Source organism: Solea solea, chromosome 14 (genome assembly GCF_958295425.1).
Source record: "Solea solea chromosome 14, fSolSol10.1, whole genome shotgun sequence".
NCBI classification, from domain to species: Eukaryota; Metazoa; Chordata; class Actinopteri; order Pleuronectiformes; family Soleidae; genus Solea; species Solea solea.
In genome coordinates, this window is record NC_081147.1 from 16,510,774 (window position 1) to 16,582,862 (window position 72,089).

The 72,089-nt window shown below is 41.0% G+C and overlaps 3 protein-coding genes across 53 annotated transcripts in view; 2 read left to right on the top strand and 1 right to left on the bottom strand.

The window, feature by feature from the left end:
- The window catches only part of LOC131472354 (protein diaphanous homolog 1), a 35,283-nt gene extending 27,100 nt beyond the window's left edge, over window positions 1-8,183 (top strand). The window contains exons 13-17 of one of the 2 annotated variants that reach the window (XM_058649430.1): window positions 127-191; window positions 1,732-1,911; window positions 4,944-5,537; window positions 6,888-7,002; window positions 7,160-8,183. In XM_058649430.1, coding sequence (XP_058505413.1) covers window positions 127-191; window positions 1,732-1,911; window positions 4,944-5,537; window positions 6,888-7,002; window positions 7,160-7,221 — 1,016 coding nt within the window. In that variant the 3' untranslated portion in view covers window positions 7,222-8,183. The remainder of the gene's footprint in view (window positions 1-126; window positions 192-1,731; window positions 1,912-4,943; window positions 5,538-6,887; window positions 7,003-7,159) is intronic. The other variant, XM_058649429.1, reaches the window with a different exon arrangement.
- A 21,118-nt stretch (window positions 8,184-29,301) lies between these two features.
- On the top strand, window positions 29,302-52,300 carry LOC131473050 (protein diaphanous homolog 1). The gene is made up of 12 exons (XM_058650568.1): window positions 29,302-29,326; window positions 38,578-38,730; window positions 38,856-38,950; window positions 39,432-39,533; window positions 39,818-40,057; window positions 40,541-40,670; window positions 40,909-41,032; window positions 41,157-41,322; window positions 41,697-41,829; window positions 45,502-45,591; window positions 50,874-50,917; window positions 52,124-52,300. The coding sequence occupies exons 1-12, from the start codon at window positions 29,302-29,304 to the stop codon at window positions 52,151-52,153; spliced, it is 1,332 nt and encodes a 443-aa protein (XP_058506551.1). The 3' UTR covers window positions 52,154-52,300.
- Window positions 52,301-67,712: 15,412 nt separating this feature from the next.
- The window catches only part of LOC131472450 (protocadherin gamma-A11-like), a 223,708-nt gene continuing 219,331 nt past the window's right edge, over window positions 67,713-72,089 (bottom strand). For all 50 annotated transcript variants that reach the window (XM_058649669.1, XM_058649689.1, XM_058649690.1 and 47 more), the window contains one exon: window positions 67,713-70,449. In XM_058649669.1, coding sequence (XP_058505652.1) covers window positions 70,163-70,449 — 287 coding nt within the window. In that variant the 3' untranslated portion in view covers window positions 67,713-70,162. The remainder of the gene's footprint in view (window positions 70,450-72,089) is intronic.

Consider the following 72,089-nt stretch of genomic DNA (forward strand, 5'->3'; position numbering starts at 1 on the left):
TTTGTGTGTACACATCATGTGCCAAACTGAAGATTGCAATGTCTCTATAGCCAAACTTATTGTTTCAATCAACCTTTTTACCATTTTTTTTCCTCCCCCTTTCTTCTATCCTTGATTTTTCTGCAGATAACATGGTGGACCAGACCAAGGTGGAAACCAGTGAAGCTAAGGCTGCTGAGCTGGAGAAGAAGGTAAAGTACACACACATTATAAATACACACAACACACCACACATAGACTGTATGTCTACACAGAGAAGCACACAAGCCATTACGGTCATATAGACACAACAGAAATGTATACATTATAAGCGTACACTTCCCCCTGACACGTGCACACTCGCATACAACACAACTACATCATAATGAAATTTTATACACCCAGTGTCTGGCTGACATGGGATGGCAAATGAGGGGAAAAAAGAGGCACAGAGGGTAAGTGAATCAACATGCACATGTCTGACAGCAAACCAACAGACATATTTTTACTGACTATCAAAACACACACACTCCCACACACACTCACACAAGGGGGGTAAATGCCTTGATTGCACCATGCTGCTACTCTGATGTTTCAGTCCGAGTGACAGGATAATTGCCAGGAGGGAGGTAAAACTAGCTTTCATTCTGGCTCATGAAAAGACACACAGACTGATGTGGGATCATATCCACACACACACACGCACACACAAATACACATTGCATGAACACACTCAGATTAATATTTGTTGACCACACACCATAGTGCGAGTGGAGCATGGAGGGGTAATTGCAGACAGTCTCTTTGGCAGGAATTAAGGATGAGGCTGTCAGGACACTGACAGTGAGAGTAACAGATCTGCTGTTTGCAAATTAAACAGCCATGTGTGTGTTCATGTATTCACCTATTTAAACACTCCTAGCCTGTTTGTCAAGTCAAAATCTTTATACGATTATGAAAGTTAGAAAATTAAACGTGGGGGTAAGGTGGGTCTCCCATTTATTTTTCCGTTATGGACGTGAAGTCTTAAACATGGACGTGAGAAATGAGCTCATAGAAGTGCACTGAAGCATCCTAACTCAATAATTGACACTAATTTGCAGTGTAAATTATACAATGAAACTAAAAGCAACTAGATTGCAGGAAATGGCTCCTACGGGTCTTTGAGAAATGTAAACTGCTACATTTTCAGGAGAGAGGCTAAAAGTATATGCATGCCAGCACATTTGCACCCATATCTCTTTCAGAAAAACTCACTGGTGTGCTGGTAGGATTTTACTGCATTTAATCAATTTGATGCATTTCTCCTAAATCGTCCTTCAAATTACTAATAAAACAATTTGGCTTTTGAGGTTTAGTTCATTTTACTCACCCATTATTTCATAACAATCCTGGAAATATGTTTTTTCAGTCATACTCATTATGACTAATGTCAGGCTGAGTTTTAAATCAACTCTATTACATTGCAGAGGTTCTCCAAAGTAGAAGGAAGAGACTTTTTTTGTTTAACAGCTGGACCTATCTGTCACAGGCAGCACATAATCTGGAAAAGACACATAAATAGCTGAATATTCATTGCACAACAGACCAGGGACGCCACTTTTAACAATGCGGCACGGTATCCGTACTGTACTATTGGAATGTGTTTTTGTATCCCTGTGAAATACTGTTAATTGCATATTAGAAAATGAAGGAAATTTGGAGCTTAACCTGCCTATTTTTTGTCTTTGTCTCTGACTTATATGTAATTAGCTTGATGCAGAGTTGACGTCACGCCACGAGTTACAGGTGGAGCTTAAGAAACTGGAGGGTGACTATGAGCAGAAGCTACGGGACCTGGGCCAAGAGAAGGAACAGCTGGCTTCTTCTAAGCAGGAGCAAGAAATGGAAAACCAGGGACTGCAACAACAGCTCAGCACTCTGAATCAGCAGGTACACACAGACACATATGCACACCCACCTGTTACTGTGAACTGTTATGCCCTATTAAATTATTTTTCAAATAAGTCAAACACTAATGTGTTTACTATTCTTACTGTCAAGTGTTGAGCCTTAATGTGACATCTTACAGGTTCTTGATTTGTAAATAAGTCTTCCTATACCCATTCTTTTGGGTATAGGAATATACCCTTATAGTGATACCCCCAGAATTATAAACACTTATTTAAATTTTACAAATGGTTTTAAGAGATGCTGAATCAAAATAACGGAGTCACCAACAGAAGTAAACTGGTATAAATGAACTGGTATCAAAAAGGAAACATAGCTGTAGCGATATCTAAAATATAGCCACATTAGCCATAGTCACAAATAACCATTTCTCTCTCTCACACACACACACAATTCTCCCAGAAAACGGCCAGTTAGCTTTCAGACTGTGACTGTAACTTTGTGAGATCACAGTGTCACGGATGTAACAAACACAAGGACATCGCCTTTTAGACGAGGAATGACCCCCAGACATGTTTCAGACTGAGTTGAGGCAGACTCAGAAGAGTTTGGATATCAGGGCATTGCTATGTCAAGGAGACTGTGTGATTAAATGCATGGGCAAGGTCCCTCTTTAAGACAAACAAATAACAAATACTGTAGATTTGTACATGATATAAACATAAACGCTACAGTATGATTCAAAACCAAATTTTAAAATCTCTGCACCCTTCTTCCTCATTCAAACTTGGCAAGGTGGCTTTGGAGCACTTTTTATTTATTTTTAATTTTTAAAGAGCCTATATTTACCATATTGATTCCATCATCAAAAGGCTCAACATAAACAAACAACATATCACTGAAGAACATTGAATGATACTGAGTTTTTGTACTGGGAACACACACAAAAATAAAACTTTGGCAAAAGCTGCAAGAGGTAAAATATTTTAAGGTTTAGATAAATGCAAGATTATGCAAATCTAAGCACACAACTGTCCAACATAACATCTATGCACACCCACTCAAACACAGAAGCCTCCTGGCTTTAAATGCTAGGGTAGCATGAAAAGAAAAAAAACAAAACTTAAGTATTGGGTTGAACCCAAATCATCCAGAGATTAAGAAACTAAAAAATAATTAAGAAAAAAAAATGGGGAGTGGGGAAATGAAAGTATAGTGAGTAAATAAAGATGAATAAAGGCAGAGCATTGCCAGGATACACATATGTGTGTGTGTGTGTGTGTGTGTGTGTGTGTGTGTGTGTGTGTGTGTGTCTGCATGTCTCTGTTCACATACAGTGGGGAGGCAAAAATGAGTATTGTTTAGCTGTCAGTGTCCCGCTGCTGTGCAAGCTGGACTCAGAGTTACACCCCAACTCACAGTAGCACCAAGTGACCTAGAAGCGTGTGTGTGTGTGTGTGTGTGTTTTTTGTCAGTGAGAGAGGTACACCGCTCCAAAATGAGCTTCATTCAAAGTGGCTATTGCCAGCAGTCATCTTCTCCACATGCAAAATCTCAAACACTTACAGACACATATGTAGATGCAGTTATCCAAAGCTTAAACAGCATCATGTGCCAAGCATCAAAAAAAGCTTCTCATACTAAGCTGGCTTGTGTTTGAGTCACTGCCCATCAAAGATTTCTTCACACATAGAGATGTCTTACTATTTGACTGTGATGCTGTGCCCAACTCTTCATCTGCTGCCTCACTAAGAAAGCCTGCCTCAGAGACCCTTTATGCCAGTTACCGTCTTATTTTCAAAGTCAGGAGAAACGGCAAAATTGATTATGTTGCCTTCAAACACTCCCATCACACAGTTTACATTTTACACACCTAAAACACACATTTAGTATTTCATTTTGATCTTCTACACTTGTACTCATAAATCACATACATAATATTCTCAGTTTAATATTAGCTGTTTAATTACTTTGACTCTTTTGTCAAGAATTGTTGCCCGGCCGATATAAATACTTAAATCAATATTTCAAATTTGATTTCACTCTCACTTTTAATGTAAAAGTTTGTCTTCACACAAACAAACATCCACTTTTTTTTCCTCTTCATCTTGTTCTCAATTTCTTCAGCATCTCTCCTCAAACCCAGTCCTGCCCAGGCTTTAATCCCTGGCAGTGTAACATTTTTCTGCTCTTTGTTCTTTTTTCTCCTCCCAAAACTAATTACTCTGTTGGCATTGCAATTCATTGGAAACAGCCAAATCTATCCAAAATTAATGTGCTATCAAAGAATAAACAGCAACCGACAGTAACAGCAAGATAGAATGATAAATGACTTTAAATGTTTAACCATACAGCATACATTAGTATCAGGGATGGGAATTGCAGAGTAATTCATGATAAAATATAATGTATGTGATGAATGTCCAACAATTACAATAATATTACAATACAGCGATTCTGTGGTACTTGATTTATTGCATGACAATTACCTCAGAATGTTTCTCACCCAAAGAATCGAAGTCCCCAGCAAGGTTAAGTGCAGATTTTGGAGGAGCTGTATTCTTTTCACCATTGTCCTTGTCATTATCCTGCTTTCGGCTTCTTTTTTTTGCCAGTTAACTTTCCTTTTCATGTTGTCTTCATTTCTATGCTAAACCATGCGATATATTTAGCATTGCGATATATTAAAAAACGCAACGAGGCACAGCAAAACACTGCTCAATGTGGGGCCCCTTTCACTGCTGCACCACACATGCTTCGGGATTAGCTGAAGAAGTAACTGTGGTAGTAATTGCAGGAATTATCAATTTAATCCACCACCTTAACAGAAAACATGTCTGAGGGTACCAAGCATGCATACAGTTACACTCCCTGTGCGCACACTCGCTCAACACGAGCACCCACGCATGATGCTCATGCATAAACATGCTGTTGTATACCTCAAAACATTTGAAGTTTTTAAAAGAACATGTATTATACATTTTTGGTCATACTGCCTGGCACTATCATATTTAAGGATATGAGATATTGGCAAATAGTTTGTCCCAAATCACATTCCATTTCTTTTCTTACAGATTGATCAGCTGTCTAAGGATCTGGAGGAGGCCAAGACTAAAGTTGTCACGGTTACTGTTCCTGTCCCTGTCCCAACACCTGGTTTTCCTCCTCCTCCACCCGCCCCTCCTCTCCCTGGCCAGAGTGTTGGTGTGCCCCCTCCACCTCCACCCCTACCATGCCATGCAGCCATTCCCCCGCCCCCACCCCCTCCTCCTTTACCAGGTCAAACTGGTATTTATATACCTCCACCACCTCCTTTACCAGGCATGCCAGGACCTCCACCAGCTCCGCCTCTTCCTGGCATGCCAGGACCTCCACCACCTCCGCCTCTTCCTGGAATGGCAGGACCTCCACCACCTCCGCCTCTTCCTGGCATGGCAGGACCACCACCACCTCCGCCTCTTCCTGGCATGGCAGGACCACCACCTCCGCCACCCTTACCTGGGGGTCCTGGTATCCCACCTCCACCACCAGGCCCAGGCATGCCTCCACCTCCACCGTTTGGCATGGGAGGCTGGGGTGCCCCTGCACCACCTTCATTGCCCTTTGGGCTCCAGCCTAAGAAGGAGTACAAGCCTGAGGTCCAGCTGAAGAGAGCCAACTGGAGCAAGGTCAGTCCTCAGATAGATACAATATAACAACCCTTTTGCTCTTTAGAAGAACACCTGTGCAAATGTTACATTTTCTTTTGCCTGATGGGTACTAACAGTTACAAATCTTACACAGCATTGCCAAGAATTCTCAACCAGCTTAAAACTTAAAACCCAGTAGAATTGTCTATAATTGTGTATTATGAATGCCAAAAACACTAATGTTGCGAATGAGGCAGTTCCTAACAGATGTATCATAGTGTATTGAGCTCCTTATTAACACATGAGCATAAAACTCATGTAAAAACAGAAGAATTTTATTGTAAATAATTCAAAGTTAATTTAAAGTTTGGGAGACAAGTTCTGAGATATAATGTGAAATAGCTCTAGGTGGGCTTTTGTGTGAGATGGAGCTTTAATAGTGAAATTCTAACTTAAAGTGACTTCCATGCTGCATACGTGTGTCTCATGACAATGTGCTTCATGTTCTTCTTTCCTCTCATCTGTGATGGTTAAAACATCAAAACTGCCCTCTGTCTTTCTTTAGCCTAAAGCTACTCTTTAATGGCTTCAGCAGACTTCATCAGCATTTACTCTCTCTCCCTCGTCCTCCTCCCCCCCTCTCACTTTCTCTCTCTTTCTCTGGTGAGTGTTTGACGAGGCTGTCACAGAAATTGCTTTTTAATAAGCCTTCTTCTTTTAACTGCACCACTGAAAGATAATTAAATTGCTGCTAGAAAGGACAGTGTTCTTTTGTAATTTAAATTAAGGTTTTTTTGCTTGGTCCCTTGCTTTCTTTCTCGCTCTTTCAGCTAGTCGTAATATCACATTTCCTTTTCCTACTTTGTCTTTTCCGTCCAACGTCCCCATCCCTTTAGGCTTTGTCCATAATGAAACGTCTGATATCTGGAAATTTACTACCACTGCTTTTCTGCTTGCTCTTTTAATTTTTAATTTCTCTTTTCCCTTGATGAGAATACTGGGAAAGTTGAGAAAAAAACTGAGTTAATTGTGACTAGAATAGAGAACGTGCACAACAAAAGATATGGAGAAGGTGACAGAAAGAGCAAGGGTGAAGAATGGAACACATTTTTGTATGTGACACTCACAATATGTACCACAAAATAATATGTTACGCTGTGGGAATATTAGAGAAAATGACTTCCACATTTTTCTTCCTCATATTTGTGCCTTCTCTTTAAGACCAAACTGCAGCTTCTTGTTTTGCATTTTTTGCAAGTGACGGATGACATTTTGACATTTTTGCACAATTTACATCACATGTCTATTGTCTAACACATTAACTAACAGATCATTCTTTCTAATTCTCTCCTTTCTCCCTCTCTGTACCCATTGGCATTTCCATCCTAGATCGAACCAAAAGACCTCTCTGAGAGCAGTTTCTGGACCAAAGTAGAAGAGGAACGATTTGAAAAAGATGAGCTCTTTGCCAAACTCACCTTGTCCTTCTCCTCGCAGACAAAGAGTGAGTGTCTGTGGCGTGTGTGTTCTTACTATTGTGGTCATTTTTTGTCCCCTCTGTAATAATCAATGTCTTTCTCTTCTTCTCACCTCTCCTGTGCCACAACTATCTCCTCCCAAACTCCATATATATTACAATCCTCCTGCCCTGCTTCCACCAGGCTCTAGAGGTAAGACTCTCACATACACACTTCTATTTGTTTTTTTCACACGTCTTCTCTAGCCTTCTTTTTCTCCTCCCTTTCTTTGCTTGGAGGACACACAGCACATTTACATTATTCAGCGATGCTGTGTCAAAAAAAGACCCTCACATGAGTTTATGAATAAACCACCCACACCTGTGTTTGCTCATCTTCTCAGTATGCCTGAGTTGTGCAGAGACAGAGTACTTACATCCGGGTGAGATGAATTGGGACTTTGGGACAGAGGGAGAGATGGATAGAGGGATAAGGAGAAGGTCACTGTTGTCCTTTGACTAGCCACCTGCTGTTCTGGCACAAAGCGCTGACACACGGGCATACATTCACATATGCACACCTGTCCACTCTTATCACCTTGTCCCAGTGTCACTGAGCCTTCTGCTCTAACTCTTCCATATTCATATCATAACCAAGATACCAGGAACTCTGAGACATACAGAGTGTGGGTGTGTATATAATTTCATCTGACCTTCAGATTCAGGCTCCGTACACAAACACACACAGACTCGCTTGTGTCGTATACATCAACAGAAGTGCGCAGGCACACATGGCTGACATTAGCTGTAGATGCCATCTAAATGTCAGTGTTGGCAGCTGTCCCATCTGCATTCACCTGTATTGCAAGTCAAACTTCTGCTTGCCATTCCTTAATTTGACCCCTCTAACACCCACCCTCCGCCCCCCTGGCCTGTGCACCCACACTTTCCCTTTTTATTGGCTGAGACAGCAGCCTGTTCTGGTTGATGTCTAATAACCTTTTCTGAGAGCTCACTATAAAGACACTGTGGCCTTTTCATAGACCCACCCCTGTCTGTGTGTCAACTTGTGTGGATGTGTGTGTGTGTGTGTGTGTGTGTGTGTGAGAGAGGGGGAGAGCAAGAGAGACCTAGTGTTTACTGTTCTGTCTGTGTTTGTTTACTGTGCGTGTTTTGAATATGTTGAAGTCAGTCAATCATTAGTTGAAGCAGAATTCAGATTTTGTTGTGCTTCTATGTAGGTATTGTTTGTGAGTGCTCTATTTTTGCCAGATGCTGACGCCTGTGCAATGCCTGACATGCATTCATTCGGCTGTTATCATAGGCATTAGCATAGCTGTTAGTATTAATGTTTGTAGTGATTCCTAGTTCTGACTTTTAAAAAAATGGGGCAATGTGTTCAATATAATTTTAACCTAATTAAAACCTAAGTAAAATAGTAACCACTATAACATGGTGATTTTTCTTTTTGTTTTTGTTTTTTTTCTTACCATGACTCACTTTGTTTCCTGCCACATCTGTGATGTCAAAATTCACACTCGGGTGATACAAGGGTGAGGAAAAAAACACCACATGGCAGAACAACCTCTGGCAAAAAAAATGGGATTAATTGCCTATTTAGCATCTTCACCTGGGTTTCAAAATTCTGGGTTAAAACCATTACTTTTAGTTTGAAAGAGGCTTAAGAGTGTCCCCACTATGAATGCTGTATGTTTTAGTATGAAAATCTACATGTGGTTTAATCCACACTGTATACTGTAGATACATGTATGTGGGTCTGTTGCTGTGCATGTACATATTCCCCATAATCTGCCAGCCCTGGTTATGCAGATTGACCCTTCACCCTGTGTCCTTTCTTCTCTTGCTTAAATACACTGCTCAAGGCCTAATACATTCCTCCTGACCTCCTTATCATTCTCCTTATCCCTCACCTCTGGGAGCCTAGATTTACTCTTTGTCGTCCTCCTCCGGTGCCTTCCATTCCTTGTTTACCCAGCAAGAGCAGGCTGACATCACAATGAGCCTCTGCTGACCTTCCCTCACCCTTTTTCCTCTCTATCAGCTGCCCAGCAGCACAGCTGGGATTGCACACACACACCCACACAGAAAACGCACTTTCAGGGGGCTAGTCTGCTCAGGGCAGGGTCAGGGGTGTTGGTGACCTTTTGAAGCTCTGTGTAAGAGCAGAGATCTGATGGTGGGAGACACACCCTCTGGCTGCGCATGGCTCTCATGGACACAATTGCACCCTTTCTCTTGCACACAGAAAGACAGACACACACATCTATTTAATATTTTTCTCTTTATCTCTGTAGTCAGTTCTGTTTTCAGTATGTGTAACTGTTTATCAGTCAAAAACAATATCATAATAGTCAATAACAGATTACTGTTGGAAAAATGTTGTCCAAAGTAGTTGTTTTGATTCTTGCCTAGTTGTATTTACCTCGAGTCGTTTCACCTTTCTCCTCTCAGACTGCTAAATTTGCCTGGCAAACAACCATTGAAGCCAAGGTCACTGTTGGTATAGTGCTGTGCTGCCAAACATCTTATCCACAGTGATAGAAATATGAAACTCAGCCGTCTACATTGAAAATTAGAAATGTTTATTTTTCATGTCGATCAATAAATTAAGTTTTCACTTATCCAGGTTTTCATAAGGTTTATCTTATCAGCTGTGGGAACGGTAATGAATTGCTTGTGCAGGCTGCCTGCTGATTGTCTTCATCTGGTTCAGTGCATCCACCTTGTCTTTTCTGAAACCACTGCCTTTTGGGAAAATTAAATCTTTCAATTCAATTATTTCAGTTTCCATACCAATTTCACTTTGTTATGAAAGATAATAAAATAGTAAAATAGTAATGCTGCAAAAATAACTCCATAGATTTATGCCCTCTTTGCTCATCAGAAGACAACAGCGATTGTTATGTTGTTCTGAGGTCGCAGTGGTGGACACAAACAAAGTTGTCCTTCTGATGGACAGTCACGACAACAAAGCATCTGAAAAGTGGCGTAAAAAGGATTTCTGGTTCTACACCATAGATGGTAAAGTACTGAAGAAATCTGCAAACTATCTGCATGACTATCACAGTCAAGTACCGCATGATTTCGATTAGGGGTGAGTCAAAATATCGTTTTGGTGATATATCGTCGTCCTTCCTGGTGCAATACGATAATCGATACGCCAGGGCAAAGATCAATATTTTAATTACCAAATTAAGGCGCTCTAAAGAAAACAGTCCCTGCCAGTTTCACTTGCTGGGTGTTCCTTGCAGTGTTTTCTTCAGTTAGGCAAATGATTGATTGAATCAGAAAATAGTTTTTTTTCTGAACCCAATACTAAAGATAATATATTTTAACGAGATCACATGCTGAATTTGGTTGTGACTATGAATTTGAATGAAGTTGAACAGATGCCTCGCCTCGGATTATTGCAAGCTGTTTCATTGCAAGCTCTACATCTGTCTGTCTGATGTGATAAAAATATCTATTTTAACATCCATCCATAGTATTCACAACAGTTTATTTGTCTGTACCTAGCCAAATTCCACTGCAGTATATCTTTGGCGGAGTAACCATGCTATTATAGTGCCATTTTCTGCAGAAAAGACTGTTATTTCCTTCCATTGTTGCACTTTGTGAATCTAAGGTTTTGCAGTCAGACCTGATTTAAGTATTCATGATTGTAAACACAGCTATTGACATAAGCATGTTCATGTGGCTGTAAAGCAGTTACTTTGTCTGGTTTCAGGCAGCAAGCTTATCCCCACACTCTCCCTTTAGCACTGGTTCTTCAATCCTCAAAGTGCTTCTGGTTCATACTTTCATACTTCATACTCTTGTTTCTTATGATTATAAGTTATATGCTGAGTTGTTTGTTGTGTAGTTACCTGGTTGTTTTTAGAAAATGCAGGATGATAGTGATGAGGTTAGAAGTTTTACTGGGTTCATCCAATATGGGTATATACATATTATACACATTCTGAATTGTTCTTTTCAGTTGTTTTTACACTGTGCTTGATAGCAGGTGTCTTTGCAGTGGGCACTTCAGATAGGCCAATTAGCAAAAGAATGAGAGAGTGAGAGGGAGAAAAGGAGGAGGAGGTAGGTGGAAAAAAACAAGAGTGAGCACAGGGAAAGGCTGGGCTACAGGGAGCGTTTGTGATTAATTTGATTTGGGAGAGAAAAGAAAGAAAAGGGCCAGGAGCATATATGATTATTAATCCTCATAATGGGAAGATAATTTTCATATCCCAATTCTCCAGCCTTTCCCTCTGTGTTTCAGTCTCTGGCGCTATGTTCCTGTGGTCTCTTGTAGAAAGGTGACCTATTTTGTCTTTTTTTGCTTGACATTTCCCCACTGTGCAAAGGAGGCATTTTTGATACCATTCACTGAGCATCACTGATGACCTTTGCTTCCTTGTATATAGACACATTTGCAAATGTATTTGTTGTCAGTGGAAGGCTTTTTGTATCCTCTTTATGTTCTCGAGAGAGTGGGTGGTTGAGCTCAGCCACATTTTCAAACCAATTATAATAATGATCTCCCTATGTTCTAAAAAATCAATTTCCTTCTCTGTAGGTATTTGTGCTTGTTTGTGTGTGTGTTCATGTTTTTTGTTGCAGTTTCCTTTTTTAAGTGTTGTGTGTGCTTGCTTGACTTGAGTCTCTCTCAAATTGAACAGTAATCAGTTAAAGAGATGAAAGATAAAATCTATCAGCAATAGAACCCCAAGAGGCATGGGGAATTATAATGCAGTGTTCGTGAATATATCCCTACATTACTTATGCTACTGAGCTTTTTGACTTGTTTTTTTGACTTGTATTACAATGCACTGATACAAGGTCATTGTTAGTCAGCAACGAATTTCCATGTAAATGAAATAAGCACACCTTTGCTCTTCTAGCAAAGTTGTTTACGGCATACAGGCCTGATAAATGACAATGAGGAAAGTTATTGTCATATGCCACGGGTGAGAACTGAGAAGTCTTCATCCTGTCTCCTCTTCTGTCACCCCCCATAACCTATACCTAGATTGGGTTTGTTTATGTTTGTCCCCTCTCATCCTCATCTCGTAGCCAAACAACATTTGTAAGTTGTTGTGCGCGTGTTTGTTTTGAGTATAATTATGGAGAGCCTAAGATACATGTTTATGGAATGTGTAGACTCAGAGCTGCCATCTCCTGAGACTGTTTAAAATGTGTACTAATAAAGCACTTACATGACTAAATGAGCTATGGGCACATTTTATTTAGCCATGAGAGTGTATGTGCATGCTTGTGCCATTTTGCTAAATTAGTATTGGCTTTGAAAAGCTTGTGTAAAATGTGTTTTATGTTCTCTGATTGTGTGTATATCTCTGTGTATGTGTTTGTAGTTGTGTGCCTACAGTAATCGGCTTTGTTAATAAATCATGCAGTGTTCAGGCTGCAGAAGGGGAAGCAGGTTAATGCAAGGGTTACTAATGCTGTAGAAAGAGCTGGGGAAAATATTGCACTATTCTTGCCTTCATTCTCTCTTTTTCATGTAATTTGTGGATGTGCCCCTTTCTCCACCAACACCTCTAACCCCTATTTTCTCTCTGTACCTTTTTGCCTCCAACAAATGGCCATACGATTGAATGACTGTGTGCATTGCTGTCTGACATATACTGTAAATCTGAGCAGCACCTATAGCCCATATATGGACAGGCTTTCCTATATGTAGCTTAAACCGGAGAATGAAGGATTTGATGGTTTTAGATTTGCTGTGGTGTTTGTTTATGTATCTAAGTGTTAATCGGCATCAGTGCTTAAGTTTAAATCCTAACTATACCTCTTAAGCACTGCAAGGATCGGTGTGTATTCTCAGTGCGGCAATAACAAGCGTCTCCGCATTCACCATCTCTTTATGGTTGAGCAACAGTGGCAAAAAAAATACTCATTCATCGGCCCTTATCAGGTTCAAACACATCTGTGCAGCTCTCACTGCCAACTGCAATAGCTCATTCACAAACACACACAGAAGCATACATTCATATGAATATGAATATATATACTCACATAAGTGGGCACACACACACACACACACACACACACACACACACACTCTCTCTCTCTGATGCTTTTGTCTCACTCTTTTCGTTCCAACCCCCCCTCGTTATATTTCTCTCTCCTCTGTTTTACATGCAAATTAGCTGTGTACTCATGCCGGAGCACTATCGCTGTGTGTGCCTAATCTCCTTGCTTCACTTGCTCTTTCCTGGAGATTATCCTGTTTTAAAGGGAATAGGCCTCCTTCGCTTCACTTGACTCCTGCCAACCAGTCAGTCAGTCAGTCAGTCAGTCAGTCAGTCAGTCAATCAGTCAGCGTTCCTCGTACCACAACACCGTTACTATTTAAATGTTCCAGTTGATTTGACATCTGACCATGTTCTGAGGGAACCTCTTTCTGTGTGTTCATGTGTCCTTGAGTATATTTGCAATTGTGTGCGTTTGTGTTTAATTGAGGAATTGGCTGATGATCTTAAAAGCTTGTTATGGCTGCTAAGTATTCGCATTGTTGATTTATTTCTTTTCACCCAGGCCAAGAGGGGAAAAACATGACCAGTAATGAGGGGATTGATGGAATATATATCTCTGCACACCTACTCCTTCCACCCACTCGTCCTTTCTTTTACTCTGCTCTTGGTCACAGCAGCATATATGATGTCCTTAGTTTTTTTGCTCGTGTTTCTGAAGCATCAGTGTTTTATGTTTGATACTGATGGTTTGACATGAGGAAGAAGGGTAGCTCTGAGATCATACCTGTGTTCCACATAGGAACCGTGAGTGGAAAGGTAAAGAGATGTGTAGCTATAAACCCAGATTGACTGTTCTGCCTAAGGTAGCATCTTCGTTTCTGTTTATTTTTCGCAATATTAGCTACCTATCACTGAGGGCAATGACCCACGCACACACAAGCACAGATGCATAGCCCACTTTGATGTCACTGATAGCATATATAAAAAAAATGGAGCAGTAAAGAGCGACAACTTCAAAGATGGAGTTGATGAGATAGGAGCATTAACCCCCATCTCCCTCCCTTCTACTGCTCTTCTTGTCCTCTGCTGATTTCCTTGCCTCTCATCTCTTATCTCTGCTTGATAAAGGAGTCCATATGAAAAGAGGCAATGAACACAGGGTAGTACCAGAAAAAGGACACAAAGCTGGTGGATGGCTTAAGATAAAATAGTGAAAGGACAGAAGGAAAGGTAGATGGCTACAACACGGGCATCTATACGTGTCTTTTTAAAGTCCAAAGCTTCTGTCTCATTCAAACAGTTTAATAGTAGCCTCAAACTGATACTGATGCAGTGTTGTCTAGCTAGTGAGTTATTAGGGTGCTATTAGACTGTTTTCCCCATTATGCTGATGGCTCACACCATGTCTTCAGGCTTCTCACACAACCACACATATTAAAACTATCAATTTCATCCAAACTTTGTACACACTTGTACCAACTTTCTTAAGGCGCATATTATCTTTGTTTTGTCTCTCTCTGTGTGTGTGTATGTGGTGTCACACGTGCACTTGTTGTAAGCTACCCAGCTTTTATTGCTGGCAGTGTAACAATGCCCCAGGTCTCCCACTGTGGAGGCTGTGTGTGTAATATGGATAACCCAGTGGCATTTACACCAGACACCGATGGTATTTACAGGGCTTGGTGGACCAGGGCATGCTCCACTTTCTGACCTTAATATGCTACCAGTAATTGTGTGAATGTGTATGAAGACTGAGATTTGTGTTAAATATTGTGTATGTGCAGGTACAACAATGTAGATTTGTCTGTGCAGTTAATGTGAGTAGTAATGTTAGTTATGCTATGCATTAATGCCAGTTGGTCAGTTACATCTAGTTTGCTCCTGTATCTATGCTCTTAACTGCCTCTGTGTGTGTGTGTGTGTGAGTGAATTTGCATGCTGAAGCCCTTGCTCCATTACTCAGTATCTGCATGTGTCGTGTTCTGTGAGACGTGGGCTCTGCTTCGCCCTGCAGGCACCTTAATTTTTCACCATGCTGTGTGCTACACTGCACTGCATGAAAGTGAACGTCTATTCCCTCTCGTGCTCAGACTTCCTCTCCCTTCTATTCATCTACCTCCCCCGTTTTCGTTTTCTTCCACCGCACGCACGCACGCACGCACGCACGCACGCACACACACACACACACACACATACATGTCTAATCAAAGCAAGGAGCTCTCTAGATTAGCACTGGAGAAAACTCCCTAAAGACATTCCTTCATTTCGACCATTTTCAGGTACTCTCTTTCCTTCTCCCCTCCACCTTCTCACTGCTAGCTTTGAATTTTTAACCTCCCCACTGAATAAGAGATGTGGTCGTCCTCTGGGGAACTGAAAGTTGGAGGGAGGGCAAGGAATGAAGGAGGGGAGAAGGCGGAGGAGGCAGAAAGGAAAAGGTTGTCCCTAAACACGCTTTCAAATTTATCCCCTAAAAACTCCACTCTGTATGCTCAATAATGCATGGCCATATCCCCAATGTCTCCCTCTCCTCTCATTTCCTTTTCCTTCATCTCCTTCATCTTCCTCGCGTTGGTTCCCAGAGTGCACGTCACTCCACCCAGTAGATTAACTGCAGGGTGAAACTGAGACTGGCAAAGCAGGGTGATAGTTGCCGGGCATCAGGGACTAACAGTGAAAGGAGGAGAGAGAAAGCACATGAGTAATTTGCCATTGTGTGAATGGACTTAGCATTTAAAGTATTGATCTGAACACCATATATTCCATGAATTATACAGTATCACTTACTCATGCCGGTCATGTGTTTTGCTTGTATGCCGTGTGTGTTTTGTTTTCTATGTATTATACTTGAAAGTACGTTGTCTGCTCAAACTGCTCCACTGTAGATGTGCGCCAAGCAGAGGGAACCTTTCAGAAATTGTGCATGCGCAGGGCATCCGCTGCAGTCTGTTTGGGTGAATGGGGTGCTACACCAGGGATGTCTTAAGAATGGCTTTTTAAGTCCGTTCTGCAAAGTTTTGGAAGAACCCAGAGAGCTATACTTTCAAAGTTTCATGTTCAGTTTTTTTTGGTTTATAATTTTTTTCTTTGATTGCAGTTTAATACTGCAACACACAGCATAACTAAAACTGAAATCAAAAACGTGGATGTATTGGATGCTGATGAGGAAACGGGAAAAACATATTTTAAAACATTGAAATGACAGTATGTTTTATTAGATTTATTTTTAAATTTCTTGGTAATTAAGTGTTTGGAAATGAGGTTGTATGATTATTTAGACTGTAAACTCTCTCAGCAAAACTTTTTGTTTGCAGACTGTGAAATGTGGTTTGTGTCCAATTCAGCTTTTGTAAAGAAAGTTGCCACTCACAAGACAGTTGGCTGGGCTAAGAAAGATAACAGCTTGTCACCACAAAGTGCAAATGTGCGAGAGCTGGATTGATGATAAGACGTACGCTGCTTGATTGAAGCTAGTTAAAGGAAACAAACATGAAGGCTACTGCACTGTTGTCAGAGAAATCAAAACCCTTGCGTGGCAGATGAGTGTTGTGTTTGCACTTAGATTCTGTAGCCAGTAAATCTGCAGTCCGTAACCCGTAAGCTTTTTTCCTGTATATTTTTTTTAACTTTTGGGTTAAAATCTGTTCAACTTTATTTTAGATATTGTTAATGTGACTTGCATGCACAATAGAAAAAGCAAGGGGAGCTTATTGTTGAAGGCCCAGATGGATGGAGACTAATCTTGGTGCAGTAGATGAGAAGATGGATGATGTTATTGAGGGCAGACTGAAGGAGAGAGGCATGAAATGAATGAGGCTTGGAGAAGGACGAACAGAGGCAGGAGTGATCTGTGTACGATTGAAGAGAGCACAGAGGGAGGGAATGAAGCAATGACAAATGATCAAAAGGTGAAGAGACCTGAAGCAACTTGAGTGATGGAGATTGAGCTCAGGCAAAATGAGGAGACTGAATTAAGTTAGAAGTGATAGCATGGGAGTGAGAAAAGAAAAGTGAAAAAAGACCTGGACAGAGAATTCAGGTGTTCTGGTTGGTCATAGTGACCGCTGCTTGTTGTAATGGCTGATTATGGTGGAGCTCTCTGCACGAGAGATGAGAGGTGACTTGATGTTTGCTCTTTTCTCTGGCAGACACAATTAAGTCCACCTAACATGAGGCATCGTGTAACAAACATGGTTGTCTAAGGATATGATCCGTCTTCTTTTTTTTTCTTTTCTTTTCTCGTCTATTCTTTTCAACAAATGAAATTGAATTAAAAATACAGACAATAGTAATAATAATAATTATTGAAATGTTCTGACATTTAAATAATTATGTTTTGCTACTGAGGCCATGCGATGGACTGGTGAACTGTCCAGGGCGTACCACGCTTATCGCCCTATATCAGCTGACATTCGCACAGCACCCCCGCAACCCTCGTGTCGAGGATAAAGCGGTAAAAGATGGATGGATGGATGGATGGATGCTTTGCTACTGACCCTGCAGGAAAGTGATGATTACAGGGAAGTTATGCTAGACACAGTATATGTCGTGTCATGCTCCAGTGCTGATACCCCACATTTTACTTGGAGTTCATTCTCGCTCTCTGCATTCAGTATGTATTCAGCACTCTCTCTCGCTATCTGTTGTTGAGCAGTAGCCGCATAAAGTCACATTTTCCTAACAAACGTCAAACTGACTCAGTTTAGTGCTTGATGCTTGCTGGATATTATACAAAGGTGGAGGCGGGGCCTCACAGTAAAATCCTGTGTAAGTAATAAAAATGTCTGTGACATTTGGCTCATGTGGCTTTGACTTAGAACTAGTATTTTTGTTATTAAGCTTGATTGGACTGTAGCACTGTAAGAAAAGTGCTATATAAATACAGTTGATTATTATTTCTTAACTCTTAACTGGAAAAAAAACAACGTATATCAACATTCAGCTAAAAGATATCGAGATATAACTTTTGGTCTATATTGCTCAGCCCTAATGGAAAGCAATTCATGTCAGTTGTTCAAAATGAATTAATTTCCTATCTGTTCAGACTGCAGTGTAACAGAGAATGCAACACCAGGACAAGTGTGTGTCAGGGGACCTGTGTTTGTTATGTGAGTAAGCACACGTCCCCCACGAGTGCTCACTTAAAATGTGTAAAGTAATGCTAAGAGTTCTTGCCACTCACCACATTAAAGTGTTTCAAGACCTGTGGTCTAGGGACTCCCTGTGTAGCCGTGTGTGTATACTTGTATGCGAACTGGAGACTGTATTTGTCTGCAAGAGTGTAAGTGAATGTGTTTGTGTGAACGTTTGTGTCACTGGGGACCACAGACACTGTCAACTTTATTTTCTCAACATCATAAGGACAGGCTGGCCCTATGAGACCGAGAAACAGTAAAGTGATGTTTTACACACACACACACACACACACACACACACACACACACACACACACACACAGCTGTCAGGGAAAGGGTGAAATCCTGGACTTGTCAGGCTCTGTGCCATAATCCAGTTTAGAAGGATTAATTAGGAATTAAGGAGTGTAATATTATCAGCGTGTGATCTTTTCACATGCATGCACATACATACTTTGCACTGTTTGAGTGGGTATATAGGACATGGACTGTTAAGAGCTTAGAAAGAAAAGTAATGTAATTTTCTTATGATTTACTGAATGTATTAGTTTATCATTCAGTTTTTCTCTCTCTTTACTTTCTCTGTGCCTTCTCCCCTCCTCCTCTGGCTGCCTTACTTTCTATCACTCTTGTTACTCTTTCACTGTTCACCCACCCTCACACTTAGTTATCCTTCATTTTATTTGCTTCATATAGGGACATCCATAAAATGTATTTTTCAGTCTTCTCCTTGCCCTTATTTTCTGCAACTCATGTCTGCTTTCAGTGCTACCATTATCCCGTCTTTAAGGTCCAGTGGCTGCTTTTATTCAGTGCTTTTATCCTTCTAGTCCAGCTTTGTCAATCACAGAAAGAGTGTAGGAGAGATTTCTGTAGCTGTGCTACTCATAAAAGAAGGCTTCATTGTTCAGGTGTGCCTCTCTGGAGGTCCATTTGTGTCTGGCCTTCCATTTTTCATACTTTTTTCTTTATTTCTTTGGTGAAAAGTGTGGATGGGAAACTGCACTACATACACTTACTTGGTTCAAGACTCCGTTTGCTATATGATGCAGGTCTGCTTTCAGACAAGGTTTGAGTGGCTTACCTTTGTCCTTGAGATGATGCTTTCATTCTATTTTCTGTCCTCTACCCATCTAGGTTTTCATTTGTAGAAGTGTGTGCACTTGTATACTCATATTCAGCTTAGACAATGATTTTAAAGACAGACTGACAGATGAAAGTTATACAGGCGATGTAGGAGGACGAAGAGGAAGGAAATGGAGATATCTTAAAAGCAGGGAAAATGCTATGTGTTTTTTCTTCTTTTTTTGAGCTGTCATTTTGTACGTGCCAACATGATACAGTTCGGTATGGTGCAGTGTGGTTTTTTTTGCCCGATGGCCGTGTTATCGACCATCGACACTTGGCTATAGAAGCATTGTGGGTGATGCTTGTGGTCTTGTGCTCAGACACAAAAAAGAAACCCTTTTTAACCATTTTTTAACACATAAATACAAAATGCTGTTTCTTCAACTCTCGTCACACCTTTTTTGTCCAGGCAAGATGCATGGACGTACAGAATGAAAACAGGCAATAGTCATCCTTCGACACCATAGTGATCTCTTGTATCCTTCAATGTTACATTTCGTGGTTTTATGCTCCTTTCTTTAGCTGTCGTCTGCCACCCTCCCTCTCGCTTGTTCCCTCTGGCACTATTGGCAGCACTCTGTCTTTGTCAGGTGTGTGTGAGATAGCTTTCACGCCATTGACTTGGAAAAGATAGGTTTTTGTTCGTCTCAGCCCTTGCGCAACTGTTACCTTAACTCCTCCCTTCCCGACCAATTAACAAATGTTGGGCTCTGTCTCTGATTTCATTGAAGCTTATTAGACATTCCATCAATCATACTGTGTGCATTCTATTTTTGCATCCCCCACCCCCAATTATATATAAATTAAATATTTATTATTATTATTAAATTAAATATATAAATTAATATAATCCTTTTTAGGTTTTGCTATTTTCTTATCTTCTGGACATCTGTTTGTTTTTGCTCAGGGAATAAAAATCAACTTGCAGAGATGTCAAACTTGGTTTGGAAAAAAACACCACTCTACTACAACAGCACATTTTTTGCTGTAGTTGTCTCTGCATGTTGCTGTTGGTGAAAGATTGTTTGAGAGTTACAAACTAATAGATTCATAACATATTGGAGTTTTTCTCAGGAAAGCAAACCTCTGAGGCAAGCACCTGGAATAATTATAAAGTAAGAACATTTTGGGTTGATGGAACTTGGATAAACACTCTCCAGGTCATAAATGCATGCAATTCACTGCAGTGTCTCTGATGACTAAAACATAACTTTGTCAAAGGGAGGAAATAAGCAGGCATAGTGTTAGCTGTGATGGATTATATACCTCAAGCAAGTTTCAAGTCCTGACTTTCATCTTGTATGAAATTAGAAAAAAAACAACTTTCCAAACTGTCTCAGAACTCCAAATGTCGGTACACTAATGTGCTCGCAAACATTTGCATATTTACACATGCAGCAAACTGAGTCAAGGCAGTTTTCACTGAAGTCACATTCCTGGCCACTCAATAAGCACATGTTGGAAATTAATCTTTATTTTAACTTCACCACTTTCTTCAAATAAATATACAGTCTTTTTGGCTTATCACATATTAGTGAGTTTATTAATTTTACATACATACATTTTGTAAAGACCAGATGATGTGCGAGCTTGTAAGACAAGACAATTGGTTCAACCTGGTGAACCACAGCAATGAGCTGAGAAGCTGTACAAAACTGTAGAATGGAGAGTTTGTTCTCAGTAGAATAAAAAGCCCCAATCATGTCAAAAGTATTATGGACATTTTGATGGGCACTTACTGAAAGCATTCTGTTAGTATTGAGTAATTGTTTATATTAACCTATATCTGTTTATTAAAACACCAGTGGTCAACTCATTGACATGAAAAATTAGTTATCATGTTTTAGTCAAGTTGCTGTATCTAAGGTTCTGTATTCAAAACACACAGCATGTTGCATTGGTGTGGAAGCTCCATTTGTTTCAAATTTGAAATTGTGTTTGTGTCTGTGTGTGTGTGTGAGAGTGTTAGAGGGAGAGAGAGGGAAAAACAAGGCCAGCTCTGCCTCCAGGCTGTTTGGCCCCAAACTCTCATCAGCCTGCTGGTGCTGAAACGGAGAACCTTCTGCCCCTTGCCACTGTTGAACACACACATACACACCACAGAGCATTACAACAACAGTCAGACACACACAAATAAAACCTCATGCGTTCATAATACACACAGTCAAATTTTTGACAAAACCATCTTCCCCATCTATTGCTGTTATCCTAACTTGTTTTATCAATGCATCCCATCTTCTTTTATCCACCTTCTTAATCTGTGTGTACCCTTATCAGATGCTTTCTGTTCCCATATCTTAACTTTAAGGCAAGTTTTCTTTTCTTACTCTTTTCTTTTCCATTTCCTTCAACCTTATCTTGTTTCCTCTCATCACCATACGTTCACCAGCTTTGGATTACTTGGAGAATGTTTCTTGTCGCCTCTCCTTTTCCATTTCTCAGTGTGTGTCTCCCCCCGCTTCCCCCATCACTCTTCTCTCCCCTCTGTGTCTCCCTCCCTCTCAGCGGTGGTTTTAATGCATTATGAAAATGGACTGAGGCTATGAAAGCGAAACAGGACAAGTTTGGCTGTTTAATGTGACTCCTTTCACTTCTCATGTGCTTCACTGGCAGCCTGCATTGTGTGTGTGTGTGTGTTCATGCTGTTTTTTTTTTGTGTGTGTGTATCTGTGCACACATGCACATTCATAAGCTGCGATGAGCACTGGAAGCCCGGTGTGACCAGCACATCAGCTGGTCTTCAGACATGCAGTGGCACGTTCCTGCTCTTTAACATGAACGTCCAACACTCTTACCGCACACATGCACACACTTTGGGCAGGCATTAAACTGCATGAATAATAGAATAGACAGGCAGACGGTATGAAACACGTTTCTCCGAGTTGTGTGTTAATGGAAAAGAGTGTGAGGGCATGGATAGAGGGATGAAGGAAGCTGAGAAGTGTTTTTGAAACGGAGGATAAGTTCTACCCTACAGGGGGGTGTGACCTGGATGCAAGTCTCCCCATTCTCATCTCCCTCACTTGTTCTCTCTCTCTCATTTATCTCAACCTCTCATTCGCTCCCTCTTATATTCCCAGTTTGCTAATTTGTGTGAAGCTAAATCTCCATCTCTTGAGAGGAAGAAATCATCCTGTGAAGCAATGCGGCCTGATGAGCTGATTAGATGAACTGATGCAGAATTGGAGGAGTAGAACTGATAATAGATAAGAATAAAGTGAAAATAACAGTTACAGTTCAGCAGCTGATCATTATATTATGTCTATAGTATATATAAAATTAATTTTTAAATTCCCTTTTTCTTCTTAAATTCCTTTTTTCCCACTTAAATCCTTCCAAATTCTGATTTTTTATATTTTACACTTATTTTACCTGCAAAATGTGATTGCAAACAGCCTAATACAAATAAACCTATTCATGCAACATAACATTGCTCGATTGTATCATGCGCTTTAAATCTCAAATGCATAACTTCAGACCAAATATTTTATTATTATTATTGTTGTTATTATTATTATAGTTTTTATTATTATCATTATTATGTTTCCCTGCTCCTACATACCGGTGTCAAATGTCATCAACAAGCACTGCAGAAGCCTCAATCAGAATCTGGTGTGTTGGAGCAAGGAAATGTCTAAAACAAGTTTGCAGGATTTCACTAAAAACGGCCATAGCTTATTTAGCTCGAGGAATGTCTGACTTGGCACACACAGCCACAAAGTTGTGGTCAAATTCTTGGCTTGAATATGCCGACGTACTTGTAGCTGTAATTGTGCTTTGAACAGGCACGCTTCTGCTAGCATGCTGTTCTATGTTCTTCTTATGAGCTTTAGAATCTAAGTGGTTGTCGCTTGTATTTTTACGGGCCCAGTGGACTGTATGTGTGCGCTGGCAGAGTTTATGGAACAACACATCACCTGACTGTGTTTGTGGCTTTTTAGAAATTGTTGTGTAAGCGAAGCTGGGCTGGTCCCACATGACCTCTCAGAAAAATGAAATTTCAGACAAACATAACAAGCTCCACAAGGTTCTGTGTGATTCTGTGCTGATTCCACGTTTAACAGTTGAATCCATTTTTATTGCTCAATTCTGTTATTCTGTCCGCATTTTCCGCATTGCGGAAAATCAGAGGGCCCTATAAATAGGTGTTTGTTTGATTAAGGTCGACATGTGGGTATCATGAGGTCACTAAGCCACCTAACACTTACACACTTTTTAAATAGAGCTGATAAAGCTAATGTTTGAACTGGAAGTTTAATGAACCTTTACTGTGCTCCTTCAGAGTAGCATTGATTTAAAATAGCCTCAGTCTTTTCTTGTCATTTCTTTTTTTTTCTTTCCCAGCCTACCCCTTTCTGCCTCTCTGCCACCTTCACTCTTGCTTGCTCTTTTTCTGTGATGTTGCAGAGTGGGTGTGTGTACGTGTGGCTGGTGGTGGATATTCTGAGCACAGGCGGTGCATGTGTGTGCACCAGGGTTTAATTGCAGAGTGCATAGAAACGAGTGTAATTAGCCAGCGCTCGCTTCCCTGCCGCCCGGCTAACAACCAGCATCCCCTCTGTGCCTGTTCTTTCTCTCTCTTCCTTTCTTCTTTGTCTCCCTCCGTCTCTCTCTTGTCTCATGCCTGTTGCCACAACGACGAGCCCCACTCCGCCATTGTTCCCCGCTGTTCTCCAAGAACAAAGGAGGAGGCTATTAGCACCCCGAGACTGGAGTGGTGGAAATGAAGGAGAGGGATAGAGAAAGAGAGAAAAGATTGCTGTGAGAGTGGGATGAGCAGAGAGGGAGCGAGAATAGGTGAACAAGGAAAGGAGAGTTAGGCATGAAAGTGACAAAGGATAGGGGTGCAAGAGTTGAGGAGATTTATACAAAGGAGGAAAACAGGACAGAAGGAAAATAGTTGATGAGACGCAGAACAGAAAGGCTTGTACGGCAGCAGAGAAAACTCCCTTTTCCTTCTGTAGGAAAAGTGAGATTTAGCAAGTTATTCAATTTATTTCAGAGAGAAAAAAATACGTGGCCTACAGACGTTCATTCCATCTTTTCTCTTTGTAATTTCTCTATTTCCATTTTCTCAGCCCATTACATCCCGAATTCAAGCCCCTGTGTGTTTGTATGTGCGCGCCAATCCAAGTATCTGTGTATACACTTTGTGGTGTTTTTACACTAATAGTTGTGTGTCCTTGCTCTCCTCGCTTGCAAATGTGTGCACTTTGCGTGAGGGTCATTAGTAGAGAGTGTAGGCGGGTAATGCGCTGTCTGAAATGCTGGTCATCTGAATGTTAACAGATTGTAACACAGGACAGAAAATGAATTTGGTTTCCTGAGGAAAATTGAGCAAATTACACTTTTATAGCTCTCTGCCACAATCCTTTGCTCCCACCATTACTCACTGGGTGTTGTGAGAGAGAGAGAGAGAGAGAGAGAGATGAGGGAAGGGAAGGGAAGGAAAGGAGCATGAGAACAAGTGATTGGGGAGATGTCCTTACAGAAGAAGATGGCTGAGGTGTGAATGTCAAACCATGGTGTATTGGAAAATGCAGCTTCTTAAGTATTTAATAACCCTTATCTCCATTTGACCTTCATATTAATATATATTTTTATGTTATCGAGGTTATAGCTCTGGGATAAACGTAAGTTGAGATAACTGACAAGATATTACGCCTTGATTTAAAATTATCACCACCAATACACATTTAATCCTTTAAGAATAATCCAAATGTGAACATGTATGGTACATTCATTATGTCAATTATTATTGCATACAAATTTAAAGAGCTGTAACTGGTTCTTATGTGGATTTCTGCCATGTGTTATCAGTCACTGACCTTAGGTTAACTTAAAAGAGACGATCATCAGCACATTAAAGTTTGATGTACTTTTAAGATTCACATTGTTCATGGTCACCCTGACACAGTTGAGACATTACTTATACATGTTGTGTGAATTAAACTCACAGGACTAGAGAGTGAAAGAGGAAAGCTAAAAAGGCATAGAAAGAAACCACATGAAATCATGATTAAGTTGCATGTCGTCTATAAAGTAAAACAAGTTTTAATATGGGAATATAAGCACTTTTTCCTCTGTATGTGTGGAACTGCAGTCAAGGTTGGTTCAAGGGCAGCAATTATTTAGTGTGCAAGCACACACACCTACTCACACACACACTGTATACCCTTCATATGAGGATTCACCTGCTTGACCCAATGGTTCTGTTTCCCTCCAATGGGAAATTGAGAATATCTCTCCCAACAATGTGTTGCATCATAGTGTCATTAAGATTGAATTCCTTCCTCCTGCCAGCAATACAGAAATGTCTCCATCACTCTAACCCCACCTGTCATTCTCAATATTTTTCTCTACTCTTTGTCCACCCTCTTGCCTTCTATATTTTCTCTCCCTGAGCTGACACGTGCTGCCTGGGAGCCTCATTATTGTGTTCTGATTTCTGATAAGATTTTGATTGTGCACATAAACGCTCAGTTAATGACAGCTCAGGTGAAAAAAGTCTGTTACGGGGTCAAGTTAAGTCTTTTGAATATTTGGTTTCTGTGCGAGTGCAGGTCATCAGAGGCAGCTAAGATGTGCATTTATTGTGTGATCTTTTCTCATACTGTTTAACAACCTGGTCACAAGCTAGCATCACTAAACTCAAACCATTACAGCCTTTGTATAAATTGACACTCACAAGAAACCAGTCCATTTCAATCATTGCTCTCTTTTAAATAAATAGGAATTGCTAAATTGGGAAAATATGATCAAATTTAAATGGCCTGTCCTGCCCTCCACTCAGAGTACTGCCAGTGTTTGAACAACAGCTCACCAATTCACTAGAGGTGCATCCAGAGGAAATTGTATTGTTCTTATAGTATAAAATGTGTGTGTATATGTGTATATATGTATGTGTATATATGTATATATATATGTGTGTATATATATATATATATATATATATATATATATATATATATATATATATACACATATATGTATGTATGTATGTATGTATGTGTATGTGTGTATATACATATGTACTTAGTTCATTTAAATAAAATTCAAGTCATCTTTCAACTTGAAGGTAGAGGGTTAGAGTCCAGTCTCTGCTAGTCTACATGCTGATGTGTCCTTGGGCAAGATACTTACCCCACGTTGCTCCTGACACCTGTGCTCATAGATGGGCTGCATATAAATACGTATTTACCATTCAAAATTTTGGCAGTTTTATCCTCACTGAACTCTGCTGCCTACTGACCTGTTGCTATTTTTACCTGCATATTTGTCTTTTACTGTAGTCTTGAACATTGACCTTTAACATAAATGTTTTTGAATACGAATTTGAAATGATTTTTTTATTGTTGTATTGTATTATTGTATTGACTTTAACACCTGCCCAGGGACTACAGGTGAAAAATAGCCTATTGGCTAATCCTGGTGCATTTGCAGTAATGTTTATTCATGTGCATTGTCCCTGTTAACTACACCAATAAACTAAAATAAAAATGAACTCCCCTGCCTCATGGCAATTAAAAATGAAAAGGCAGAACCATCATTTCATTTTCAAAGTTGTGAAAATGGCTGAAGGAAATTGCAGCATAATCTCCACTCTGCATAACATTAATGACACACAGAATAAAATAAAACATAGAATGGTAAGTCAGGTGAGCAAATCAGTCGTCTCATGTTTTGCCTGGTAACATTCAGTTGTCACAAGTTGTGATCATAGTAATGTCATGTCTGATTTGAATCCACAAGATCTTGTCAGAATTCACTTCATAAGCCATGGTTGTGCTATGGATACAGTACTACACTGACTGACAGTGTCCCTCCCTTTGCCCCCCAAAGAAATCAAAAAACAAAGCAACTCAGTCAATTATTTTATTTCTGTCTTGCTCTGTCTTTCACCTTTTTGTTCTTTCACATTTTGTTCAGCATAATCCAATTCAGTCTATCTCTGCCATCTTCCATTACACCTCTGTCATCTCTCACTGTTTCTCTGCATCTCACTCTGTGTTTTTAAAGGTCAGTTTTCTTTTCCTTTTTCTTCCAAGGACTCCATCTCTAGCTTTTAATTATACTCCACGGGGCCTCCTGTCCCTGTAGAAACATGCACATATGTGGATTTATGCACCTGCACAGAAGTGTAGTTGACTCATGCATAATAAACAAAGTAGGCTCAACCATTGATGTCCAGCTCCACGTTAAAAGGTTAAATTTTTTTCTCTCTTATTGTTGGAAATTGGCCATTAAAAGTATCTGGGAAGTTATTATTTCATCCCAGATTTATTATTGGGTTGTTTAGTGAGAGTTGATATCGTCCATGCTGAGGTCCACTAAAGTAGCTGGAGTTTATCATGCAACTGGACAGCAAAGGAGACAGGAGAAGGTTGTCATGGAGATATGAATCCCTCGAGGGTACATTCTCCCCTCATTTATTTTCTCTACAAGTCTGCATCCTGTCCAATTGCTGTATTTTTCTTTTTCTATCTTGCTCTCTCCCATTGAGTCTTGTTGTCTTTCCATTACTGTCCCTTCTCTTTTTTATCCTAGTTTTACTCAGCATTCTGTTTGTTTCTTTGTCTTTACATGTCTCTCGGGCTTTTTCCTCTTTCTCTTAATGTCTTCTTTTGTTCCCATCTTTCTCCTTGTTTCTCCGTCTCTCTCCTTCTTTTGTCCCTGTGGTCCTCACCTCTTGTCCAGCCGTCGAGGGAAGGAAGGAAAGGAATGCTAATTTTATCACCACAATGACGAGTGCAGGAGAGACAGAAAAAGAGAGAAATGTCACTTGTCTAAGAAAATTAGATGGCCATTTCACTGTGTGTGTGTGTGTGTGTTTTACTGCATGTGCCGCTTCAAAAGATCAGGGTAACAGTCTGACTGACATTTTGTGTATTATTTCTCTGCTTTGCTATGCTCCCCTGCTGAGTAAATGCTATATAGGTATATAGGTGTATACGCTTTTGTGTACAGAGGGCAAAAACAAATGTATGTACGTGCGTGTGCATGCATTTCTTGTGTTGCTGTTATTTATTTGTCTTTTACCCTGTTGTGCGAGAGCGGTTTTCTAGCCTCTCTTTGTTTTCCAAGTCAGTCATCTTTCTCTCTCTCTTTTTCTTCATTCTGTTGCTGTCTCTCTTCACCCCTCACTCATGTCGGAAATGTAATCACGTTCGGGGCTGTGGTGAGGGAAAAGGGTGGCGGCTGGGGAGGGTGATGCGAACGTGGGGAAGAGGAAGAAAAAGGCATTTGTATGTGTACCCAATTACCACTCCAGCCAGCCCAAAGTCACCTTCGCAGAGAATGGATGCACGCACACTCAAAATAGCTACTTCCAGCCCGCCTCCTCTGTGTGTGTGTGTGTGTGTGTGTGTGTGTGTGTGATATGGTTACAGCAGTGATGAGGTAGACTGAATAATATCTTTGCCTTCCTCTCGTCAGTCAACTCGAGGCTTATTATATGTGTGTCGTTCTTGTGCGTAATTGTAGTTACTTGTGAGTTTGTGTGTGTGTGGCCTGTGTCTGATTGCACTGGCTGATTGAGTCCTAGCCCCACAGATTTCAACCCAGGTCCTCAGCCTTTGATTAGGTGTTGTGATGTGTGAAAGAAGAGGAAATTATGTGGCGACTATTTTTGAGTTTTAGATTTTGCAAGTCAAAAGTATTATAAAGTGAATGTGCAAGTTAAGGGGATTAGAGCTTGGATTTATGGTTAAGGTTTCAGTCACTTGTAGGTCAATGTCCGAGTGTACTACCTCACGTCAGACTTGTCTCAGTGCCAACTTGTAGTGCTGATGGTGACAATGAAGGTCCTTTCAAGGAAAGCTGTGCAAATGTCTGTGTGTGTCCTTGTTAACTGTGGCCTCGTTCCGCCTTGCTTCTTAATTAAGGGACCATAGGCCTTCAGCTCTGCCTCCTATCCCACACTCCACTGAGGCAGAAAACGACAGAAAGAGAGATAGAAAGGTAGGAAGACTGAAAGAGAGATGACAGAATGTTGAAAAAAAAGCTACGTGTCAGACAATATTTAATCTAAAGAGTGATAGATATAGAAAGATGGAGCAAGACAAAAGAAGGATTACTGTGAAGGAATGGGAAGCCACGACGAGAGGGAAGGTAATGGAATGAGGAAATGTGGATTTAGGGGGGATTTGTGCAGAATGATGGAACATAAGGTCCATACACCCTCATATCCCCTGATGAATTGATGTCACTTTTTTCACACTGTGTGTGGTTTCTGGCTGGTAATATGCCCCACCTTATTCTTCACTCTCAATCTGTATGGGATCTTTCGCTCCGTCGCTTCCCATCTCTCGCGATCACATCTGACTTGGAATGAGTATGCGTGTGTGCATGTTCACGCAGATCACTAGTTAGATACATGCATGTATATGTCTGCCTAGCTCTCTCTGCCACTCCCTCTCTCTCCCTCTCTCTTTGTCAGTTTCTGGTGAGTGGTGAGATAGTGGGTTAAATTTTAATGGTGCTGCCATCTCTCAGTAGCTTCTAAAAGAGGGCCAATGCAGACTGACACACTCACTGAGCCATGAGGAAAGACAAAACAGAGAAGGGAGCGATAGCTCACTAGACATTCATACACATGCTAGGTCACAAATAAATAAGTACCATACTGGTCTTGTATTTTGTTAGTCTTTTATTGACTTACTGCCAGACCTTAAAAGCAAACACTATTATTTTATTTACAACTTGTTTCTTATTGGCATTGTTGTCGTCTATTTGGTTACAGATAACCCCTGCAATACTGTATATCCATTCATTTTACACACACACTTCGATCCAATCAAGTGTACACAATGTAAAATAAACGTAAACTGTCTTTTCCTAAATATGCCACTCTTAACAAGAACATTTAATTTTCTATGTACAGAAGACACAGAAAATCTGTCCACACATATTTGCTTCAGGAATGAACACATAGGCTCATCTCTGCATTGTGAATGCATTTGTGTGAGAGTGTGTGCTTGCATGTGTGTGAGAACTCAATCACACAAACAGACTCACATAAACGCATGCCAGTCTCTCAGCCATATTTTGTTGTTCCTTGATTGTTTTCATTTGCCCAGCCTCACATAGCTGTCTGATTGGCAACATGTCCCCTGATGGCTCACTAAGCACATGGTTGGATTGCATGTGTATTTTTGTGTCTTTGTGCCCCGTGTGTTTATATTTTTTGTCTAGCCCTAACTACAGCCAATTCCTGAGAGGCCAGCACACAGATGTTATAGGAGAGAATTTGCTCATCTGTCTCCCTGTTCAAACATTTTTCTCTTGTGCAGTTTATTTTGGTGGCTGTTTTTCTCTCTTCTGAGTGTAAAACTGATTTCACAAACTGGAATCCCTGCAGCACCCCGAAAGATCTTTGATGAGACAGACTTATCCCCATGGTTCCCATGAACGGGTGGAGGTTGCCAGATCATGGTTGTCACCCCCCTCTAGCTACCTTGTTTGACTATGATCCAGTGTTACTGATGTTTTTCAAACATCTGCAGTAGTTTTTCCAAAGCCTTTGCAACAAAGGTGAATGTTCACATACACCAATTCCCCCCCAAAAAACTATTGTGTTCTTGGCTTTATAGATTGAATCTTAAAACTGTGCGTGTAGTGATCCTGCAAAGCTGTAAATTAAATACAGCAAACTCCAGTTCAAAGGGAGAGTTTTGAGTCATGTGTAATTAGAGATGATTGTCAGTCTACGTAGTATGTTAATTGTGGTATTTGAGTTTTCTGAATGTGTACTTTTATTCCACGTTTCTTTCTTCACATTTTGTTCATTCTTCTGCTCATCCTTCTTTCTCATATTTTAGCTCCACAGAATCTCTACCATAATGCTGCCTTCCATCGCCCCTTTATCCTCAAGCATTACTCTCTGCATGTCTTTTCACTCTCCTCTCCTCTCCCTCGTTATATTAGTATGTTTGCAAAAAAAAAACACCAAACATTCTGACCAGCACCAGAAAACAGACCAATCTTTTTTTGCCTCTGGACAGATACACTTTATCAAATGTGTGAGCAATGGCTGACATTCGAAAAGGCAAAACTCCCTCCTCCACTCCAGCCCCATAAATGTCTCTGGGCCATCCTCAAGGGTTTATCAGACCAACAAAACTGGTCCTTGTCCTTCTCTTTGCCACACAGAATATGCATGCATGCATGCATGCATGCATGCGTGTATGTGTGTGTGTGTATATGTGCACATGCTTCCATGTGCGTATGTTCATGTGTGCCAATCTTTCCACCATGTGTTTAAGACACAATTGCTAATCAGTCCTGCGAGCCTTGCCTGAAGAGACGAAGAGATGGTGGAGGGAGCAAATGACTGAGTGCTTTTCTTTGTCCTCATCACTGAAGCAGAGATAAAGATGAGTGAAGGGATGGATGGTTGGAGATGAGAGGACAGAAGCTGAGGGATTAACAGAGGATGAGTCTATGCTCCAGCCCCGCGATGAGCTTTTAACTGTCCTCCATGGCATGACACTGTGTAGATTCTTCTCTGTCCTCCTTTCATCTGTTTTTCTTTTGCATAAGTCAGAACTGCTTGTTTTCATAAATTGACTATTTCTTACTCGTGCTCCTTTTTGCACTCTAATTTTTTCTTTGTCCTTCTTGCTCCAATTCACCTTTTCTGTGCTATTTTTCTATAACGTAATAATGAATATTTGAAGCCTGACAGGAGGCTTCAACCTAATCCCCTTTGCCCAGGGCAAAATGTGCCTCATGGGGTACATGCGTGTTACAGTTCATCTAACTTTTTAATTGCAATAGAAACCTGGTTTTTAGGTTTTCATTTCTACCTCAGTGCTCATGTAAATGAGACTTTCTGCATGGGTGTGCACATGAAGTGTTTGGGATGAAGGGTACACTTAACTTGCAGGGAAATGTCAGTTTGTTTGGTAGGCAGTCGGCGCTCTATATAGAAAGGGTAACATTGAACTGCATGACCTGACTCCAATCATCTGTCAAGATGAAGTGTCCATGAGCAACACCTTGAAGTTCATAGCTACTGTTAATTGCTACCCTTACAGGCTATTTTCAGTGAGCTCTTCATGTTTTGAGACCTTCAAAGATACAGTCGTAGTCTGTAACGACACTAATCTCATCCGTCAGGCCAGGCTGACTGATGAGGCACACACTTGCTAGGCTTGCTCAAGTGTTAATTGTGTGATTCACTCTCCTCCCCATAGAGGGAGCACTGTGTTGCAAGGGCCAATGCATTGTCAAGGACATTCATACTGTGAAAAACAAACACGAGAGTGTCGCAGAAAAACAACAAAAATACTCAGTGAGTCACAATGTGTTAACGTTAAAGTCAAAGTCCATGTGTTGTATTCAGTAACATGGCAGAGATGCATGTTTCCACTGGAACACATTGATCACATGTTGTGTTTTATCATAAGCATGGGATTGACTCGATCTCTGCTGTCTGCCTCTGCAGTGACTTCCTAACAACACTGGGATACATGCGAACATACACAGACTAGTGTGTGGGTTTAACACACTGAACTGTGATGCTGTCTTCATGTAACCCATTCAATGAACAGGTGTTATGACTGTTTCAAGGTCACAGGCTCATCATATTTGTCCTTTATACTAACCTCTCTCTCTCTCCCCCTCTCCCTCTCTCTCCCCCTCCTCTTTCTCTCTCCATTTATTTTCTCTCTTACCACCTCAGTTTTTTGCACTTTTATTTGCTCTTGCTGCTTTTGATTTGATTACCTTCTCTCCTTTAAACCCTATAGCTCTCCAGCTCTCCCTCGTTCCCTCTGTCTCTCCTCCTTGTAATTAGCCAGTGTAATTGCTGTAGTAAATCTTTTCTGCTGTCCCAAGGAGACTCGCTGATATAGGACTGATTTAATAAGCACACCATAGCAGCTCACCTCTTCCCGTGTGTGTGTGCGTGTTGTGGATGGGGGGGTCTGGCTGTGTCCTGTGTTATTCGCTATGGGGATTTATGGGTTGTTTGTGTGGTTTCAGCAAGTGCAAATTCAAGTTCAAGGTAGTGCTGTGTCGGTGTGTTGACTATGGTGCACTTTATCAGTAATGCAGGCAGCATACTGTGTCTGAGTGTGTGTGTGTGTGTGTGTGTGTGTGTGTGTGTGTGTGTGTGTGTGTGTGTGTGTCTCATCAGTGATGCTGTTACGTGCCGTGTGTGCGTCATTGCTTAAGACCTTCATGGTCAGAAGAGCAGAGAGAGGTCACAATGGCCCTGGGAGAATGACACTGACACACACTGACAAAGACAGACCAACTGTGTCCAAACCCTTGTCCCCACTTTCGCCTTCAAACACTTACACATCCTCTTTCCAGCGCCATCTCCCCTCTTTTGGCACTGTCACGTACATGCAATCTCAAGCAGCATGTTCTTAATTTCATCTTTATGTCTCTCTGTCTTTTCCACTGGCTCTCTCCCTCTCTCTCTACACACAACTTGGATGGCACCATTGAGATGCAGTGTGTAAGTGAGGTAAAGGGATTTGTCAGCCTTATACATCTAGCTGCAGTACATAAATTTTACCAATGGAGGGCACTATGACCCCATGCCTAAACAATACCCTCAATGATGGATCCTCACTTTGTGCCTCCTGTAGTCATTACATTTAGATAATAATAATGACAATAATGAAAAAAGAAAAACTAATTTCACTCCAGTCTATACCACTCTAAAGTACCTTTCTGTAAGTAGAAAAGTAAAAACATTGTCAATGTAAAATAAATGGTCTAATATAAATTAACTTACTTTGTAACTAATAGAAGTCTGTGAAGACATTTTTTTCACTCTTATATTTATTGACATTGCCTGTCATCTGAAATAATCAAACCTAATAAATAATTAAAAGTGAATAAGTTTTGAGTGTTAAAAAAGATTGCCTGAATAATACAAGATGTGATGTTGCAAAACTTTATTGACAAATAGATTTAAATATGTAATCAAATAAAAATCTGTGTGGAAAAAAAAAATTTCATCTTTTGAAAATAGAAAGAAAATGAGAAATATTATGTGAATTTTAAACTTCCAATTACTTCAAAACAAAACTTGAAGTGTAGTGCTAATAAGTCTCAAGTTTGGTTAAGTAAAAAAAAAGTAAATGAAATATCTTTCTAAATATTTCAGGGTCTAACAATGGCTTTTATAAAATAAAAATAGTGTGATTACATGAAATGTTATAATTTCATATATTTCATCTGTAGTTGCACTCTTCATACACCAGGGGAGCGCAAGGGAGCACATCTTAGCCACTCCCACTTGCCCTCCCCCTGTATCCTGGCCCTCCCACATCCTGCCCCCATCCCCCCTCCTCACTGCCCCACCCTGCCATCTGGTCCTTTTCACATTCACATGCACATGCAGGCACACGCACACACACACACACACACAGTCAGAAATCTTTTCTCCTCTTTCTTTCACAGTGAAAAACAGGATGAAGAGGCTCTTTCAGACCCGAGGTTACCGTGGAAACCCCCTTATTCTTCTTCTGTCAAACACACATTGTAACATACACAAACACACACACACACACTTATATTGAGAGTGACATAATGTTGGACATTTAAAGTTTAAAGGGACCAAAGCTACAGCTGTCCTTCTGTCTGCCATAGCTCCGGCCTTCTGTTTACTTTAGACAAAGAACTTAATGCCCTTCTCCCTTTTTCTCCCCCTTATCAAAACTTAAACTTTCTCAAAGTAAAACATGTGTGTTGTCATTGAGTTTCTCTGAAATGTTTTGGTCTTTGTTGATGGTAAAAGTTGGCAACAAATGTGTTTTGTGTCTCTCTGTGCTATTCTCCTTGAGCAACCTCAGCAACTTTTTCCAAAGAACTGCTCACCCCACGTAATCTGATGTTGAAACTATAAACCCACTCTCCCCTGTTTCGGTTTAGACAAACTCCAGCCCTGGAATGTTGAATGGAAAAAAAATTAGTTTGAAGTTATATAAGTAAGTATATAAGTAAGTGATGTGCTTTTCTCCAGTGTTACCACCAGAGGGCCCTTGAAAGCACTCCTGGTATGACACATATACAATAGAGCACATGTTGATGTGGTGTAGACTTTAAATGCAGCATGGAAAGAGTGAAAAAAGTAGTATAAAAAATAGTTCAGAGTTTTTAAAGACTTTGCACTTTTTCCTCTCTTTGCCTCTGTCTTTGTTTTCCTAACCTTCTTGCACTTTTTTCTTTCTTTCCATCTGTTCTTTGCTTTTTCTTGTCTTTTTCCAAGCCTGGCTACCCATCATCTTCCCCTCCACACTTTTTCTCCTTTTAAGGAGTGAGGGAACAAGAGAGGAAGAGACCATGGGGTGGTGTGTGTGTGTGTGTGTGTGTGGGGGGGTGGGGGGTTGTACTCAGGTCTGCTGACTGTTAAACAGACTCCTCTTTGTGCAGACACTCACACACGCACACACACACAGCGATACACTTTGTTAAATATTAACATCGACATCTGCGTGAGTTTGCTCTGCATGATTGTACCCTTCTTTCTCTTCATTCCACCCCTCCGTCACCCCGTCTTTTTTTATCTTTCTCGTTTCTGTTTTCTCCCCTAGTTAATTGAAAACAGCAGTTAGAAATGGAAGAAGTTTGTTTCTTCTTTCATGACACACATGTGTGATTACAGGCAGACACGAACGCACATACACAAACATTCACACACGCACGGACCCAGCTTCCCCTTTTCTTTTTTTCCCCCATCATCTCTCATTGCCAAGCAGCTGTTTGGGGAGACGAGGGGGAGGTGTTCCAGGAAATGTGTGTGTGTGTGTGTGTGTGTGTGTGTGTGTGTGTGTGTGTGTGTGTGTGTGTGTGTGTGTGTGTGTGTGTGTGTGTGTGTGTGTGTGTGTGTGTGTGTGTGTGTGTGTGTGTGTGTGTGTGTGTGTGTGTGTGTGTGTGTGTGTGTGTGTGTGTGTGTGTGTGTGTGTGTGTGCGCGCGCGCGCGTGAGTGTGTGTGTGTGTGGTTAGAATGGGTGGCAGTGATTTGTTACCAGAAAAGACTCTTTCTTTTTGAGACGGTATGATAAAAAGGCAGCTGGGATGATCAAACATAGATCTCAGCACTCCACAAGTCGGTTTATATGTTATCTGAGTTGTGTGTGTGTCTAGTCACATTTATGTTCTGCTTCTGTTATCTCCCCTCCTCCCCAACAGTGACTAAGTGTAACCTGGTGCAGTGCTTCATTACACCACTAGAGGTGCCATTGGCTCATAAATAAAATGAGCTGGCTGTGCATGTGGACAGCTTGGAGCAGCCATTTTACACTCTGCACACCAGACCCCATTTTATGAATCAGCCATGATGTCAGCATAGCCCGATTTCATTGGCTAGAGCACAGTTGGCACTGTAGCTATTACAGCATGGATGCACACACACACATACACATGCTCGCTGACCTGTTCTCCATCTCTCTGGGACACACACTTACACAATGACCTACTGACATGATAATGTGTTGTTATTACTTCACTAAACTCCAGACTAACTGGATTGTCTCTTCATGAGATTATATATATATATATAGGTTAGACATTTAGTGCATGTGTTGTTTTTAAGTCTTTAAATCTATGTTTGTTTCTGTATTTAGAATTTGGTGTAAATGCTTTTAGTGATGTAAGTGCTCTTAGGTATCGTCATATGTCTTTTCCCCAATTTAAGTTTACTATTTTTGTCATTATCACTATCAGTCCACCTGTTAGTGTTACTGACTTGAGTGTATTTATTCATGCAATTTACTTCCTTTGTGTTTCTTCCTAACCTCTCAGCTGTGTTTGTGTGAATAGTTTTATGTTGTTTCCTCTCGGTCTCAGATTTCCTGACAGATTTCCCTTCCCTGTTTGTGTGCGTAATGGTTTACTTCCTGCTGTGGTTTCCTAGTCTCAGTAGTGGCTCTGGCTGCAGTGTTTGACAAACAATACCATTATTGATTCATGATAGTGTCACACCAAGCTGATTGCACTGATAAAACAGAAATCGCATGTATATGGTCGACGGTTGTGTCACATTTTCATTTGAGTCCGAGAGGGAACGGTTTCATAAAGCTAACACTGTTTAAAACAATGGGACTTATTGAGGCCACAGTCCTAAATGACTGACTGTTCAGTGCAATTAAAACAAATAGCTAGATTGTGAGATGTAGAGCTCATGAATAGGCCCAGACTAGTTAACAGACTTCAACTAATAGGCTTCTCACAGTAAGACAGAATACTGTCTGACTGGACATTTGGAAGGCTGGAGAGATGGATGAGTGAGTTGTTATACTGTATTGACTGTCTCTGTGTGGACTGTGGAGAGTGCTTGAATAAGACTATTTTTCACTAATCTCAAAAACTACTGTTGAATGTGGATGAAGTGTGAGAAAAAGTTATGGATGACTCAGTAATGCAAGATGGAGAGCAGGGAGTTAGTTTGACCTAACAGACAATAAGGACAGATAATTACATTAGTAACAGGTAAATTAAGCTGTCTTCACATACATTACATCACTACAAAATTTCATCATTATTATTTAGGTAGTGGAAACAGGTGGGCTACACAGCACATGGGAGGATTGTGACTCGTATTTTTTTGTCTTTTTTTGTTAGACAGTGAGCGACAAAGAGAGTGAGCATTACGTATTTTTAACATATACCCACATTGTTGTTGTTGGCCATTTTCCAGACAGCAATTCACATTTCCTGTTATTGTCTAATTTTTACATGGACATTGCCAAAAAGAGAGACAAGTACAACACAGTCTAAAATTGAGTACTGGAAAAGAATGTACGAGAGAGAAGTAGATTTGAGTGTTCATCATGTTTTGCAAGTCTAACATTGTACAAAAGGGATGAGAAAACATCATTACTATTTTTTTTATATCAGTGTAATGTCAGGAGTCGTGCCACATACTAATCTGCCAAGAGCAAAACATCAAGTCCTTTTGCTTGTAAATATATATGCTTGTTCATCCTTCACCTCTTATTCTTATCTAGTGCACATTCACCCTCATACACACACGGACACATCCTTAAAGTGCTACTGTCAAACCTATATGTGATAGAATCCAGTGTGAACGCACGTGTAAGATGACTGTGGATTTTAAATGCCTTCAACTAACAAATGTCCAACTGTTTTGCCAGGCCCTCACACATCAGGGACAACTTTCCTGTCGTTTGCAGCCATTTCATATTAATTCAGTCTCACCCAAGGCCAATCATGTAATGTTAACACCAAACGTTTGGGAAAGAGTGTAAAAAGTGAATGCTCTATCAAGGCTGCCAGTTTTTCTAGCCATCAAACTGCCTCCTATCATCACTCTAAGCCACTTTAATTCTGTCTCACTTGGCACAAATGTTATTCATATCCAGTAATCATGTGATGGTCAGAAAGTTACCAATACGTTTATAAAGACGTTTTCTTTCTTCTGTCCACCTCTCTAGCCAAAAAGGAGCAGGATGGTGGAGATGAGAAGAAGCAGGTGCAGAAGAAGAAAGTGAAGGAGCTGAAGCTTCTTGACTCCAAGAGTGCACAGAACCTGTGTAAGTCCCCTAAGATATAACAATAACATAGTTCTTCAAGTACATTTGGTCAGCTCCACTGTCCAGGCATGTTCAACTGGATCCTAAGTATATTTTAACATGTGAAATTAACTGTTTGCTTACAGCCATTTTCCTGGGATCCTTCCGTCTCCCTTATGAGGAGATCAAGAATGCCATCCTAGAGGTTAATGAGAAGATCTTAACAGAGTCCCTGGTGCAGGTAATTACCTCAGATCCACCCCAGTGTCTGTATAATATTTCCTTAGAATTAATTTATATCTAGAGTCATATGTGAAAATAAAAAGCAGGAGAATGTGTTTTTTTTTTTTTGTAATATTTTGGTAAATTCACAAAATCAGGACTTGGTTCAGATGCCTCCAATTCTTTTTATTACACTGTGTAGTTGATATGTCATTATTGTAATGGACAGAAAACATGTTCTAGCACTTTATGGCTATGGTGTTTGTCAATGTGGCTAATGCATTTAGACGTTTTAATGTTGCATTTGTTTATTTTTGCTTATTCCAAATACTTAACTGCTCTACACAGCATGTAACCAGCTGTCTGAACAAAATTGTGTCTTTCTTGGGTCAGTCTACTTGTCCATCTTTTGAGTAGACCCATGTCCTTTTTAAGGAGTAACACAAAGGCGTCTCCACATCCTTGAAGTCATGTATGTTTTCTCTCTTATTGCCATGTAGAATCTGGTCAAACAACTGCCAGCACCAGAGCAGCTGAGTGTCCTTGGAGATATGAAGGATGAATACGATGACTTGGCCGAGTCCGAACAGTTTGGAGTAGTGGTGAGGAGTGATGCGCTCAAAATCAAAACAAAATGATGATTGAGATGTGTAGTCTTGTTTCCCTGCTGACTTGGACATCACTTACCACAAACTGTGACGAGAAATGAGACAGGAAAATTTTAGAGTCATGCCACTCTCATTATTTAAGACATTGAAAATCCTCATGCTGTTAAACACAGGGGTCTTTGTTCAACTGTAATAGATGAAATCCCCGTCTCTCTCACACACATGCACACAATGTGGCAACAAAGTCTCAACAACCACCCCCCCCCCCATTTCTGCAGATGTCCACTGTCAACCAACTGATGCCACGGCTTCAGGCCATCCTGTTTAAACTGCAGTTTGAGGAGCAGCTGAACAATATCAAGCCGGATGTGGTTTCTGTTACGGCAGCCTGCGAGGAGCTCAGGGGAAGTCAGAACTTCTCCACTTTGCTGCAGATCATCCTTCTCTTGGGGAATTACATGAATGCTGGCTCTCGCAATGGAAAGGCATTCGGCTTTTCCATATCATACCTTTGCAAGGTAAAAAATGAGGTGTATATTACACACAAAAACCTACAGAAGGTTAAGTGCAGACATGTCATTTTAACTAATTTTATTGAAAGTAGTTTCTAGGTTACTAGCTTTTAAGGTTTCTCCCCATGTTTTTTGCGGTAGGCAATATTTATGTACAGATAAAAGTGGATTTATTCTAAAGAGCTGACCAATAATTCAAGGACTATATGTATATATATGTATGTATGTATGTATGTATATATATATAAATATATATAAATATATATATGTATATATGTATGTATGTATGTATGTGTATATATATATGTATATGTGTGTAGTGACACAGTTTTTAAAATGTCAATATATTGAAGGCTCGGTGTATATCTATATAAAGTTTAGACGCATCCACAAACTGTGTCACCCTGACAGCACATGCAGACACTGAATCACTACTGATGGATCGCCTTCTCAGTCTACCCTTTTTAATCAATCCTTATCTCCCATCAGTTGCGTGACACCAAATCATCTGATCAGAAGCAGACACTGCTCCACTTCCTCGCTGATGTGTGCCAGGAGCAGTATCCTGATATCATGACCTTTCCAGATGAGCTCATCCATGTGGAAAAGGCCAGCAGAGGTACACAGGACATCTAACTGACTTTGATGAATTTCTCTCTTTACAGGGTTATATCTGTTATGACATCTATTCCCTTACTGACAATTTGTTTGTTTATGGCGACACTTCACAGTTTGTTTCACATATTTATAGCAGCTCTTTTATTCATATTACAAATGATATGTCCATTAATGTGAGTGAAACCAAAGTATGAGGGCATAATGCTTCATCATTACCATTTCCCTCATGTCCCCTCCAGTTTCTGCAGAGACAGTTCAGAAGAACGTAGAACTGATGGGCCGTCAGGTCAGGGACCTGGAGGGGCTTCTGAAAAAGTTCCCACCTCCACAAAGCGACAAGGACCTGTTTGTGGAGAAGATGTCCATATCCTGTTTTTCAGTTCCATTTTTCAATGTTGTCATTATAAAATTTCAATCCCTACTATTGTTGTGTTCTGCTAAGATGCAGAGAATTTGAGAGTTTGTCTTCCTTAATACATTGTCTTTACAGTTTCATTGTCAGTGCCCATGAGCAGCATGAGAAGTTGGATCTGATGCATAAGAATATGGAGAAGCAGTATGCTGACCTGGGAGATTATTTTGTCTTTGACCCCAGTAAAATCTCTGTAGAGGAATTATTTGGGGACCTTAACACCTTTAAAAACATGTTCCAGGTGAGTGAGTTATTTTGCAAGCGAATAAACAAAGTCAAGACCTCTTACCACAGATACTGTATATTGTTATGCAGTTGATAAAAGACAAAGTCAAACCAAGATGGGAGGAGCCTGTGCACCTGTTTGTGTTGATATCACAATAAAAGAGTGATTCTATTATATTGTCAGTTTATACATCACAATGAGCTTCAAATGTGCCATTTGGGAGGGCTCCAAAGGGAAATAACTTGTTTTACCAGTTACCATGAATAACTACCATCCACTGGTTTTGAGTTTGTTGACAGGTGCGTCTTTCATTTGTCCTTTATGAAGTCACTAATATGTTACCCCACACACTGTCTGAAATTGTTCTTCTTTCTAATTTTCTTCAACAGCAAGCAGTGAAGGAGAATCAGAAGAGAAAGGAGGCTGAAGAGAAGATCAAGAGGGCCAAGTTGGCCAGGGAAAAAGCAGAGAGGGAGAAGGAGGAGAAGGGGAAAAGGAACCAGCTCCTTGACATCAACGCAGGTCACAATTGCTTGGTGTTGTTTCATTTCTTGCATGAGACTGAAAGAGATAAGAAAAACAGCCCTCTCATTTTATTTTGTATTTCCTTCTAACTCCAGTTGGGGGCAGTCAGAGTCCACACTTATGAAGAGTGTGTGTGAATGTGTATGAGAACAACCCATCACTATTTATAGACCACAGTTAATCTAATATTGATGTTCTGTGTTATGAAAGAAGCAAGTTAACAATGAAACTCTACATAAAGTGAAGATGAGGGGACCAAGAGCATATACCAGAATGCTTGGCCTCATTTCACTTCCTGGGTGTAAAGGGGATTTGCTTCTCAAGACGAGAACTGAAAGGAAGCCCAAATGTCTTTATCACTTTAAAACTTGTTTCTTCATATCTGAAATGTGTCATTTGAGGCTTGCCAGTAGTTACATTGTCCTGTGTAACAGACACACATTGGCATTCTTAAATACTCCCTTGCAGACACACATTTATGTGTAGACCCTTTTTCCCCTTTCTTTCAGACTGTGACCTAGTTTCAGTACATTCCTCATTTCTCTGGCTCCATTTGGATTCTCCTGGGACTCTTTACAGTGAAAAATTCTATGCAGCCCCACTGCATTTTGTATTTGTGTATGTATGTGTGTGAGACTAAATTACTTTTTCAGTGTGTGTGTCAGGATGTGTGCTGGTTTTCTGAACCTCTTTCACTGAAAGTCTTTCCAGCCTTTCTCCTATTTCTTCATGTTCCAGCTGGCTTCTACTGTCCTCTCTTTCTTACTTCTTGTGTTCCTTCACTCCCTCTTCTTTTCTCCTTTTCCTCCCACTCTGTCTTTTGTTCATTGAAAGACCACTTAAAAGACACATCACTCCACTTTCAGGGATGGAGTAGACATTTTCCTACGCAAAGTAAAAGATAGTCAAATTTCATATGCAGTCTCTAGAGGCATGCACGAACGGAACATAATAGTGCTTCAAAGCTGTGTCTGTGTGCGCCTGCATGAGTGGGAAAGAGATCATTTACATACAGGTGGCATATTTGCCTGTCCCTGTCGCCTTACACTTATTTGACTTAAACCACACACAAATCTGACAGACACACCTGTTTCGTATTTGTTCATAACCCTCATATTGAATTGCTGTACACAGTGGCTGTTTAACTGCCAGCCTTTCACATGCTGACATCTTCATGGTTCCTTTTTTTTTTTGTGTACAATCACCAACTCATCCACATACACACACACACCACCTTGTTATCTTGTGAATTCATAGACTGTGAAGCACAATGTCCCAGTTGTCCCAGGGTCAGAATGTGTTTGCAGTCTGTGGCCTTGTCATTCCTCTGCGAGTCAGACAGACAGGCGCTCACTCAACAGGACCTCACATGTGCTAAGCATGTGACAGTGATTATTGTGAATGGTTATTCTAAAATGTTTGTTCTTTTAGAGTATTGATTTTATAAGAATTAAGTTTAAAAGAAAGGTTGCTTGCATTGTTAAGCTCTTGTGAAGTTCAAGATTCAGTACACCAGACGCATGCCACACCCAAGGGTCTCCAGTCACAATCTGTAGTTTGAATAAGATTGTAGTTTGATTTGAATCTGATTGCTTCTTCAGTACAACTGTACTGATAAACATTTCTTCCTGTGATTCATTTTATTCGGATAATTGATAAAGCTGCTTTGAAACCAACTATTCCTCATATCTACAGCTAGGTGTCAGTACTGTCTGTATAAGATTGTGTGGGCTGTGCCTTCCTATTTATGTGGCAAAGGGTGTGTGCATGTGTGGCTGCAGGACTCAAATGGTTGCTGGTATGGGAACTGCCACAAGGAGTGCTTGTGCTCCACTGAAAGAGTAAGTGAGTGAGCTTTGTGGGGGAGGGTAAGAGAAGAGGGAAGCAGCAGATGCTGTCTTGGGAATTAGACTGTGTTCGTGTCTTTTAGTAAAGAGGGTTAGAGGAGAGGGGAGGATGAGGAGAGAAAGGCACAGGGTGAGAGAGAATCAGACGGGATAAGCCTACAAACCCTGATGTCTCACCCCAGGCGACTGAAGGCAAGACTATAAGGAGACATTAGGAAAAAAAAAAGAATCTTTCTAAATCCCATTTGACGACCATTTCTCCTTTGGAAATGCTTTACATTTTTCACTGTTTTTATATTTTATTTTGTGCTTGTTCCAGCTGTCTGTACATTACTCAATCCATTTCTCTATTTGTTATTGTGTGAACAACCATTAGGTGTGCTGTTGCTCCACACAACATGCTGTCCACAGTGTGTGTGTGTGTGTATGTGCATGTGCTCACCATCTAATGCTATTACACTAATTAATCTCCCTTATGTTCTTTCTTGCTTTGGGCAATAATTTACTCTTTGTATCATGGAGTGTGTGTCTATTCCTTAGACAAATCATGTGAATTAACAAAAGCACATGATCATCAACAAGTTACTGCACTCAATAAGTGTTGTTCTCTCCGTTATTAACACTGTTGCAAATTGTTAACAAGCTAAACATGGAAATTATCTTTGATAAAAGAACTCTAATAAATGGCTTCTTGAAATAGTGTTGCCCTGAACTACAGTCACAAAAAACACCACAGTGTTGTATGTACAAAGTTAGAGCCCCAGGACCCTCTAGTTTTATTTGGGTGTTCACTCCATCAACACTAAGTGTTTTATACACAACTCAGTCATTGTGTGGTCCCTCTACTGCCTCCAGTGCATTTAAATAAATAGGATTGTGTGTCTCTGTGCTCCTACTTGTGGTTTAATCCCATCATGTGATTAGTGTCAGTGGAAATGTGCCAGATGTGTTTCCTCTCAAGCAGAAGAATGTGGCATACATCAGTTTGAACTCAGGGTGTAGTTCCGGGACTTGGACATTGAGGGGTGTATGTGAGCTGTGTAAGGCCTTGGTGTGTGTGGGTGTGTGTGTGGGGGTTGGTAGGTGACAACATAAACCTTTAACCCCACTGCCCCATTCCCAGGCCTCTCTGTCTGTTTTCAGGTTCAAATAGAAATGATTAAAACCATCTGCTTAGGTGTTGAGTTTCGCCACTGAATTCTGTCCACAAAACAATCATGACAACACTCACACTCTTGCACACACTGCAGCATTGCCATGGAGTACCTCCCCTGGTTTGGCCTCTTTTCCCTAATTTAAAGCCATCAGCCACTGAGGCTGTGCAGAGAATGTTGATGTAAACAAACACTGAGGCCACCTTACAAACCATATCTGTACCCACACTCAGATGTAAGGTTCCTGTCAGTGGAAGTCATAATTATGCTTTCTGTAATAATGTAATGCTTATGTGCAGGTTAAGTCTCAGTGGGTGTGTCTTTTATGTAAGAGTGTGTTTGTTATAGTTCAGCATTTAGCCCCAAGCAGTGACAGTAGCTGAGCTAGCTCACTGCCTATCTGGGTTAATGGAGATAATTTGTTTACGTGGTCACATGGTTGGTAAATACCCCTCCTGCCTGCATGTTTGTTAGTATGTCTGAGTGAGACAACAAACCAATAATCTCTGCCATGTTGTAGGGAAAAATGTCTGTAATTTCAGAGCAGGGTATTCATTTTGATAGCTAAAATTATGTGTGAGACAAAATGAGAATTTGAATCTGACAACATATTGATAGAAAGTAGTTTGTTGATGCTATTCTGATGTTTTTCTTTATGCTGTTCACAGAGGGTGATGAAACTGGTATCATGGACGGCCTGTTGGAGGCACTGCAGTCTGGTGCTGCTTTCAGGAGAAAGAGAGGACCCCGGCAAGCAGGTACTCGCATACAGCATCCCAGCTGTATATCTTCACAAAAACATGTAGATTTGTCGAAGTGCCATCTCTTGTGTTTGATTTACTGATTTCAACCCCATGATTTCAGACTCCTTCATCACATAGTTCTTTGTAAGGTCCTTGAAAGTACTGTATATGTACATATATATATATATATATATATATATATATATATATATATATATATATATATATATATATATATGTGTATGGTTATACAATTTTAAGTATTGTAATTATTCAACTGTCGTTTAAATCTAGGAACAAGAAACAGTTTTTCACATTACTTCACTAGGCAGGTATTCATGTCCAGTTTGTGAGAACATATTCCTCTCCGGCACAGCTCCATCTTGTATTGATTTTCATTCAGGCCATGTAGTTCAGTTTGTAAGCTCATAGAGGTAAGTAATCTGGTTAGCCACTTACTCCACTGTTTGCCAGTCCAGTTGCACTTAGTGGAGACCACTGAGTTTTTCTGTTTCTGCCATTTGTAAACTGTTTCTGTATCACATTTTGTAGGTTATATATAACTAGCGAAAAATGCAAATGAAAATTAGGTCACACCTCTTTATGTGTTGTTGATAGGATTGTGTGTAACAAGATTCCAGACTTTAGGAAACTTGTATGGAACCATGTGTGTGGGAGAGTGTCCAGTGTCCATTAATAGAGAGAGGGAGAAAGAGAGAGAGAATGTGTATTTGTGTGTTTCTACACATAGACATATGTGGATATTCACACATAAGAGAAGTTGAGGTAAAGTGTGCAACCCAATCCCTTTTCAATAGAAGCCAGATGTGGTGATCCAGTCAAATACTCTGTAGTAGACTGCTACAGAGTATTTGACTGCTCCTTTCTTTCTTTCTTTCTTTCACTCACTGAATTATCAGTTCAGTGGTGATGAGTCTGAGCGGAGACAACATTTAGTGGAGGAAATGAAGGAAGCAGGGGTAAGAATGGGGCCCACTTGAGGTTTCAGTCAGTCACCCTTAGTACTGTTTGGCCACCTTACAGTCCTTACAGGAAATACCTTAACATGTGTGAGGGAGAAAGGGAGCACAAGCCTTCCTCCCTCTGCATACTTGTCTGTGGTAGGAAACTATGAGTGGCCATATGTATCACATTTCAGTACCTCCTCCACGACTACTCTTGTCCAGTATTTTCTGGTCTGTTTTTCTTTTGCCAAAGATTATTGTTTTCCCTGGCTCTTGTAGAGGTTGTGAAGCACTGTTGATAGTTTTTGGCAATCTCTGATGTTAGCATTTTATATATTCCTCTCTAGTGTTTAAAGGCTGCTCCTTTATAGTTACCCACTTTGCCTCGTACAGTTCGGAATGGCCTCAAGTATTTGACCCACACAAATGTTTGGCTGCTTTAGAGAGTACATTTAGTAAAGCTAAAGTAGGAGGCTGACTCTGGCTGAACTGATAAATATCTGGCACAAATGTGGCCACAGTGAGCCTCCATCAACAGGCTAAAAACCACTGTTCTATCCAGCTCTGTGTTTGCATCATAGTGTGTTATACACCTATAAACTATTGCTTAACTAAAATGTGCCCTAATGTCAAATAGTAGCAACATTGATAAATTGAATGTTTATGAATTGTCCTCCAGCTGTTGCTCAATGCAATTTTTTTTAAAAAACATTTTCTGATACACTCTGTTAGACGCAGATTACAGTTTCATTCGTCCTCATAGGTGCCTCAATATTTTATATTATATAATGTTACTTGTATATACTGAGAATATTACAATCTTTATTTATAATACGACTGTGCTTTCCAAACATGAGCATAATTTTTACTTTGTTTTTCTATCATGCATTTCTAAAACAAGGCTACAAGACTTATTACCTTTTTGTGTGTGGAGCTATTCATTGCCATTGTACATTTAACAGCCTTCATTACGTGAAGTGTGTCCCTCCTTTCCCCCTCTTCTTTGTTTTCATCCTCACACAGCTGTGGCGAGAGCCGACGTCACCAACTTTGTTTTAAAAGACCACTAAGTGTGTTGTCACGCTCACTGTGTCACGGCAGAGTGACTGAATGGAAAAGCCACGAGGCTGCCGACACTCCGACCTTTGACCTGTACCTCAGTTAACTGTTCGCGTGGTTGTGCTGGTTGTATGAAAGAATAGACTGCATGGGGGACCCTCAGCTGTCTACCCACCGTCTGTCTACCCCCCACCCTTAAAGGCACACAGTAAATGCATACATACCAGATGCTCACATGCCAATACAAAGACACACTTGGATGATGTTTGCATACCAATACAGCAATAACAGCACAACAAGCACATTGCATTCCAGTGGACAGACAACCTTGCATACTTTTTAAATGCTATCATACTAATTTATTGATTAAAATTGCCAACTCAAGGTCTGTCTATTTCCTTGGGTATGAACACAAACTTGCCAGCGAGGCTGAATTTGGCTTATACACATACGTATGTGGAGGAATGATGTGTCTAACACTCACTATAGGCCCATCTGCTGGGTCTTGACCCTCACTTAGAACAGCCAGTCAGAGTAGCAACAAGTTGACAAAGCACCAGTCACTGCAGTGAGACAGAGATAAAGGGCTCGGCAACAATAGAGGCACACGCTAGCTGTGCAGACACTTTGCTCCTAAGAAAAAAAGGAAAAAGACCCCTGTTCACAGATGTTCACACACACACACACACATGCAATGTAAATAATTCTCACTTTTACTTAACCACTGAGATAATACAGGCCATACAGTTTTGCTTTTAAGAAAATGATGAGCCACCACACAGGAGCAAAGTCATTAAACCAAACATGGCAATTCTGAAAATACTGAAAGGGTCTTTGGTTCAATATTTTACTTATTCTTTGTTCTCAAGTCTGTGTGTTGCCCCTTTTAGCATTACAAACAGCTTTCAGTCTTTTGTGACAGTTATGTGAGAGGCTGTTTATTGTCTTGGGTGGTAAGGTAGCTCTTTAAATAAGCCTCAATGTCTGATAAACGTCTTGTTTTATTTTGCATGAACTGAATTTTTGAAATCTTTCCAATGTGAGGTCAAGAGACTGTGATGGCCTCTCCAGAACCACCTTGTTATTCTGCTGTAACCACTGAAGGCCTTGCGTTTTGGATCGTTCTCATGTTGGAAAGTTTAAGATTTTTCCACATTTTTTTGGGCTGATGAATGCAAAGGTCCTCTAGTATTTTCACATCACATGCTGAATTCGTTATGCCATCATTTTAGACGAAAATTCCCTGTCCTGTTTTAGCTTACACACGCCCAAGACATCAGTGATTCACCTCCATGTTTCACAGAACTTGTTGACTCTTCTTTAAACATAGTGTTTATGGTTGTGACTGTAAGGTCCAATTTGGGTCCTATCACACCAAATTACTTTGTTACAGAAGTGTTGAGGGTTTGTCTCTGTGATGTTTAGTGTGTTGTAAATGGGCTGTTGGTGCAGTAACAGATTGTTTTCTGGCAAGCCAGCCATGCAGACAAATTTTGTCTAAGAACTTCATAATTGTGGATCTGGAAACAGCCACACCTCTTTATTGCAAAGGCCTGTATTTTAGCCGAAGTTGCTTGAGGATTTTCTTTTTTTTTAATGTATTTTTGGATTCAATCATTGTTTGTTGACTTGGCTATGTCCTTTTATTATCACAACTCTTTTTCTTTCTGCTTCATTATCAGAGTTTGACAATTGGCATTTTCAAATCTTGGGTTATCTTTTTGTATGCTGTACTTGATACATGAATGTCAACTACCGTATCCCTGAGGTCCTTTGTCACTTATGCTTTCCTCATGGCTCACTATCTTTGTAAAAGTTGACTCATGAACTGTTAAATGCAGAGATTATTTTTACAGAGACAGTACTTCCAGAGGCACAATAACTTTTAAGACAAATTGTGAACCTTTGAACTTGGATTTCAGTTACCATTATGAATTTTAATATGCATTCATAAATATATCATAATGACCGTCACACAGGCATCATCAGTCATATTTTTCAGTTATGACCAGTATATCACACATGAGATGTTGCCAGGGTCATGTAAAATTATATGCACCACTTATGCCCATTCCATGATGGACTATTAAATGAATGTATGCCCCTCAATACTAACCGAGAGTGTGTTGCAGATGATGTCACTTTTTCCCACAGTCCTCTAGTGCAGAGCAGCTGTGTGCTACCCAGTGTAGCCTGAGGAGGGCAATACAAGTCTCTGTATAGTAGGTCACACTGATGGAAGAGCCAGCCTACATCTTCAGATACCTCATTGTGCTAGGCATGGCACTGTTACCCTGTTGTCATGTAACTGTTGCTGCAGCTGCTTCCAAGTGTAAGGATTGCTTCGTTACTTAGTCACATAATGGTATTAAACGGTGCAGACTCACTTTCATTTCATTCCCTCCTCACCTTCTATATTTTCTACTCAAAAGGGCAACACACACTGCATACTGCAGAGCAAAGCGTTGTTTCCCTCATCAGGCAGTCATTAGTGAGTCTCCTGGAGTGTAATTTGTTACAGATGAGTTTTCACTACAGTCCATGCTCGTTCACTCTCACCCTCCAGTAAGCGGCCCTAAATCCAGTCTTTGTTGTGAGACCTGCCATCTCATTTCCTACTGCTGCAACCACCAGGCTTCACGCCAAGTGCAAGGATCATTTAGTCAACATCAAAGCCATTCTGTGAAAACAACATGCATGGTGAGAAATGCCTACGACCCCTTTCAGACCTGCTTTTAACATAGTTCCACAGTGATCCGATCACATCCAGATTGCAATTAGTACAGGTCTTAAACTCATCTTTTTCTCATGCCGTTTCCAATCTGACAGCCCTCTGGTCCTGCCTCTTGTCCTGCTCCCTGTTTTCTCTCTCAAGAGAGAGTGGAGGAGGGTGAGAGAGGAAGAGGAGAGCTTGGTTGGCAAACTTTGATGAGATTTTCTTTTTAGGGCAACACATGTAGAGAACCACCCACACTGGCACATACACAGGCACATTTATTATTTGCATAATGTCTCATTAATAAGTTTATAAGTGATAGAGAAGGGTCGGGGCAGGATGGAAATAGATATGAGGAATATGTGTGAAAGAAGAGAGAAAAGTGGTCCTGTGTTGTGGTGTTCATGGTGAGGACAAATCTGTGTCTCTCTCACAGGAATATGTTTAGAGGTGACAGTTTGACACCCCAGCTGTCTGTGCTGATCAGTCCAGCTGAGACTCGTGTATATAAAGTCAACTGTGAACAAACATGATTTTGACTTCTCCTTTCTCCACAGACTCAATTGTGTCTTTGTCACAGCTTGTTCTGGAGACCTGCTCGGTAACTGTGTGTTTGGGGACTCATTTGCATGTGTGTCTCTGTTGATTTACGTTGCGACAATGATGGGTTGATTTTAATTTTTTTTGTAACTCAGGAACACATTCCATCAATGCCTGTATTAACAACAACAACAACAACAAATGTGTCCTGTGATGATGTTAACTTTTCATTCAGCATCCTTTGCTTTGAGGAATGAAGAGTTCTCCACAAACACCAGCAATAAAATAATAGCAAGCACACAAACACAATCTCCCACTGACCTATATAGTTCAAAATGGCTGCTGCTACACAGCTGGCCTCCCACATAAGAGCACGATGATTGGTTAAGGATAGAGTGATGGAAGGAGCTGTACAGGCTTGTGTGCATGCATGCGTGTGGGAAGAAGCAGGTGGAAGAAAAAAAAAATCACAGTATCATAAGGGCATAATCTAGCAAAAAAAAAATGTCTCCCTCCCTCTCTCTCTGCACATCTCCTCTGTCATTTCACTGCCTCCACTGTTCCCCTGTGATCTATTTTACTTCCCTTTCCTGTCTTTCTTTGGAGCTCATTTCCTCCTCTCACTCAGTCTCTCCATCTATGTTTCTCTCATTTTCATTCATCCCTGCCTCTTTAATCCTCCCACATTATGAATCATTCCACTCCTCTGTGTCTCAGCCTCCGTCTTCTGCCTTCCTACCTCTCCCCGCCTTAAGACACACATCTCCATTCCTTCATCTCATCATTCTCATCCTCTAATTTCCTTTTTCCCCCCTTTCCTCTTTGTCGAGCTCCTGCGTAGTTGCTCCAGATATCACTCTAATCCTTGTACACAGAGTCACGCCACTCAATCATTTTGTGTCTCATGCTAATGCATGTGTGTGCATCTTGGAAAGAAAGCAAGCATCCTTTTTGTGTTTTATAATTCCAAACACCTGCTGATACCATTTTCACAGGCTCACACTCATGATTACGTGTGCAACCTGGTTGTCTCTTTATTTTTGCAGTGACACGTGTTTGGTCTCTGGCTGGTGATGTGGTGTTGTATGGCTCACTGACATGTTTTTATATGTATTTAGTGCACATACATCAGATATGTCACTCCATGGCATGCACTGGCATATCTGTCTGCACACAGTGTGAAAAAAACAAACAAAACCATGTGGAAATGATTATCAAGTCTGCTTGTTTTTGGGCGTCACTCTCACTCTGTGTTTCTCTTTCTCAGCCAACCACCGACGTGCTGGTCATGCAGTGACCAACATCCTGGCCAAAGAGCTGATGCAGGAGGACACGTCTTCATGTAAACTGCCTATAAAGAAGACCAAGGTGGATGAGAAAGAAGAGCCTAATGTAGAGGGAGCAGAGTCTGTAGAGGTTGCTTCCTCTCGGTCTAATTAGCCAATGCAGGAAGAGTTTCTTCTTACTGCGCAGGTGATAAACAAAGATATATTTCTTAGGCATTCCAGAGTCCAATCTAAGATTAAAAAAAAAAAAGGCCTGCATTTTTTGCAACCTTTGTCTTAACAGGACCAACTTTTAGGGCAGCACAAGCTGTCTTCTGTGAGGACAGAGAGAAGCTGAGATTGAGGGCAGGGCTCTCTCAGTTGTGTCTCTCAATGACTTTTGGATCTTTGTCAATGTCATTACAATGTTAATTGCTTTCTTTAATATATGCACACATCTCTTTATGTATTCCTGTCTGTTTCTACCTTTCTATATCTTGACATCCTTCAGTCATTCAACAAAAGGACATCTTGAGAAATTCCAAAGACTAACTCAGGAGGGATTGTGTGTGTGTGCGCGCGCGCGCGTGTGTGTGTGTGCGCGTGTGTGTGCGTGTGTGTGTGTGTGCGTGCATGCGCATGTGTGTGTGTAGTTCCAAATTCCAGATGGAGGCAGGGAATGTCTGAAATTTGGCACAAATCGTGCAGTTGCTTCATCATCATCTCTTGATGTTTCAGTCCCAGCCAGTTTGTCCTTTTTACCTTGAAAACATACTGTTGTTATAATTGTTTCATATACTGTATGTTATACTGTGTAAATGTTAATAATGTTTGCTGTATAATTGAAAAAATGTGCCAACATTTAGAAATCCAGTCTTGTTATTTCTCTTCCTGGTTTTGTATAATCACAGTCTGCACTGGGTCGGTGTATGGATCACTCAATCAGTCGTCATCATCACGTTGGTGTTTCAGTGTGTTTCCTTTCTTTCTTTTTTTTTTACTTGTTTGCATGCAAGAGTTACATTTCACATAAAAAATTTGTATCATTTTAAATATCATGTCTAAGCTGTATTGCCACACATGTCCACGACACACAAATACAATTTAATTCAGGAGCATAACCCTTGTCATTAACTCCACAGGAAAGTAAAGTTATATGGGGAGAGAAAGTTCTTTTCGAGTTAAACCAAAAAAACTTTCATTTTAAAAGGGTGTTTTCATATAAAACCTAGAGCAGTTTACATGCCTGTGTGTGTGTGTGTGTGTGTGTGTGTGAGAGGGAGAAGTAAGCATATATTTAGTTGTGTGTGCGCCACTGCTCTCTACAAGTGTGCGTGTGCGTTGCCATCTGTAATTAGTGTACGGTACCGACCATGCTGTCATAAATGCTAGGTTTCATAAACAGCTTTGTGGTCTTTCTGCTGAGAATATAGCACACTGGAAAACTGCCCACAAACTGCTGAGACAAGTATGTGTGTCTGTTCAGTCGTGTGTGTGTGTGTGTGTGGTTGTGTGTTTTGATCACCCACTCCCCCTCCCTCTGAACTGCAGCAGTAGTCGCTGAATGTCTGGTCCTGTTTTTTTTTTTGCTATATTCAGCGGGCATCATCATCATCATCATCATCATACATGTAGCCATGATGTTGTGTTGTAACATCTGACAGGAATCCTGAGAGCCGACGTCTGCTGCTCCATGCAATATTTCTTCCTATGCAAACAATACTGCTGTGTGCACTCTAGCCTCGATATCCAGCCAGTGTGGTGGACATTAATCTTCATGAATTCACTGATTCCACATCACTTTTGCCACATTGATAGCTCCTGATGTTCAGAAAACCTAAAATAGTCTTTTTTTTTTTATCAACTATTTACATTCCATCTTCCATATAATTGTATCACAATGTGGAGGAATTGGCACTTAAACACATAAAATACACACGGTTATTTAATTACAGCAGATTTAGAAATGGATCAGTCCTTGTTCTCATCTCATGTTGGAGCGTCTGTTCAGTCGAATGACTCTGGAGATAATTCGGTGAAGAATTCTGCAAACTGCAGTCGAGTGCAAAATATGTACAATCTTACACATCTGCTGGTTTATCTGCAATAATGTGCCTAAGGTGGATATTTTTATTTGAGTGAAATGGACTGAAATATTGATAGGGATGAAAACATCACTGGAATATATATATATTTTTTTTCCTTTTTAAATTTGAGTCATTCTTTTTGCTCCAATTTTTTTTTAAAGTGAATGTTTCTTTGTTCATTTTTACAGCTGATTTGTTTTAATGTATTTGAATTGAGACAAGTTTGTTCTTAGACGTAAATGTTCGCAGAATAATGCACATAGTCATTCTGTTTGCTACACAAATCTATTAAATGTCTTAAGTCATTAACAAGTGATTTGAATGGGTCGTTATTTAGTTTGTGGCATCCTGAAAGTGTGCATGTAACCTTCACGTGTGACGAAATGTCAGCGAGTGAGTTAGTTGTAAATACAGTACTGTGCAAAAGTCAGCTTTGCTGTGTTTATGTCTGTGATCACTGATATTTGGATTGTTCAAGAGTAGGAGCAGGTCACACTAAATACATGAGAAGTTTTTTATTTTATTTAAAACGGCATTCATTTTTCTCATATTTCTGAATGTGTTCCAACAAAGTGGTGGAGAAATAACTATACTGTATGGTCATTGTAGCATTGCTAAAACAACACATCTAATGGTGGCCTTAGACTCTTACACAGGATTGTATACATATATATTTATATTGCACAGTAATGCACTCTGTAAATTTCATTTAAAGTTCATGTCTGTGTTCTCTCTCGTCTCCTGCACGCTCTTTTCCCTCCGTCTTGTGTAAACACGCGGTGGTGAAAATATCAGATCGCTCAGGCACTCAGTAAAACTATCATTCTTGCTGCCAATAAACAGCAAAAGAATGAATAAACAGAAGAATTAGTTATTTTTACAGACAAATTCCTGGCTTTTTTTTTTCCTCTGCCTCCAGAGTTTCCAGAGACATTTTCCATCATTGATTGCCTGTTTTGAACATGATCCTTTCAATAAGATTCCATTTAACGGTATGTTTGTCTCAGTGTGTAAGTGTCCAAGGACAACTGATGCCATCCATATGCTAACACTAACTGTTTTTTTTAATCATTTGTCCCCTCTTTTCAATCCCTTTTAGGCAAAATGTCCAACAACTAAACTGAGATAACTGCATTCCAGTAATTACTCTCAGTAGCCATGGGTTTGTTCTGAAACAAAAATAAACGAGGAATATAGTGGTAGGTGATTATTGTAAATTATTCTTCCTGTGTTAAGCTATAGTGCTGCAATAAATTCTGTCTTTAAATATTTTGTTTGTTTATTCAGCACTTTTTCTATCACATATCTGTCTTAGCCGGGGATCAAACCCCCAAAATCTTGGGGTGGAAGAAGACCCGCTCTACCGCTGCCACTTAACAGATATACTCAGTGTTGACAAAGCGATCCCTGGAACCACAGATGTGATTGAACACATATTCATATTCAGTAGTGTTCATCATTAGCATGATCAGTGTGAAAATCCAGTGAAAGCTTGAGTTCCTGCGGTGGTCAGTCTGGCCGCACTGGCCTGTTCTGTTCTGTCTCAGAAGTTCCCTGCCGTGTCATTCCACCTACCACAGATGCAAGTCTGGCAAAGTCACATGAGGTTTTCCTAACCTCAGCTGTCATTGAGTGAGGTGAGTGAATTCATCTCTTTGAACATTTCTTTTTTCTTTTCACATCTTAAAAAACTCTTTCACAGTGTTTGTCAGGAAACCGTCACAAGCCATACTTTTTTCTTTTGAAAGATTTTGTGTCAGTCATGCATGGAAAAGTTACCCTGTGCCATGTACAGCTTAGAAACAGTGATTGTGAGCATCAGTCAAGGGCAGTGTTGTGTTACATTTACATTTAGGCATTTATCCAAAGCCACTTACAAGAGAGGAATAAGCTACATAGAAGAAGTCTTGGAACAAACTCCACTTGATAGGAACTGATAGAGGGTGAGAGTGTCAAGGTGGATGCAAGTGCAGGGGAGGGGGAGGATAAGTGCTATGACAGAAGATGCTCTTGGAAGAGCTGGGTCTTCAAGAGCTTCTTGAAGATAGACAGGATTCTGATATAAAATGTACTAAGTTTTAGAGGTAAAAGTATTAAAATGGTGAGGAGTTGGGATTGAGCCATAGTGGCTCAGTGGTAGGGCAAATTGTCTTTCAACTGGAAGGCTGTGGGTTCAATTCCTGGCTCTGCTAGTCTATATGTGTAACTTAACCCCATGTTGAAGCATGTGAATGAGTGAATGGCAAAACTGCTGCCGATCCCTGGATCTCTAGTTGGCTCCAACAAATGCACCGGCCTCAGAGCAGGTGGAGGAGCCAAGGTCCTCGGAGCAGCTCACAAACACAACAGGATAAATATAGGCCACAGTCCCAAAATGTATGAAATACTTTGAGTCAATTAAGACACGGCAACCTAAAACCCTTTTTAACAGTGAGAAAGAAGCTTAAATCCATTTACAAATGGTCAAAGCAGACGAACATTGAGCAAACAAAAGGACATGCGGCCATCTTGGATTGTGGGAGGAGCTTGTGGTGGTAAATGTACTCTATTTGGTAGTAACAAAGATAGATAGAGGAAATATAGTGGAGTAAAAGTTGCTAGAAATCTAAATAACAAGGTAAATTACAGATGGTGAATAATACTTAAGTAAGTATTTGTACTTTGTTACATTGCAACACTGGTGCAGTGGGGATTTCAACTTTCCAGGAGCTATTCCAGGAAAGTTGAATGGAACAGTCAGAATAAAAATATCTCGTCAGAAGCGCCGTTGTAGTCACACAATGAGTTATCTCATCTTATTGAACACTGAAGATAATGAGTGCTGTTTTTGGAAGTCATTACCAGTCAAACGACTGGAGAATATGGAAGACACTTCCCACCAGTTCTGCTGTGCAATCGCTCAGTGAAGGCCTCCGCTCTTAAGTGAAACTGGGATTTCACCTCATTAAACTGCCTGTGTTCATTTAACTAGAAAGAGGCGGCTTCCTTTTATCTTTTACGGTCGCTCTGTGGGAAATCACACACACATGCAGACCATAAGACAGGAATGATTGTGGCTCCACACTAAAGAAAGAAATGTAAATCAAAATGTTCTAGATTTCTTTGTATCCATATGTGTCGCTACTGTCCTTCCTGTCTCTTTGAAAACAAACAGAGAGTCACTGCAGCATCAGATCCCATTGCTCTTTGCTTTTCATTAGTATTTGTGCATGCACGTATACATACAGTATACTGTATGCTCCTTGGCTTACAGAGGCATTTGTGTAGCAGAACTGCAGAGGAAATGTCCTCGTCACTCATGAAGACAGGCTTTTATCTAAACTAGACTTTGGTTTTTAACTGGAAAATTGCATTTTAAACATGCCAGAAACAAATTCTAATCAATGCTTGAATATATGTCCATGCTTTAAATTAATTTGACGAACTACAAACATGCCAAATTCTGGTTTCACCCCCCCCCCCCACTCAGTCAAATGAAGAATACATTTAAAATCATTATGATGCTGCTGTTTGTTTAATTCACATTCTATTGCAGAGTTAGATTAATTTGACCATTTTGTTTTAATTATTTGATTTTTTTCCTCATAAAACTTGACAGAAACATAGTGCTTTTATTTTTTCTTTGAAAGAAGTGACTTTGATGTTGAGTTGTTGTCAATTTTTATTAATTTTTTACAATCCCAACTTCCTCTGTTGTTGTGGGAATGCGACATGTGTCTCAGATCCACTGTCTGGTGACGAGTGCTTGAGAGTTTGGAAGTGAGGACGTGATTTGCAGGAGAAACAGTGAGGAGCTTTGAGACTGAATGAAATACAGAACAGAGGAGCAGATGAAAAGAAGCTGAGAGGATAATATACTGTAGTATGTGAGGCCATGATGAAGTGATTAGCTGATGGATGGACTTTGTTCACACTGACAACTCTGTGGGAGCGGCTGAGAACAGACAACCTGTCTGAGCTGTTTGTGTGTGTGTGTGTTCTCGACTCACTGCTGTTTATTTAACTGTTGCATCCTTGAGAAAGTGTAGCCTATAGGTGTGTGTGTGCTTTTTTGTCACACTCTTTGTGACACCGCTGTTGGTTGTGTAAACATAACTGGTGCCTCTGTCATCCTAACAGCGAACAGCACAAGTTGTTTGGAAAGAAATTACATCGTCCAAAAAGAAGTGAGCTCTTAATGACATGATGACTTTAAATGAATCATTGTTTATCTTGGAATAGCTGTATTTTTTTTATTTAGTTTGATTTGAATTGAGGTGTAATACGTGGCCAACAAGAGATTTATCTTTTTAAATTTGACATTTCAGCTGTAGCCGACGTCATCGGGTCAACCTGCAAAACAAATAAGCTCAACTTTATGTTTAGAGCAAATATTTACACGCTAACATGTAAAACTGTGCAGGTACAAACATAGATAAACCTGCTAAACATCATGTCACGTAACCAACTAAGCATGCTGATGTTAGCACGTGTCATAATGTGGCATTCATCAATATGCAACAAAAATTCACGGTGACGTCATTGTCTTCAAAATCATCACTGACACGTTCTAGGAGACGCTTTTAACATTTATCTACGTCTGCTAACTGTTACAGTCAATGTGCTCTTGTTCAAGCATATTCAGTAGTTGATTCAGAGACAATTAGGAGAGTTAGTGTTTATGCTAAAAAAAAGACATTTAGGTTTGTTTTAGTTGAAGGAAGATGTATTTATTAGGTAACAAAAGTCTGTGTGTGTGTGTGTGTGTGTGTGTGCCCGCTTATATGCGTGAAGGGGGTCTGCTGGAGACAAGAGGTCTGAACAAAGGAAAGGGGCAGTATAATTGGCTTCAGCACTGCCAGGCGACACAATGACATGGCTATTGATAGTGGAATGATTTCCCTCGAGCGGTGGACCAATGGAGGAGCAGGAGGCTGTGTTTCAGAGCCTCCTATTGGCCAGCTGAGGGAGGCTGTCGGTCTCCAGGTAGCAAAGTGAACCTTGGAGCATATCTGTCACCCCTCCACTGCCTGGCAGGGGAGGAGGAGGAGGAAGGGGGAGGAGGAGGAGGGCGTGTGGAGATGTAACCTCAGCTGTGGAGAAAAGAAAACAATGGATGCACATGCACAGAACATGTTATCTTTAATTCTCTCTCTTTTTCTTCTTTTTTTCTGTTCCTGTGTCTATTTATTTTATTTTTTTGAGCTCTCTGAGCTTTTTCCTCTGATATTTGTTATGTGTGAATGTGCATTTCTCTGGCTGCTGTCAGCTTCCCCACTGCCAGCCAGAGCTCTAAAATAAGTGTTTCATTTGTCTTAAACTTGGCTGTACACTCCGCAGCTACTCTCTCTCTCTCTCTCTCTTTTTCTCCCCGTCTTAGTTTCTGAGAACTTTGGATTAAAGCCTCACCTCATTTGTTTAGTTTGGCAGTTTCTCAACTTTCCTGCTGGTTGAAGAGAGAAATACACTCCACTGTGGCATTTAAACTCCACAGAAACAGTGTTTGAGTGACTGCCGGTGAATGCCACAAAAAAAGCCTCAGCTGATGCTTTTGGATTACAGTCGGTGTGTATGTGAGTATGTGCACAGTGTGCGACTCCACATTTTACACTGCGGTGCTTATTTCCCTGCAAATTGAACACATCATATCCACACACACAAGTTCTCCCTGGCGTTGGTCCTCATATCTTTAATGATATCAGCTTGATCGAATTACTCGGCTTCATGTACAACATTCTCCATGTGACACACAATTAGTGGACGATTAACATGGGCCAGTGAGTGTCAACCGATTGGCCGTGCCATCACGCCACCGAGTGACATCTCCATCGTCACAGCGTTGCTCGTCTTCACCCTGATGCACCGAGCTGCACACGTGAGAATAAACACCTCTGTGTGCCTCTGTCGGCTTCTGCTACATCAGTCTGTATTTTTCCATCCGTCAAATTGTCATCTACTGTAACTTTCCTCTCCTTCTTCTCATCAGGTGTGGCCATTTCTCATGTTCTTGTCAGCATGATAAAGACAAACCCCTGCAGTCAATGTCAAAATTTTTGGATCCACCTTTTCTCCCTCATGAACTCCACATTTACTAACTCGCTATTTCTGTGCATTTTCAACTGCTAACACACGTACTAAGGTCATGGCTCATGTTGGTCGATCACCGTCTCTCTGAAGAGGAATTCTCCCCCAAACATGAGCGAAGTGGCGAGAGAGAGAGAGAGAGACGAGGGTCTGTCTTCTCCTGCAGACTGAGCTCGGAATATCAATAAGCACCAGGGGTTGCACAGTCAAATGCAGCTTTGTTTGTGGGCTTTATCTTTAAACCAGGTTTTCTTGTGGGGTTTGTGAAACCCGAGATTAGGCCTTTTTGGACACAGACAGTATATCTTAACCTCAGAGAGGTGTGCTGTGGTTATGTAGTTGTTGTTTGTGTGGTCATGACAGAGATGTGATGAGATGTGAGGAGGTTTGGAATGATGCTTGTGTCCATGTGAAACCCCTGAGGCTGCTGTGTCTGTCTGGACAAGTCAGGCCCTCATCACAAGCCACTGGAACCAAATGATGAAATCCTCTTGTTTACTACAGTATACATTCAAGTGTCCGTGTGCATTCACAGATTATACTTTTATTCCTGTTCTTTAGGTTGTGAGTGATTCCATTTTTTTTGTTATTGTGGAAGGAGGTGTGTGTGTGTGTGTGTGTGTGTGAGTCCACATGTGACCCTCCCTCCTGCCCCCTATCTGTCTTCACACATTGACGGAGGTTGATGAGTTGTCCGTCTATTGACCTACATGGCTGAGACTGCAGCAGACAGATTTCCTCAGAGGGCAGTACATTTCTGGGTGTGCCATATATACACGTGTATCCGTGCATCCGTGCGTGCATGTGCAATGTGTCCTATAAAGAGAATTAGAGGTTGAGCGCGGGATGAAGATGAGAAGAACGACATCTACTGTGACATTTAGAGGTTAATCCGACCGGATTGTAACGCAGACAGAAATGTGTATCACTCCAAACGTGTCTGTTCCAATCAAAGTCTGAGAGGTTAATTGGAAAAGAAAAAGCAATTAACACAGGAAATGACATGAAAACCCTGGAGCAGAATCTCTGGTTTTATGACTCGTTTTAAAGAGCAAAGAAAGATAAGCTTGGAAATAAATTAGAAAAAAAAAAAATGGCCGGGAAACTGCAAGGTAACGGTGAATAATATCTATATAGTCGGAAAAAATTCCAGATTTACACGATAATCTCTATTTTTCTCCTGGTGTCATTGTAAATGACTGAGGCCACAGAATGACATCACTCCTTTGCATAGTAACCATGGTTACACTCAACCTCCTGCTGGCAAAAATCAGCACCCATACCAGACTCCTCTTGATGTTTTTCCCGTCCTGTCTTGTCTGCTTCCTTCACCTCTCTCCCTGCTTCTTTGTCTTTCCTGCTCTTTTTCCCTCTGGTGTTTTCCCTTCTTTCTCACTCTCCTCCTCCTCCTCCTCCTCCTCCTCCTCCTCCTCCTCCTCTACATGCATTATTTTCACATCATCCCATAGTCTATTCCCCCACAACGTGTTCTTCTTCATTCTGGATTAAATGCATTTTCTGTCCGAGCTTTCAAGGTTTTCTGCACCACATCATGAGCAGAACAGACGGGGGCGGGGACTGCTGCAGAGATGGAGATGACCCACATAGACAAAGACCACACAGATGTGAATGTAAAGCTGCAGCTGCATCAGAGTGCAATAACCACTGTGCACGATGCTCCGTCATGCATGTGAAATAATGTCGATGAGGAGAAAAGACCAGGCCTGTAAACAATGACTGGAGTGAAAATGGCGGACAGTTCTACATGAGTCACAGCACTATACTGATGACATAAATGACGACGTTAAATCCTACAGCCCGTCCACATTCCTCTGCTCTGATAAAAGAGTAAAGTGATGCAGTGTCATGTCCTGCTTCAGAGAAGTGACATCTCTGAAGCAGCCTCTGCACACAGGGCAGCGTTACAGTCTCTTTTGCAGGCAGGAAGACATGGTTGATGTGTGTGTGTGTGTGTGGGGTAAATGAGGGGTATTATGAAGCCATTGTGCAGCTATGATACAGTAAGCAGCTTATAGTCTCTTGGCTTCTTATGGGGGGGTGGAAGGAAAGAGGACAAAGAGGCGACAGAGAGGAGGAGGAGGAGGATGGAGAGATCTGTGACTGTTCATGGTGTCATCCCATTGAAATATTTTTTTGTCTCTTTTTTCTTCTGTGTTGATTGTCTCTAAATAACAGAGTATTTCTCTTCTTTCCCTCGTCTCATCTCATCCAGTGATCTACTCCCTGTGATGCTAACAAGTCTCCCCTCTTTGCATGTTCTGCCAGGGAGGTGATCACCACCCCCACCACCATGCCCCTCTCCCCAAATGACTCAAGAGAAGGCAGAGGAGGGGCTGGATGGTGGAGGTTGCCATGGAAACTGGGAGTCTGTTGCCAGCCGACATCATAGGTTGTCGTGATGTAGAGCAGGCACATGAATATTTGAGCTTCATGGACACAGGCGAACAAATGACACACACACACACACACACACACTGCTCTCTGCACCTGGACCACATCCTCAGACGGAAACACAGAGCGGTCGCTGAAGGAGGACAGCGGAGGAGGGAGGGATGGATGGATAGATGGATGGAAGGAAGGAAGGAAGGCGGGTTCATAAAGGGAGAGAGAGAGAGACAAACGTCCATTTTATCTAGGGCAGCATGTGCCTGGTTATCTGGGTTAGCAAAAAGGGAGACCAGGAAATGGATGTAGGGATAATAATAGAGAAGAAATGAGAGCAGCGAAATGAAAAACTCTGACGTAGTAAATGTGTTTGTTTTTTTGTGGCGGTAGAAAATAAATGGACGAAGGAGGGAGAACAAAGAGAAGGAGGGATATGGAGTCTGTGACGTGTGATGAGAGCAGTAAATTGGGTCACTGGCACATATTTACAAATGAGACTGTGAAGTTGATCTGTGCAGAGTCGGACAACAGTGTCACATGTGTCCTCATCACCATCATAATGATTGTATGACTACATTCTTGAACTCTCCAAATAACTATTATTATAAAAAGATGGTAGGACAAGTCACATGCAGTAAGCATGGACCCTCAACTGTCACACAATGGTCAGTTTGAACCACTGCCATGTCTTTCCCTCTCCACTGATGCCTAGTGTTTGCCCACTGTGTGAATTGGTGGGTTTATCTGCGCTCTATAGATTGTTTTGCCTTACTATGTGCAGTACCTGGAGATAATGTACAGTATGTTGTGATTCGGCACTATATACGAAGAAAACTGAATTGAATTGAAAATTGAACTGTCCCTCTGCACCACAGTCCTGTCAGAATGTGAGCTCTCAAAATATTCCCAATATGGAAAAGTCTGAGTTAAAAATGGGATTAAGGGAGATTAAGAATATATTCACAGTTGTATTTTATTTTGACATTTTAGGAATAACAGTTTCATCCTCACCCTATGTAACCCATGTTTGATCATCTGATCACGATTTTCACGAGTCTGATCTCTTTAACCAAACAGCGAGCTGAGTATGTTATAACTTAGTATAAACATGGTTGTCTTCTTCTCTCAGAGTTTACATTCCAGCCTCCACTATCAGCAGTGTGTGTGTGTGCGTGCGCGTGCGTGCGCGTGCGCGTGTGCGTGTGTGTGTGTGTGGTGATCCAGGGAACGGAGACCAGAACGAGGGAGTGGGGCAGAAAAGAGCTTTGTACGCTTATTAGCCTGAAATATCCACGCAGCAGCTGCACCAGTTCCGCGGCAACACCTGTCGCCATGGTGCTGAGTTGCCGACATGCCTCTGTGTCAGTGTCTGCAAGAGTGAAGGGTTTACACACAGACACGGGTTTGTCAGTCGTCTGAGAACACACACACACGCACACACACACACACACACACTCTTACTAAACAAAAAACAGAAATGAAGAACAAAAGACATTTGATTTATTGTATTCTTTGCTGCATTGCTGCACGTTTTACATTTATTTTCCTCTTTTTTTTCCCGTCCTGGCTCCATTCCCTTCTCCCCTCTCTCAAATGGGGAATTTTATGTTTCCATGACAACCCCAGCTTTGGATGAAATGAATTAAATGCTCTGTTGTTTGCTGGGGGTGTGGCAGCTGTATGTGTGTGAGTGCTGTATGTTGGAGTGGGGGGTGTTTAGTGGGGTTTAAGGCTTATGAAAAGAGATTGGGTTTATGGTTGAATGTTTTTTATCGTGTGTGTGTGTGTGTGAGTGTGTGTCTGGAGGGAGATAGACAGGGGTTAGATGATGCCCCCCTAAACCACACTGCACCAGATGGAAGCGTTTGATCCCTTAAAACCACACATTGTTAACCAAACATATTGTTAAGCGAATAGAAAACAATACAGGGAAGTAAGTTAGTAAAGTAACACAACAACAAAGCAGTTAATCCCGTTTCTTAGTTGCCCTCACTGTCCCTCAGTCTGTCTCCTTCCCCTTCATTCTTGTCTCTCTCTCTCCCTCCTGTCTGATTTCCATCCTCCCAGCTGAGACAACAGGCGCAAGAACTCTTGGCAAAGAAGATGGAGCGAGAGACAGAGAAGTAAAAGGAAAAATGCTGCCTTTAAAAGGGAGCATTGTGTTCTTCTTCCACGTTGCTACAGCTCCATCGCTGTGATTTAGTCGACCCATGCAGCCAGCACATTACTGTGTCCCTTTAAATCAGGCTGGCGTTAGCCTTAGCAACGATCAGGCTCCAATGCTCCTGCCTCCCTCTTTGAGCCAAACACCACGGCTCTCCCTCCTGACACCGTCTGATGAGCACATTCCTCTTTAGTCGGCGAATATCGGCTTTTTAGATTTAAGAAAAACGAACATTACCATGTGTTTCACAAAGAGTGTGCACGGCTGTCTGGGTTTATTTTTGGAGCGAGTGTGAGTCTCCTTCTCTCTCGAGCTTGTTAAGTTTTTATTACAAACATCCATCCAAATGTGTCAGTCTGAAATCACATCAGACTGACACTCCTGCCTGTTTCTGGGTCTCGGAAACTTTATAAAAATAATCTGCTTAAAATGTGTCACTTGGATTTAGAACATGCCTATAGTTCACTACAGGCACTTGTGAAGAGTTATTCCTCGCTAATATCCAGATTAAGCCGGCGCTTATCCCTCAGTTTGCATGTCCACAGAGCAGAGCTCTGTCCTCCAACATGTGGTGACCTAACACACAGCAGAGGCAGCTGCAGGATGGGAGGAAGGAGGGAAGAGGGGGGAGGGGGGAGTAGGAAGAAGAGAGGAAGTCAGTGAAGGAGGATGAGGGGGAGGGTAGTTTCCCTGAGAGGAGGGGGGAAAAAAGGCGCGGAAACTCACTTCCTGCCCCGCCACAAGCAGCCGGTGACGTCATGTCCTGCTATATCCACACATGGATCAGAGGTGATCCTCCTCTGCCTGAAACAAGATCCTTGTTTCCTCTTGCGGGGAAATCCTTGCAGCTCGAGCACCGAGAGTGAGGAGAGGCAGCTCTGCTTTCAGTCAAAGTATGATGCAGTGGATTATGAGGTTTCAGAAAATCTGTGACGTGAATGTTTGATTTTTGTTCACTGACTGATCCTGTGTGAATGTCTCAATGCACAGAAAGGTCTCTAATCTCTGTCTTTAATCTGACAGAGCATACAGTCAGGTCTTCCTTTTGTGTGTATACCAAGCTCTCTTGAGTTTGACTGCACGTGCACACACAGTAATTTGACTCCCAATTGCATAATCTGGGTGTGTTAGTCCCACTTTGAGATTCAATTTAGAACAACATCAGTCAGACTAACATGTTTACATGTATTTAAAAAGTCTGGTTTAAGACTGACACAAGAATATTTTTTTCCTAATGTGACGTCAGTGTACTGAGTGTGCTGTCACACGCCTGCATGAGTGTACGTTTGACTCATTCAGGATGTGATGATGAGGCGACTCAGTGTCCAGGTTGTTTGACTCATGTTATTTCTGCACACACTCAGTCTATTGTCAATGTCCAGTCTGTGGCTGCTTCCTGTCATTGGTCATCCATACTATACATCTCTGTGTGTGACTGTGTCACTCTATTATGTATCTCTCTCTCTCTCTCTTTCTTTCTCTCTGTGTATAATCAGCAGGAATGTGCTTAGTTAAGCGAGATGGGGGGTGAGCAATAAAAGAACAATCTCCCCATTCTGTCGGGTCTCCCCTCAGGGGAGATGGGGACAGAGTGGACATCTGTGTGAGTCACAGGATGACAAACATCAGCTGACAAAGTAGCTCTAAAGCTATTTACAGTACAGGCCCACGTGAATAATAATAATAATTCACTTTCCGCTGATTGTGGATGCAAAATTTGTGTCCGGTAAATCTTCAGTGAATCAAACTGGAAGAAACCCGCCGTGTGTTTCATCACCTCTGACTCATCCACTTGTGTCTCTGTGAGGGACATTCATGTTTACGGCATATGTCTCTCTGTGTGTTGCCAGGTCTGACAAATGGCTGAATATGTTTGTCCTCCCACAGGTCATCCGGCGCAGTCGGGCCTCCGAGTGGAGCCAACAATGTCCACTGCATAGATGTGTAATGAAGATGTGGATAAGGGACCGAGAGCATCCAGTGCTGGGGCTGACAGTTGCCGTAGCAACCACATAATACAGCTTGAGAAGAGCAGTGGAGGAGTCGGCCATTTTGGGCATGTGAGTGTTTGATCTGGGAATGCTGCTGCTGTGTGAACGAGTGGATTATCAAGTCAAAATGTTTTTATTTCAACTAAAATAAAGAATAGTGCACATGACACAAACAAGTATTGTTTTAAAGTAGTATTTTGTATTTATTTTTTTAATATGAATTCAGTTCTTTTTGTTCAACGATGCTCTCAGATGTTCTTGTGTAATCTTCAGGCTGTAACTCTTGAATGGAAAGCCCACACTTGCATCATCTCCATCCTTCCCCGTCCACTCGTCCATCCCCCAACATCTGCAGCAGTGAGTTTGCGGCATGCAGCTCCCTTTGTTTTGCTTTGTGAATGTCTCCCATTGGCTATTTATAGACGTGTATGTTATTGTGTAAGAGACCACGTAAAAGGCACAGAGTACACCAGAGGAAAAACAAGCTGGCGAGCAGAAGTGAGTCAGTTTAAGTGGAACGAGTTTTAGGTTTAATAGAGTTTTGTTTATAATAATGTCAATCTTTTTTTTGTGTTTACGTAACAGCAGCTATCTCACAGACTGAGGGTTTTTTTTCAGCTGTAATAAATGGTTTTGAAGTTTCTGTCAAATTTAAATTCAGGATTTAAACTAATAACACTTACTATAACATTGATTCATTTTATCAACAGAAGTAAATTTGCAATAAAATCCTCCCATTTATTATTCAACAAGGAAACAATATTTAAAAACGTCTGACACTGGCTCTATTTTATCTACAAAAACAGCTACAAAAACCCCTTTGTTAACTAAGAAGAAACTCGTACATTGGCTTGAAACAAACGGCACAGACAAAAATGTCTTAAATGATTTCAGAATCGTTTTATTTGAAATGTCAGTGTCCAAGAGAAAATAAAACAGCAATATAAATATTAGCATAAAAATAAGAGAATAACACAGGGATATAGCGTGGGGGCTAAGCATTTGATAAGAAAGATAATACAGCAGGATAGAGCAGTATTAATTCAGCAGTGGACGGACTTACACATATATAATATTTATAATCATTTGTTCATATGGACAGAAAGAGAATGAGAGGCATTCTTTCACAAATGCACAAGATAAAATCACCGCAAAAGAACAGTAAAGAGGTTACAGAAGGATAGAAACATTTCCATATTTTTTTTTGTTTGTTTTGTTTTGTTTCTTTACAGGGTGATAAAAGATAGTAGAGAGAAAATGAACACAAAAATATGCGCAACACATATCACAAGTTAACTAGTCTACTTTGTTTACTTATCTAAAGTTATTTTTTTTATTCATTTATTTACACTGAAGAGAGTTAGTTGGCTTTCATGGTGCTTAGTTACTACATTGCAACACAAACTGTTGAAGAACATCTCAGATCTTTTATTCATGATTGTTGTTTTTTTTGTTGTTTTTTTTTTTCTTTTGAAACTGCGGTTTTCTTATTTTTTCTTGTAAAACAAAATGCAACACATTCCAGTAGTAAGCCACACCTTGTGGAGAGGGACTCTTATTTTGAAAATGTTGGACGCAGTCCCTACTATACAAACAACTGGCTCATGCCATTGACAGGACTTGCGTGTTTATGTACAGTGGGGAAGAGCCTCACAGGACCAGAGAGTAGAGGGGAGAGGTGGGGGGTAGAGAGGCTGAGGTTTCCCATTGCCTTCAGTGGAGAAGGATGTTTCTAACGGCTCTGGAGTGGTATATCCTCCCAACAGGGGACGGCTGTGCCTGGATGTGCCTGTTGACCTCTACCTGGGTCAGTGCATTAGAGAAAGTTTAGGGGGGTGGGCGGGTCAACAGAAGTTCATCTGTACATTCAGTGGACAGAGCCATGGTTGTTCCTCACCCTCCTGACTGATGCTGTGGTGCCACCTCAGTATCTGTACCTTCCACCCCAACCCCCTCTCCCCCCCCTCACACTCCCACCGACTGAGCCTGCAAGCTGCCTTTTCTCATGCAGTTGTATGTGGCGAGGGTCCTGACAGACAGATGGACAGCAATGTAAAGACTTAATTTCTCATACAAACAATTTATCTGCTATTGAATCATGATTCCCCCCACAAAAAAAAACCAAAAACCCCGAAAACAAAATGCTTGTTAATGTGTCACATCAATATGTTTCTTCAGCACTTCAGGATAGTGAAGGGGAAATACTCTGCTCAAGTGTCGAGACACTCCTAAGCACTTAAGTTTACCACATCTACATGTTTCCCTACAGAAGAAAGTGATACACTACTCCCTACATCATCTCATCTTCAGAATACAAACAGTGCATTTCTTTGTTTGGCTCTCAACGGGACATGAGCTAGGTATGAAGGAGGGGGATGCAAAGGGTGCAGGACATGTCTCCGCCCATCTGGAGGTGATGTACAAGACGCTGGTGTCTGCTGCTGCACTGCCTGCATGGACAGCACGGGCCGTGACTCCATTAGACCATGTCATGCCACTCCACCCTCTGCCAGCCCTTCCTCGGGGTGCATGCTCAGGGATTAAAATCTTATTTGTTAAACTTATGATAACAAAAGGAATTTTCTTTTTGTGTCAAGTAAATGCTACATGTGCATTATGTTGACCTGCGATTGAAGGGAGGATAGTAGACTCCAGATGTCCTCCTCTTTGCTTTTGCAATGCATAGTTTTGTAACTCTAGACTAGTATATGTGGTTTGAACCTTAACGAGCATGCAGAAGAGTGTGTAATACCTGTCAAACAACAGCCTTATATCCACAGGAGTTACGCTTTAGGAGCCTGCAAGGCTGATTCTGTGTAGGAATCAAATGAATGGCAACTAGCGTACTTTACAGCGGACTTTCCACGTCAGGGAAAGAACAATGAATCCAACATGAAAAACATCGACATTTTATCTTGTAATACGTCACTGCGTGTGAGCCTTGTCATCCCAGCAAGGTTTGTTACTTACACTAAATCTCTTTGACCAATTTCATTTGACTTCGCCAAAAGGAAAAAAAAGGAAAAAAAAAAAGAAAACGAAAATCACAATAACCCCCCATAACCTGCCAAAAATATCTACCAACACAGATCACATGAGCAATACTAGACGTTTAGCACAGCACGGGTTATCAACACCATCAACAGCCTTCAACACATTCAGATTCTTTAAGACTCTCCGTCCAAGAACCATCAACATGATCCATGCGGCCAAATGCGTGGCTAGCACGAGTGACCGCAGAGTCAGATACCTAATGGAGGGATATGGGGGGTTGAACTTCTCATCTGGTCAGGCCGGGTTCATCATTCCACCACCTCTCTCCTTCCAGATCTACTTTTTCTCCTTCTTGGTAGACTTCTTCTTGGAGGCAGGGGTCTGAGCGGCCTTGGGGGGCTCAGGCTGGGCTGAGGTCTGGGGCGGGGGCAGTGCCTGCTGGGCGGCCTGCTGGGCAGTGGCCTGCTGCTGCTGCTGCTGGGGGTTGGAGGTGAGCGTGGCTGTGCTGCCGGGGATGTAGACGTTCTGGCGGTAATCGGGCACGTGCTGCAGTGTGAACTGGGGGCTGTAGCGGGTGCTAAGGCCCATAGTTCCAGGCCCCAGTGTAGCTGTAGCCTCACTCACTTCTGGGGAGAAGAGAGGTTGAGTGGGGGGAAGACGGGGTAAAGGAGGAGGAGGAGGAGGAGGAGAGAGGGATGAAACTTGTTAGAAAATATGATGTGTTTTGGGTAAAATCACATTTAAATGCACAGTATGTCCTTTCTGCCGCTCTCAATCAAAAACAATAATGAAAGGGTTTGATGACATGGGAATATTTGTCTTGTTTGGTTGCCTTAAGCGTTTGCACTCTTAGGGAAGAGCTTCTGAGGCAGAACATGTAGCAAACAGTAATAAGTAGTCGTGATCCATAAGTGACAAATACACCCAATACAACTGAAAGAACAAAAGGCAACACACTGGCTAACTGTTTCCATTTGCCCCCGAAAGTAACAGCAGAAATGAATAAAGCGAAACTGGGGAAACTGAAATAAAAACAACTCTACCTTGAATAGAAATAGGGATTTAAAAAAGATTCTGACTGACGTAAGTACACTACTCCACAAAATGTATAACATTAGTCTTGTGTTTTTTTTTATTTTAATGCAGAAATGTTACATACTGTATCTTTAAATACGAATGGACTATATGCACAAACGACTGTTGTGTGGCCTAAAATGAAAAAGACATTTAAATTTCAGTGACGTGAGCACTGCTGCATCAGCCTCTGCTAAATTCTATCATTTTTTCACTAAATTCTCTTGGTAACTTCAACATTTCTGCATCTTTGGCTTGAAGAGCTTACCATAAATGTACAGGCTGGCTTAGTGAAGACCACAAAGTGACCATGCATACAGTCAATTAAAGACGTGAGCATTACAATTCATTTTTAATTCAAATATGCTCTGGTGTAAGCAGAAAAAAGCACAAGTGTACTATAGGAGACAACACATAGTGTTTCATTAAGGAATGATTAAACTGTTTGTTCTTAATAGTCCTGTGTTTCTGGTTTTCTGTCACGAATGCCCTGAGTCTGTGTGTGAATGACGTAGCTCCTGCGCTCTTAATTCTCCCACAGCCTCTGCATTGCAGAGCCAGAGACACAAACGCCCCCTCCCCCACCCTATAGTTCCTCTCAGCCTATATGAACACACACACACACACACATACATGTACAGTGGTATCTCCTATGACTTTACGTTTCAAATCCTCTCTCTGTTCTGATTCTCGTGCATAATCCTCATCAGCACAGTGACATTAAATATAGAGGTTAATTGACCTTCAGTATTTTATCACAAGCACAGTTTGTTTCCCATTTTTTTCCTGATGGTTCTGTTTGTTCCGTCTAACTATTTAACTCTTATCTGTTCATTCCAACGGAACATTTCCAGAAAACAACTGTCAAAATAACAGTGACTTTACTAATTGTCGCGTTTGCTCCTCCACCGTTTCATGTCGTGTTTGCCTGTCACTGTACTCAGTGCCTGCTTCCATGTGTATTTTTCCATGTGCTCGCTGAGGCCACAGTAATAGCCCAGAGATGAGTCACTGTGGTTTTATGTGAAAGTGTGTGTGTTGGTGAGGCAGTCACTGCAGGGGCAGACTGCAGAGCAGGCTTAAACCTCCTGCTTATGTTAAAACACTCCACATGTGATCAGTGTGTTCCTGGAGAAACACAGAACTCTCTGCCATGTTATTGAATGCAACACATCGACTGTGTACTGTT

What these genes read in the sequence shown, in the direction of transcription:
- LOC131473050 (XM_058650568.1), top strand. Translation starts at nt 29,302, where the DNA reads ATGGGAAGCCACGACGAGAGGGAAG. An exon ending in AAGCCACGACGAGAGGGAAG is followed by an intron (nt 29,327 to 38,577) that starts GTAATGGAATGA and finishes TGTGATGGTCAG; the next exon opens with AAAGTTACCAATACGTTTAT. An exon ending in TGTGGAAAAGGCCAGCAGAG is followed by an intron (nt 40,671 to 40,908) that starts GTACACAGGACA and finishes TGTCCCCTCCAG; the next exon opens with TTTCTGCAGAGACAGTTCAG.